Source organism: Bufo bufo, chromosome 2 (genome assembly GCF_905171765.1).
Source record: "Bufo bufo chromosome 2, aBufBuf1.1, whole genome shotgun sequence".
NCBI classification, from domain to species: Eukaryota; Metazoa; Chordata; class Amphibia; order Anura; family Bufonidae; genus Bufo; species Bufo bufo.
In genome coordinates this window covers 297,146,553-297,218,641 of record NC_053390.1, presented here as the reverse complement: position 1 = coordinate 297,218,641, position 72,089 = coordinate 297,146,553, and the positions used below count along the sequence as shown (strand labels likewise).

The 72,089-nt window shown below is 45.7% G+C and overlaps 1 protein-coding gene across 1 annotated transcript; it reads right to left on the bottom strand.

Moving 5' to 3' along the window:
• Positions 1 to 39,268: 39,268 nt before the first annotated feature.
• SDR39U1 (short chain dehydrogenase/reductase family 39U member 1) lies at positions 39,269 to 51,970 on the bottom strand. The gene is given in 6 exon segments (XM_040416789.1): positions 39,269 to 40,216; positions 41,589 to 41,744; positions 41,833 to 41,954; positions 46,738 to 46,820; positions 49,382 to 49,488; positions 51,821 to 51,970. Coding segments are annotated over 6 exon segments (903 nt in total). The 5' UTR covers positions 51,837 to 51,970; the 3' UTR covers positions 39,269 to 39,797.
• Between the last annotated feature and the right edge of the window lie 20,119 nt (positions 51,971 to 72,089).

The window sequence follows — 72,089 nt, the reverse complement described above, 5'->3', positions numbered from 1 at the left end:
ACTATTTTAGGCCATTATTTGACTTGTAGCTGACATTTTATTTAACAGTTTTTCTCTTTAGTCCGTCTTGTAATTTTTAAGTTTTTTTTCAGAGCTAGTTGGCAGACACTTAGGCCTCATGCACACGACCGTTGTGTGCATCCGTGGCCGTTGTGCCGTTTTCCATTTTTTTTCGCGGACCCATTGACTTTCAATGGGTCCGTGGAAAAATCGAAAAATGCACCGTTTTGCAGCCGCATCCGTGATCCGTGTTTCCTGTCCGTCAAAAAAATAAGACCTGTCCTATTTTTTTGACGGACAACGATTCACGGACCCATTCAAGTCAATGGGTCCGTGAAAGAACACGGATGCACACAAGATTGGCATCTGCGTCCGTGATCCGTGGCCGTAGGTTACTTTCATACAGACAGATCCGAAGATCCGTCTGCATAAAAGCTTTTTCAGAGCTGAGTTTTCACTTTGTGAAAACTCATATCCGACAGTATATTCTAACACAGAGGTGTTCCCATAGTGATGGGGACGCTTCTAGTTAGAATATACTACGAACTGTGTACATGACTGCCCCCTGCTGCCTGGCAGCACCCGATCTCTTACAGGGGGCTGTGATCCGCACAATTAACCCCTCAGGTGCTGCACCTGAGGGGTTAATTGTGCATATCATAGCCCCCTATAAGAGAGCAGGGGGCAGACCCCCCTCCCTCCCCAGTTTTGATTTCATTGGTGGCTAAAAGGAATCCATGTTCTTTTTTATGTCAAAACCAATTCTGCTTTTTGCTGAAGTTTCGTTTCTCTGTTAGGAACTAACTCTGATTGCTGTGAAACTAATTGCTGTAAAGTTTCTATTCTCTGTAACCCTGAATCTTATCTCTTTGGCAGTTGGCACTACTCCCGGACAATATTCCTAATATGGAAGTTCCGTTTTTGTTTCTCTTTTTCTGTCTGTAGAATAAAACGTGTTAATATGATAGGTTGAATACATAACTTACGATGATATGCTAATAAGGGGGGTAAAGCCCCCTCTATTTAACCTGTGTACATTAAAAATAAACCTCAGAGTGTTCATTCAGTACATCACTGTTGTGTCTTTTATTACCTACTGAGTGAAGCGCTCTCCTGACGTCAGAAAAGGACTCAAACCAAGCCGATACTAGAAGTTTGGTGCCAGGGGTACCAAGTGGGACGTTGAGATTCCTATCAGTGGCCAGTGCGGCCCCCCCTCCCTCTATTGTATTATTTTCATTGGTGGCACAGTGTGTGGCCCCCCCTCCCTCTATTGTATTATTTTCATTGGTGGCACAGTGTGCAGCCCCCCCCCGGTCTCCCCTCCCTCCCTCTATTGTATTATTTTCATTGGTGGCACAGTGTGCGCCCCCCCCCCCCCCCCCCGGCCCCTCTCCTTCCCTCTATTGTATTATTTTCATTGGTGGCACAGTGTGCGGCCTCCCCTTACTTAGCAATATTAGAAGCATCATACTTACCTGCTGCGCTGTCTGTGACCGGCCGGGAGCTCCTCCTACTGGTAAGTGACAGATCATTAAGCAATGCGCCGCACAGACCTGTCACTTACCAGTAGGAGGAGCTCCCGGCCGGTCACAGACAGCGCAGCAGGTAAGTATGATGCTTCTAATATTGCTAAGTAACCATGGCAACCAGGACTGCAGTAGCGTCCTGGTTGCCATGGTTACCGATCGGAGCCCCAGCGATTAAACTGGGACTCCGATCGGAACTCTCCGCTGCCACCAATGATGGGGGAGAGGGGATGCCGCACACTGTGCCACCAATGAAAATAATACAATAGAGGGAGGGGGGGGCCGCACACTGTGCCACCAATGAAATTAATACAATAGAGGGAGGGGGGGCTGCACACTGTGCCACCAAAAAAATTAATACAATAGAGGGAGGGAGGGGGGCAAGGGGGGTCTGCCCCCTGCTGCCTGGCAGCCCCTGATCTCTTACAGGGGACTATGATACGCACAATTAACCCCCCTCAGGTGCAGCACCTGAGGGGTTAATTGTGCGGATCACAGCCCCCTGTAAGAGATCGGGTGCTGCCAGGCAGCAGGGGGCAGTCATGTACACAGTTCTTAGTATATTCTAACTTGAAGCGTCCCCATCACCATGGGAACGCCTCTGTGTTAGAATATACTGTCGGATCTGAGTTTCACGATCTAACTCATATCCGACAGTATATTCTAACATAGAGGCGTTCCCATGGTGATGGGGACGCTTCAAGTTAAAATATACCATCGGATTGGAGAAAACTCCGATCCGATGGTATATTAACTCCTGACTTTACATTGAAAGTCAATGGGGGACGGATCCGTTTGCAATTGCACCATATTGTGTCAACGTCAAACGGATCCGTCCACATTTACTTGCATTGTAAGTCAGGACGGATCCGTTTGGCTCCACGCGGCCAGGCGGACACCAAAACGACTTTTTTTTCATGTCCGTGGATCCTCCAAAAATCAAGGAAGACCCACGGACGAAAAAACGATCACGGACCAACGAAACCCCGTTTTGCGGACCGTGAAAAAATACTGTCGTTTGCATGAGGCCTTACTGTTCATTATGTCTGCCCATACACAGAGAATCTATCTCTTAAGGTCTTTTGCACACGACCGTATGTATTATGCGGTCCGCAAAAAACGGATCTGCCAAAAATACGAATGACATCCGTGTGCATTCCGTATTTTGCAGAATGGAACAGCTGGCCCTTTATAGAACAGTCCTATCCTTGTCCGTAATGCGGCAAATAGGACATGTTCTATTTTTTTGCGGACCCATTGAAATGCATGGTTCCATATATACGGTCAGCAAAAAAAACGGAACGGACACGGAATGAAAATACGTCTGTGTGCAAGCGGCCTAACTCTCAATTTCCTGTTCAGATCTGTCTGCCCTATTAGGCTGCCTGCACATGAGTGCAGGTGAACGCACATAAGATCCGCACGATTTTCCTACGGATTTCTGCACTATATACGCACCAAAATTCGCAATTTCTAACCGTTTTTTGGTGTGGAATTGATGCCATTTTGCCGCAGATCTCAACCTTATTTGGAAAAAGCATGAAATCTGCAGCTAAAACTGCAAACATAATTGACATGCTGCAGATTTGGAAATCCGCATGGCAGGTCATTAAATCAATGAGATCAGAGATGTCAAACTTGTGGCCCTCAAACTGTTGCAAAACTACAACCTCCATCATGACTGGACAGCCTCCAGGTAATAAAGTTGCATAGTTGTGACATTGAATATTATATAGAATTAAATGCAAAAGCAAAGACCAGTCATCAGTCAAATATGCAATACATACATGAATCACAACTAGAGATGCGTGAATCGAAGCTGAAGAAGTGGAATTCGATCCGAATTTCAGGAAAAATTTGATTCGCACCAAAGCCGAATTTCCTCATGCTTCGTGGTAACGAATCACATTTTTTCCTAAAATGGCTGCTGCACGTGTGAGGACATGGAGAAAGGAACTCTGGGAAGGCGGGATCACCCATATTGACATGCATGCATGCAACCAATCAGCAGCCAGCCAGCCCTGTGATGTCACAGCCCTATAAATAGCCTCAGCCATTTACCAGTGTAGTTAGTGCAGGGAGAGACGTCTGCAGGCGCTAGGGACAGTGTGAGAAAAAACTTCATTGTCTTACAAAAACGATTTAGGCTACTTTCACACTAGTGTTTAAGTTTTCCTGTATTGAGTTCCATCATAGGGGCTCAATACCGGAAAGGATAGGGAGGAATCATTCCACAGCATTTATGTAGAACAGGGTTCTGTAGGGGAGGTTACAGCCTGGGTAATGGGAACAATCCTATTACACCTTGCTGCACTGACTGAGGATCCAAATTGCCATTATACAGCTCTGTAATTCCAGCAAACCGTTCTTATTAGGGTGCAAGCAGTGGCGACTCTAGGATCAATATATAGGGGGGTGGGGGCACAGAAGATACACAGTCAAAAATGGGGGGGCTAATCATACTACTGAAAAATACTAAATAAGTATATATATAAATAAGATAACAAAATACGAGAGTATTGCGGTATGCAGGGATAGCTTTTTATTGTATTAAACCAAATACTTAAAAGACAAGCTTTCAAGGGTTTCCTTTCTTCCTCAGTACGCTTGAGTATTCAGAAACAATCTATTCCTAAGGGTGGGTTCACATCTGCGTTATGCCATTTTGTTTCAAACAGAATATAACGGAATGGCCAGATGGAATGCAAAACGGAAGCCTTTAAGAGGCATTCTTTTTTGCTCTGTCCTACTAGAAGTCTATGAGAAAACATAACGGATCCGTCTGGGTGCCGTTATGCAAGACGGAAAACAAAGTCCTGTTGACAGGACTTTGTTTTCCGTCTTGCATAACAGGAACCAGATGGATCAGTTTAGATTCCCACAGAATTCTATTATGACGGAAACCAAACTGAATGCCTTTTAAAGGCTTCCGTTTTGCATTCTGTCATAATACAAGTCTATGGGCAGCAGAACGGATCCGTCCTCTATTTTATGGATTCCGTTATGTTCCGTTATAACCATGTTATAACGGAAAGGCATTACGGAAGACCTAACGCTAGTGTGAACCCACCCTAAAAGTTGAATAGCAGGAGAATTAAAAAATCTAGATCAATACATACAATTGATTAAGTGAGCAGAATGTGAGAAATTACCCCAAAACAACCAGATGCCTGTCCAGCCAAACTGAGGGACGGACTGAAATGTCCCAGTCCCCATGGCTAGTTAATCACATTACATATAATCTAGTAGACTGTCTGAAGTACTGGTAGGGTCTTCTCTAAAGATGGTTCTGCGCCCTTGTGAGTCCCTGGTAATAGTTTTTGACGTTTGACCGCACGGGGCAGTAAATGATTTGTTGTCATTGGGGCCCTCAGATCTGTTACACACACTGGTGTTGTGGCTGACTGGCACCTGTAGCAGGCTATTCCATCCTGCAGTGTGCCACCAGGACTCCTGATACCCATACCCTGTGAGAAACAGGAGACAGCCTACCCCCTAGTCCTCTGCTGCTCCCTATTTGCAGTGCTCTCGCCTATTACTATGGCACACACACTGCACACTTACTTATGTCACATGTAACATAGTAACATAGTACATAAGGCCGAAAAAAGACATTTGTCCATCCAGTTCGGCCTGTCATCCTGCAAGTTGATCCAGAGGAAGGCAAAAAAAACCCTGTGAGGTAGAAGCCAATTTTCCTCACTTTAGGGGAATAAAAAATTCCTTCCCGACTTCAATCAGGCAATCAGAATATCTCCCTGGATCAACGACCCCTCTCTAGTAGCTATATCCTGTAATATTATTACGCTCCAGAAATACATCCAGGCCCCTCTTGAATTCCTTTATTGTACTCACCATCACCACCTCCTCAGGCAGAGAGTTCCATAGTCTCACTGCTCTTACCGTAAAGAATCCTTTTCTATGTTTGTGTACAAACCTTCTTTCCTCCAACGCAGAGGATGTCCCCTCGTCACAGTCACAGTCCTGGGGATAAATAGATGATGGGATAGATCTCTGTACTGACCCCTAATATATTTATACATAGTAATTAGATCTCCCCTCAGTCGTCTTTTTTCTAACTCGAATAACGCTAATTTTGATAATCTTTCAGGGTACTGTAGTTGCCCCATTCCAGTTATTACTTTAGTTGCCCTCCTCTGGACTCTCTCCAGCTCTGCTATGTCTGCCTTGTTCACTGGAGCCCAGAACTGTACACAGTACTCCATGTGTGGTCTGACTAATGATTTGTAAAGTAGTAGGAATATGTTCTCATCACGGGCATCTATGCCCCTTTTGATGCAACCCATTATCCTATTGGCCTTGGCAGCAGCTGCCTGACACTGTTTTTTGCAGCTTAGTTTGCTGTTTATTAAAATTCCTAGATCCTTTTCCATGTCAGTGTTACCGAGTGTTTTACCATTTAGTATGTACGGGTGACTTGCATTATTCCTTCCCATGTGCATAACTTTACATTTGTCAGTGTTAAACCTCATCTGCCACTTATCTGCCCAAGCCTGCAATCTATCCAGATCCCTCTGTAGTAGTATACTGTCCTCTTCTGTGTCAATTACTTTACACAGTTTAGTGTCATCTGCGAAAATTGATACTTTACTATGCAAGCCTTCTACAAGATCATTAATAAATATATTGAAGAGAATAGGGCCCAATACTGACCCCTGAGGTACCCCACTAGTGACAGTGACCCAATCTGAGCGTGTACCGTTAATAACCACCCTCTGTTTTCTATCATTGAGCCAGTTACTTACCCACATACAGACGTTTTCTCCCAGTCCGAGCATTCTCATTTTCTATACTAACCTTTTATGTGGTACAGTGTCAAATGCTTTGGAGAAGTCCAGATACACGACATCCATTGATTCGCCGCTGTCAAGTCTAGAACTTACCTCCTCATAGAAACTGATTAAATTAGTTTGACATGACCGATCCCTCACGAAGCCATGCTGATATGGCGTTATTTGCTTATTTCCGTTAAGATGCTCTAACATAGCATCTCTTAGAAAACCTTCAAACAGTTTACCGACAACAGGTGTTAAGCAATGAAGGCATTGCTGGGTTTGTGCTAGGGGAGGCGGGGCCACACAGGGTTGAAAAGGCAGCCGAAGGTACCTGCTGCCGCACGTTCGCCGGCACGTCTGAGGCAGAGCACTTCCGGGTCATTCACGTTCGGGTCGGGCAGCGCATGCAGGTTGCGTCATCGCGACTCCAAGTAAGACAAGGGCGGCGGCACTCTGGTGGGACGCAGAAGGGGGGGGGGTGGCAGAGACCGGCAGGCGCGCTCCGGTCTGCTGGCCGGCGGACGGTGTGCGGTGCAGACCGCATTCCTTGGCCGCACGGCTCAGCGGCTGGTCCTGTTCTGCTCAGCGCCACCTGGTGACCACTGGCGGCTACGGGGGGGGGCTTCAGCGGCAGGCCGGAGATCTGGCATCAGGTTCAAGCGGCCGCAGGTTAACCCCCCTCTGTTGCTTAAGAATGTCGCCATAAGCACTGCTGGTTCTGTGGGGCGGCATGGTCAGTAAAAAAAAAAAAAAAAAATACAGTATTTCTACGTCCAAAGGTGATCATAGCCCTATTGCTGCTCATAATCAGTCCTACTATAGTATTTTGGGTTAAGCAGTGTGGTCCACAGGTGGCTGTCGCACTCCATTAGTACATGACCGCACCACTATATAACTACACTGTGTTACCCACCCTCTTCAGAGCCGTATCTCATTACGTGTGTGGGCCAGGTTTAAAAAAAAAAAAAAGGTACATAAAATGTAAGAGACATTGGCATAACAAAGGTTAGGGGCTGCGCCCGGTTCATTGTTTTGCCCTTGCACTTTGTCGGCACCTGCGCGCCATGAATGTCATTTAGGAGGTGTTTCTGCAGTAGGTGGTTCTCAAAGACGAAAAATTATTCATCCGATAAATCCAGCAGCCTCATCATTCCCAGGCCGTCGCATCCACGCAGCAGGTCTTCAGGCGACTGCACAATCAGGTCACATACAACTTACCATGGCCTTACTAGGCAGCGGCCTGGGGTGCGTTCCGTTGGCAGTCCCGGTCACCAGCCATTCCTTCTGGACGGGGGGGTCAGAGTCTAGGTGCGGGTTATAAAAAAAATAATAATAATAAAATAAAATAAAATAAAAATAATAATAAAATAAATAAAAATAAAACAACCCATGTTCATGTTTTCACAGTTCGGGTAACATTGTGTGCCACCATTGGCATTTACAGAAGACAAGGTATGTATTAGGTTCTGACGTAGCACTAGCAGTCAGTCATCCATGGTGTTAAGTCCACGGTGGAGGGTTTGCCCACGCTTTAAAAAAAAAAAAAAAAAAAGTCTGTCACGACCTCAGACTCACATAAGTCCTGTCACGACCACGGGCAGTCAAACGCGTCTGTCACGTCTTCAGACTTGCGATACAATCCTGTCACGACTACAGGCATTCGATAAAGAAAAAAAAAAACTGTCACGACTACAGGCATTCGATAAAAAAAAAAAAAAAAAAAAACCCTGTCACGACTACAGGCATTCGATAAAGAAAAGAAAAAAAAAACCCTGTCACGACTACAGGCATTCGATATAGTTAAGAAAAAAAAAAAACCCTGTCACGACTACAGGTGTTCATGTTACAACGTCTGTCACGTCCACAGACTCGCTATAAAGTCCTGTCATGTCCACAGGCAGTCTTGTCATACACAACGCGCACGTCCACAGGCTGGTCGAAGTCCTGGCACACCACTGCTCATCCAAACATCAGCACAAAGTCCTGTCACGACCACAGGCACACGTACCGGGAGGTCTTCTCAGTCATGGTCACTCCACAGGTGCCACCTGGGGTATTCCGACACTGGCCAGGGCCTGTCCCGTCTTCGGGCCTCACAGCCGTAAGACCACTGCGTGCTATAACGCAGGTAGCAGTAGCACGCTTGTCAGCCACGGCACCCGCAGGGCGGACAGGCCCCTCAGTGGCCAGGCACATGGACACGAGGTCATACTTCGCAGCCTGGGTAAAAAGGGGGGTTCTAATAGCTCTCAATTAATAACCAATAGGAAGATGTCGCAAGAATTCACACCTGGAGGATCTTCCGCATCGCGGGATAGTGGGGACACCCAGTCGGAGCGAAGCGTGGGACCCTCATTACGTTCCTGGACCATCCCGAAATTGTCCGCCGAGCTGCGCCGAAGGGGCATCCCCTTTCCGGCATCAGCAAGAAAAGACGAGTTGTATCGTCTTCTGATGTCAGATGTACCACCAGTGAGTCAGGACGAGCTTTCCATGGGTACCATTCAGACGTCGCTCACCCAACTACACGCCGTGGTCAACAGTATGGCGTCATCCATGTCAGACCTTCAGGCCAGAATGGAATCGGTGGAAGCCAGGGCTGCAGCGGCAGCATTAGCGACACCAACACCTGCGGAACCTGTGGCAGGGCCATCCGGCGCTTCGGGTGGGTCATTCCACTTTCCCTCAATCGCCCCATCCCACTTCATTCCGGCCAGTATCAGGCAGGACATATTGGAGGGCAAAGACGTCAACCTGGCGTCCCTGCTCATTGCGACACATGAGGCCCCGGACAATAGAACTATTGCGTGTGGGGAAGTCTCGGTAATCCTGAAGTCTAAGGACGCTAGGCTTAACAGGAAATTGAACGTCATGGAATTCGTTCTTGCGTTCAGTTTATATCGGGACGTGATTTGTACAGTCAACCCGCATAGGAGGGCCGAGCTAGATCTGTATATGTATAAGGTGGTGGAATTAGGTTACAAATATGGCGGCACAGCATTCTTCGAATATCACCGGTCATTCTCAGCCAAAGCAGCAGCTGCCCTCATTCAGTGTCAGCGCGTGCTGGATTGGTCTGACATAGACACAGAATTGTTTTGCCGCCATTTTGCAGGGCTCAAAGCTCCAACCTGCACGGTCTGCAACTCGTATTCCCATACTACGGGTTGGTGTTCTCAGACGGGCCACATAGCAGATCCAGCACTACCTTATTCAGCCCCAGGTCCATCAAATACCAAGCCAGCTTTCGGGGTTGATAAGTTAGGTCGTCCCATTAAATACCTTGCCAGGAGCCAGATATGTAACAATTATAACTACGCCATTTGTCACCAGGGCTGGGACAAGGCCATTTGGTGCCCAGGGCGAAGATGGCAAACTGCGCCCCCCCCCCCCCCCCCCCCCCCCCGTTTTTAAGAAAGAATCAATGTTGTTTCAAAACAAGAATATACTTAAAGCAATAGAACAAAAGACTGTGGGACTTTGAAAGTCACAGACACTATAAAGTTCCCCCCCATCATCATGTGCCAGTATAAAGTCCCCCCCATCATCATGTGCCAGTTTTGTAATAAGCCCCCCCAATGTGCCAGTAACACTATTGTAAAAAAAAAAAAAAAAAAAACACTTATACTTACCTAAGTGTCAGCGATGCGATGCAGCCTCTTCCTGTGTCCCACGCTGTAATGTAAGGCTCAGGCGGCACGATGACGTCATTGCGCCGGCCTCTGATAGGCTGCCGGCCTAGTGCCTGCAGCCAGGGGCGTACATAAAAATCACTGGGCCCCATAGCAGGAATCTAAATTGGGCCCCCATTCCCCTTTTATAGCCCCTCCCTTTGTTCCATGAACTATTCTTGCTGCTGCGTTTTATAATTTATGCCATCAGGGCCGGAATGGGATTACAAAACAGCCCTGGCACACAAAAGAGGTATAATAGATGCAGATGTATATTATATACAGCAGTGTACAGTTATGTGAGGTACGCGGTATAATAGATGCAGTGTGTACAGGTATATAGTATATTCCCTAGTGTTCTGATATGTGAGGTACAGGGTATAATAGATGCAGTGTGTACAGGTATATAGTATATACAGCAGTGTACTGATATGTGAGGTACGGGGTATAATATATGCAGTGTATACAGTATATACAGTAGTGTAATATGTGAGGTACGAGGTATAATAGATGCAGTGTGTACAGGTATATAGTAAATACAGCAGTGTATTGACACCTCGTACCTCACATATCAGTACACTGCTGTATATACTATATATCTGTACACACTGCATCTATTATACCTCGTACCTCACATATATAGTATATACAGAAGTGTACTGATATCTGTACACACAGCATCTATTATACCTCATACCTCACATATCAGTGCACTGCGGTATATACTATATATCTGTACATATTGCATGTATAATACTGTGTAATATATGCAGTGTGTGTGCATGTATGTGTGTGTGTATATATATATATATATATATATATATATATACAGAGCAGTGTATTGATGTGACACATAGAAGGTATAATACTGTAGATGCAGTGTTTATAGAAATATGTGGTCAGTTATGCATTATAGTCACTGTGAGGTACATGAGGTAGTGGTAACTGTCTGAAGTAGTATACATGAGTGAGCAATGAGTAAAAACAGGGCATGGAGGGAGGGGGGGGGGGGTAAATGATGAAAAGTGGAGGACCTCCTCTTACCTCTCCATTCCAGTCTGTATGGATCAATACAGAGCTGCTTGTGAACTTTTAATACTTGCTGTTAGGGGTTGAAGGACCTGTGATGATGTCATCACAGGTCCTGGCAGATGTACCTTTGAAACCTAGGAACTACACCATTTTTGGTGCAGTTCCTTTGCTAGATTCTGCAGGACCTGTGATGTTGAAGATGATGTCATCACAGGTCCTGGCAGATGCACTGTTCTAACCTGGGAACTACACTTTACACTGTGCAGTTCCCTTACAGGACCTGTGATGACATCATCAAAGGTCCTTTAGCTTTAGAAAGGTAAACAGGAGTAATTAGGGGGCGGGGCCTCTCCTCCACTTCGGTGCCTGCCTGCAGCCTATCAGAGGAAAGGGAAGGGACACGCCTCTCCCTCCCCTGCACCTCCGCTGGCACAGACAGTTTACAATGGAGATGAGCGCAATGGAAGCGCTCATCTCCCTGTGCCCGGCGGCGGCTGCTCACTTGGGGGGGGGGGTCATTTTAGTTGGGGGGGCACATGGGGGGGCACAGCATGATGTAGGGGGGGCCGTGGCTGGCACTTCACCTGCGCCCCCCTCCTGTCCGCAAATGGTAGCGCCCAGGGCACCCGCTCCTTCGGCCCCTGCCTTGTACCGGCCCTGTTTGTCACTACAACCAGTGCAGGTTGCTGCACCTGTGTGCGACTTGTTTTAGGGCCCATCCACGCGCAGCGTGCCCTCAAAGGAATCAAGGCCCATCGTGACTAAGCGTGGTCAACGTGGGTCTGCTGGCGGTATTCTTGGCTGAACATCCACACCCGGTCTGGGTCCAGTTCGTCATCCACGGCTTGACACACGGTTTCCATACAGGGCTTCTGGCGCTCCCTCAAACCACATTCGAATGTGACAATTTGCAGTCCGCAGCCAGAGACCCAGAGGCGGTCATTCAGTTGATCCACACTGAGCTAGACCGGGGGTACTTGATAGGGCCGTTCAACCAACCTCCCTTCGCATGCTGGAGAGTTAATCCAGTAGGCATCGTGACCGGCAAATTCAATAATAAAAAAACGCCTAATCTATGACTTGTCCGCCCCACATTCTTTACACATACCAAGCTTGAACTCTCTGATTCCATCCGAGGAATTCACTATGAGATACGCATCTATAGACAAAGCCATACAGGTCATAATCAGATTAGGCAGAGGCACCTGGCTGTCAAAAGCAGACATCACCGATGCCTTCAAGTTACTTCCCATCCATCCTGAGCTATGGCAGTGGCATGGCATGAAATGGCAGGGTGCTTATTATTTCGCCAGTAAACTGACCTTCGGGTCAAAGTCCAGCCCCTGGTTGTTTGACCAGCTGGCCAGCGCGCTGCATTGGGTGTTGACCAACACCTTCAGGGCGAACCACGTCATCCACTACCTAGATGATTTTCTCCTGATAGAATCCCCAGATCAAGTACCGCAAGATTTACAAGTCCTGCGCACTGCGTTTTCAGACCTGAGTATTCCATTGACCCCACACAAGGTGGAGGGACCCAGCACAGAGATCACTTTTCTAGGCATCCGCTTGAACACAGTGGACATGAAGGCCAGTCTTCCTCTGGATAAGCTGGCCAGAATCAAGACTGTCGTTCACAGACTAGCACAAGTGAGGGTAACCCCCAGGGCAGATCTTCAGTCACTCCTTGGAATGTTGAATTTTGCCATGCGCATCATGCCGCAGGGCAGGTCCTTCATTTCAAGGCTCTTGGCACTCCTCCCGCTAGCACCCTGCCAAGACAGCCCAGTCCAGCTGGACCAAGACGCCATCGCTGACTTGTTCATGTGGGACAACTTCCTCTCCCAATGGAATGGGGTTTCCCTCTTCATCCCGGTGGCATCCAGTAATTCCCCAGTGATCCATACAGACGCCTCGCCCGCTCCCGGCTTTGCAGCCATTCATGGCACTCACTGGTTCACCCAATCATGGCCGGTAGAGGTCTCCAGCATCTCAGGGTTTTTAAGGAGTTCCTCACTCTTTGAGATTTATCCCATAGTAGCGGCGGCCGTCACCTGGGGGGCACAGTGGAGCAACCAAACAGTCCTGTTTTTGACCGACAATGAGGCTCTCGCTGACATCCTAATGAAGGGCAGGTCAGCCTCCAGGCACATCATGGCGTTTGTGCGAAAGCTCGTGTGGCTGGCTCTGCAAAACAATTTCAATTTCATATGCACACACATTAGTGGCCAACGTAATGTTGCAGCCGATGCTCTATCTCGGTTTAACTTTCCCCTCTTCTTTCAGGTCTTTCCAGAGGCAGATCTCTCCCAAACACCAACCCCGCCTCATGGCCAGCTATTGTTGGAGTAGCACCTTTTCTCCAGATGGCTAAGAACCTCATGTCCGATTCTCTGTCCAGCAATACACGAAAGGCGTACAGGACGGCCTGGCGTTTGTTTAACAGGTTCAAATTCTCTTACCCTCCGGCCGGGGAAGGTCCTATCACTTACCTGCTGGCGTTTATAGCTTTTTGCCACTCACAGCTAAATCTATCTTATAGCACCATTAAGCTGTACCTCGCGGGCATACAGCATCATTGGTATGTACAGTTCCCGGATCAACCATCACTGTTCACGGCCCATCCAATCAAATCCTTGCTGAGGGGCATCCAGAAACAGGCTATCAGGAAAAAGCCTGCCAGGCAACCTTTCACCGGCAACATGGTTAGGACAGTTTCGGACGTTCTGGCCAATGACCCCTTCGGCCGATATATTAGCTCACTCGTCAGGGCGGCATTGTATCTGGCCTTCTACGGGTACCTTTTTGCTTTAATACTAAGTCTAGTATGGCCATCCCTCTAGTCGGGTCCTGAACCAGTTGGAAAAGGTAATTGTCTTTGGTTATTGCCAAGAACCTGTTTCCTTTATAAGATATACAAGTTTCAGTTTCCCAGTCTATATCTGGGTAGTTGAAGTCCCCCATAATAACCACCTCATTATGATTCACCCCCTTGTCTATCTCGTTTAGTAGTAGATTTTCTGTGGACTCTGGTATATTAGGTGGTTTATAGTAAACTCCTATTAGTAATTTATTGTTCTTTTTAGCTCCATATATCTCTACCCACAGTGACTCCACATGTTCATGTCCCTCACTTATATATTCCCAGAGTGTGGGCTTTAGACAAGACTTTACATAAACGCAGACCCCTCCCCCTCTCCGGTTTTGACGATCCTTTCTAAGCATGTGTGGGAGCTTACCTCGATTTGCGTGACAAGGACAGAGAGATTAAGTAGGGAGACAGTCGGTTACCGTCCTCAGCGTCTCGCAGTTGCCGTTCTCACGCTCTCGTGTTGATGAGAGGACGTTTGGGCGTCTCGCATGGTTTGCTCTCTTGCTCGCTGTATGCCTGGGAAAATTGACTTTAGGTTAGCCTAATTGCAATTTCGCTATTCGTCTTCATGCATGGCCATGCTTATACAATATTGCGGCTCATAGCGAGTGGATCAATAAAGCACCAGACGTGTTTCGAAGTACTTCATTACTTCTTCTTCAGTGTCTGATAGGCCTCCTGAGTTATATTACTCCTGTATAATAATGTACCCTGATATCCCTTAGTTATATGACCCCGCCGGGCAGTGGCATAGCTAGAAATGACTGGGCCCCACAGCAATTTTTTGAATGGGGCCCCCCTCCCCAACTAACTTTTTCGCAAACCCCTTCCTTTCATGCCGCCCCCATTTCTGTGGCTGGTGAAGATCTCTCTCTCAGACCAGGCCCGGCAGCTGTTCCATCCTTTTCCTACTCTGTCTGTACTATCTGTATATTTTTTCATAGTGTAATACTGTTGAGGAGACCCTGACAAAATCTTTTAGTCCTCCTCCTCCCGGATAGGCCCCTTCTAGGTCAGGGCCCCAAAGCAGCCGCTTCCCCTGCAGCTACGCCCCTGGCGCCAGGGTAATATAATTAAGGGGTATCAGGGTACATTGGGTGTAATATAACTGAGGAGGGTTATCAGACATTATAAAGGGGTAATATAGCTTACATTACCCCTGTATTACGTCCAGGGCCGGGCCGACACAGAGGCTGGGGATGCTCCTGCCTCAGGGCGCAGGCCAGCTCCCCAGCCTCTGGGCGGCAGGCAGGCCACTGAGTCAGAAGATCCGATGGTATATTCTAACCCCCAGGCGTTCCCATGGTGCCGGGGACGCTTGCCTGGGGGTTAGAATATACAGGGCCACGCCGCTCACAGGAGTACATTTATAAACTAATCAGTAACTTTAACTTTAATCATTGCTCATTGCTGATCTCTTTACTTGGATTATTTGGATACCTTACTCTGTCTTAGCTCCGGTAACAGCAGTAAGTGCGGGCGGGCGGCGCTCACTCACTGATGTCATGCGCCTGCTCCTCCCACTAGGCGGCGCAGGCGCGTGACGTCAGTGAGTGAGAGCCGCCCGCCCGCACTTACTGCTGTTATCAGAGCTAAGACAGAGTAAGGTATCCAAGTTAAGAGATTAGCAATGATTAAAGTTAAAGTTACTGATTCGTTTATAAATGTACTCCTGTGAGCGTCAGGGAGGGGGATCTGTGGATGGCACTGTTTAGGGGAGGGGGATCTGTGGATGGCACTGTTTAGGGGAGGGGGTTCTGTGGATGGCACTGTTTAGGGGAGGGGGATCTGTGGATGGCACTGTTTAGGGGAGGGGGATCTGTGGATGGCACTGTTTAGGGGAGGGGGTTCTGTGGATGGCACTGTTTAGGGGAGGGGGATCTGTGGATGGCACTGTTTAGGGGAGGGGGATCTGTGGATGGCACTGTTTAGGGGAGGGGGATCTGTGGATGGCACTATTTAGGGGAGGGGGATCTGTGGATGGCACTATTTAGGGGAGGGGGATCTGTGGATGGCACTGTTTAGGGGAGGGGGATCTGTGGATGGCACTGTTTAGGGGAGGGGGATCTGTGGATGGCACTGTTTAGGGGAGGGGGATCTGTGGATTGCACTGTTTAGGGGAGGGGGATCTGGATGATGATTAATAACAAACATACATATCTAAATGGCGGGGGGGGGGGGGGACGCACTTGGGCAGCTTAGCCTCTGTTGGTGGTGGACCTAGGGTTGCCACCCATACGGGAATGACCCGGACAGTCCGGGTTTGCAATCCTGTGCCCGGGTACAAGCCTTTGTCAGACCCGGGCACAGGATCAGCTGTGAATGATAACGGCGGTGGCTGGGCACAGGGAGATGAGCGCTTCCATTGTGGAAGCGTGCATCTCGATAGTCATCTGTATCGCCGTCCTCAGGACAGTGATACAGACGGCTGTGCTGCGGCGGGGCAGGGGAGGGAGAGGCGTCTCCCTCCCCTGTTCCTCTGATAGGCTGCAGGCACAAGGTCCGCAGCCTATCAGAGGCTGGTGCAGGCGGCGCGATGACGTCATCACGCCGCCTGAGCCATACAGCACGGTACACAGGCCGGGAAGAGGCCTGCATCGCATCGTTGGAGGTAAGTAAAAGTTTTTTTTTTTTTTTTATAGAGAAGAGAGGCACCTGAAATTGGCACATATAGGGGAAGGGGTGGAAAGAGGCACCTTATACTGGCACATATTGGGGGGGGGGGGATGAGGCACTTGAAACTGCCACATATGGGGGAAGGGGTGGAAAGAGGCACCTCATACTGGCACATATTGGGGGGGGAGAATGAGGCACTTGAAACTGCCACATATGGGGGGGAAGGGAGGGAAAGAGGCACCTTATACTGGCACATATTGGGGGGGGGGAGAAATGAGGCACTTGATACTGGCACATATAAGGGAAGGGGGGAAGAGGCACCTTATACTTGCACATATTGGGGGGGAGAAATGAGGCACTTGATACTGGCACATATAAGGGAAGGGGGGGAAGAGGCACTTTATACTGGCACATATTGGGGGGGAAATGAGGCACTTGATACTGGCACATATAAGGAAGGGGGGGAGAGGCACCTTATACTGGCACATAATGGGGGGAGTAAAGAGGCACTTCTTTTTTTTTTAAAAACATTTCTTTATTGCAGTGAGAGGATTCATACAAAAAGCATATCAGCAGATGACATACATGGTACAAGACAATACATATGAATTGTACAGACATATATCACAGTGTAAATCCTTACTCACATTTTGCGATAAATTTAACCCCACCTCCCCCTCCCCCCTTCCAACACCCCCCACCCCAGGAACACTAGTCTGGTCACTGTAAATCACTCTCGAGAAAGGCCATCTCACCCAAAGCCTGGAGTTCTCATACATCACATCAGGGCTTTTTTTCTCAGAGAAAAGGTGGTGGAACTCACCCCCCCTCCCCTGGCCACGCCCCTACCCAACCCTAGGACTGCCCCCCTACCCGCCCCTAAGACCGCCCCCTACCCACCCCTAGGACCGCCCCCTCTACCCAACCCTAGGACCGCAAGTAAAATTTGGGGGGGGGGGGGGGCTATAAAAGTCCAGCCCAGCAAAGAAACCCCCCAGATGGGGATGGCACTGGATCTGGGGATGGCACTGTTAATGGGGGGATCTGAGGATGGCACTGTTATGGGGTGGAGGATCTGGGGATGGCATCCACAGATCCCCCATCCTATAACAGTGCCATCCACAGACCCCCCCCCATCCTATAACAGTGCCATCCACAGACCCCCCCCCCCCCACCCCATAACAGTGCCATCCACAGACCCCCCCCCACCCCATAACAGTGCCATCCACACACACCCCCACCCCATAACAGTGCCATCCACAAACCCCCCCACCCCATAACAGTGCCATCCACAGACCCCCCCCCACCCCATAACAGTGCCATCCAGAGACCCCCCCCACCCCATAACAGTGCCATCCACAAACCCCCACCCCATAACAGTGCCATCCACAAACCCCCCCACCCCATAACAGTGCCATCCACAGACCCCCCCCACCCCATAACAGTGCCATCCAGAGACCCCCCCACCCCATAACAGTGCCATCCACAAACCCCCACCCCATAACAGTGCCATCCACAGACCCCCCCACCCCATAACAGTGCCATCCAGAGACCCGCCCACCCCATAACAGTGCCATCCACAAACCCCCACCCCATAACAGTGCCATCCACAAACCCCCCCACCCCATAACAGTGCCATCCACAGACCCCCCCCACCCCATAACAGTGCCATCCACACACCCCCCCACCCCATAACAGTGCCATCCACACCCCCCCCCCCACCCCATAACAGTGCCATCCACAAACCCCCCCACCCCATAACAGTGCCATCCACAGACCCCCCCCACCCCATAACAGTGCCATCCAGAGACCCCCCCACCCCATAACAGTGCCATCCACAAACCCCCACCCCATAACAGTGCCATTCACAGACCCCCCCACCACATAACAGTGCCATCCATATACCCCCCCCATAACAGTGTCATCCACAGACCCCCCATTGCCGCTCCAGTACAGTTATACAATGTGTAATTAAATGAATAATGATTCCTGCTGCCCCTCAGTAGTATAACATTCAATGTATTTGTACTCACAGCCGGCTACTGACATCGTAATCCAGGCCGGCCGGGCAGACGAGCGGCAGCGTCACTGACTGACGTCACGTGAGTGCGCCGCCTACTTTATGAATGAAGCAGGCGGCCCAGGCAGGTGACGTCAGTCAGTGACGCTGCCGCTCGTCTGCCCGGCCGGCCTGCATTACGATGTCAGTAGCCGGCTGTGAGTACAATACATTGAAGGGTATACTACTGAGGGGCAGCAGGAATCATTATTCATTTAATTAAACATTTTATAAGTCTCTACTGGAGCTGCGGGGCCGGAGCACAGTGAACGCACCGGCCCCCAGCTCCTCCTCCCAGTCCCTCCCCGCTGATACATCGCAGCTTGCGATGTCAAAAGGTGGCGGAACGCCGTTCCGGTGCGTTCCGCCAGAAAAAAAGCCCTGCATCACATTATGTCTCCAGTTTCCCCAATCTGTTTGCAAGTTGCGCTTCCAGGTACCATTTGGTCAGCTTGAATGGTGCCATCAGTTCTTTTATTTCGCAAAGAGATAAAAACTTCTCAACAAAACTCCTCCATTTTTTCATGAATTTCCCAACTAGCGATTCTTTATCTTGCTCCACCTCTAGCCTTTCCAAATATAGGACATCTTTCATGGTCCCAATCACTTCATCCCATGACGGTACTTCCTCTCCCAACCAGTGTCTTAATAGAGACTTTTTCACAGACATCAGTAAAAGATGTACCCCTCCCTTGTTAACCACTGAACCCATTTCTTCGTCCTGATTCTTAGGTATATATTGGAAGATACATTGTTGGGGTGTTAGCCCCACTATCACTCCCCAAACCATTTCTATTGTCGCTACTGCTTGTTGCCACAGCGATTTTAATTTTGGACACTCCCATAAAGCATGTAGGAGTCCAGCCCTCGGGAGATCACACTTGGGGCATTCTCGTAGATAATGCGCAGGCGCATCTCGGTAGGACAAATTGAAGGCATAAGTTGCCCTATGCATAAGTCTCAGTTCCGATTCCCTCCACTGCTCATTGTATGTTGCTCGCCGTAAACAGTCAAGACCCTCCCTCATCTTTTTCCCAATGTTTTTGTCTGAGAGTTCCCTTTCCCATGGTTTATAGGCCTCTTTTACCAGACCTATCGTCTGAATATTATGTAGCTTTTGATGTAAATCTGACAGAGACATGGGAGAACCATCTCTGCCCAGTAGAGCTGCAAACCATGCCAACCTATCTAAGTCGCCCAATGAGATCGCCTGTGCTTTGCAATAACTTTTAATTTGCTGATAGGGCAGGTTCTGTGCGTCAGGAAGGTCATACTTCTCTTTCACCTGTTCCCAGGACAGCCATTGGAGACTGTTATGCTGTAACAGGTCACTAAGCCTCATAATATTCTTGTTCTTCCATGCCTGAAATAGACTATTCTCCCTGCCTTGGGGAAATGCTGGTAGCGACCACAATGGTAATCTCGGTGATATATAGTAGGGGAGACCATAAATCTTTCTAATTGCCTTCCATGCCATTATGGTGTCTTTTAGTAGGACCGCCTGTTTAATTGATGTTGGGATGTCTCTTAGTTTAGAATGTAATAGGGCTTCTAAATTTTCCCTACCGGCCAGCTCCTTCTCGAATACAATCGCCGAGTAGTGACCTGTTCCCCACACCCAGTCACGTATATGCCTAAATAACGATGCCAGGTTATAATGGCGTATATTTGGGAGTTGTAGCCCTCCTTCGTACTTTAGCATCGTCAGTTTGGCATAGGCAATACGGGGCCTCTTAGCTTTCCACAGGAAACAATTAAATGCTCTCTGGATCCTCATGACGTCTGTGTGTCTTAGCAATATCGGAATTGTTTGGAGCGGATAAAGTAGCTTTGGAAAACTCATCATTTTAATTAAATGTGCTCTCCCACATAAGGACAAGGGTAACTCCTTCCATTTGTCTAATTCCCTTTCTATTTTCAAGAAGAGAGGGGGATAATTGAGTGTGTATATTGAATTCGGGGTACGCCCAATCTTAATGCCCAGGTAAGTCAGAAAATCCTTCCTAATCTCTATCCCTTTTTTCATTTGGCTCCCACTGTGAGGTTTATGACCTAGAAACAATAACTGGCTCTTATCTACATTGATCCTATATCCCATCACTTTCCCATAATCAGCCAAAGCTTCTAATACTCTGTCTAGTTGCCTTTCGGGGGCTCCCAAGTATAACAAAATGTCATCCGCAAAACAACTTATCTTTAATTCTCTGTTACCTATTTTAATCCCTTCAAAGATATCAGATCTCAGTAACCATCTTGCCAGAGGTTCCATTGCCAAATTGAAAAGCAACGGGGATAGGGGGCACCCCTGACGCGTTCCTTTGTTGAGTGTAATAGATTTGGACAAGAAGCCTGGTATATTCACTCTTGCCTGGGGATTATCATAAAGTGCCTTTAAGTAGTTCCTAAAATTTCCCCTAATATTGAACCTATCTAGTACCATGTCCAGCCATTGCCAGCTAACATTGTCAAATGCCTTTTCGGCATCAATTGCAAGCAACGCTGGACATGGCCCTTCATTCCCCTCACTTTTTGAGCTTAAGGCAGCTAGAACTTTTCGGACGTTAGTTACCGCTGACCTACCTTTCATGAACCCTACTTGATGAGAGCCAATTAATTCGGGTACACAAATGGCTAGCCTATTAGCCAAGATTTTAGATAGGATCTTGACGTCCTGGTTAATTAGGGATATCTGTACGCACTTGGTTGCGTCAAGTCCCTTCCCGGTTTCGGGAGAACCTTGATATAGGCCATCTTGTCCGTGTCAGGTAGGCTCCCCCCTTCCATAATGCTATTAAACATCTTGGTCAAAGTCGGGACCAATTCTTGGTGCATTGTTTTGTAAAACTCCGCAGGAAACCCGTCAGGGCCCGGTGCCTTACAGTTTGACAGGGATTTTATGGTCGCCTTTACCTCCTCCTCTCGTATCTCGCCGTTTAATGTATTTACCGCGTCCCTAGGTAATCGTGGTAGATCAGTCTGGTCCAAGAGACCCCTCGCTTCCATTGGATCAAAGGAGTCACTAGAGTACAACCTCTGATAGAATTCACCTAGAATTTCTACTATGTCTTTTGGCTGGGTACATAACTTCCCCAACTTATCTTTAAGAGGATGTAATGTTGGTTGCTTAGCAAAGGGGCGTGTTAAAGAGGACCTTTCACCGATTCTTACCCTATGAACTAACTATACAGATATGTAGAGCGGCGCCCGGGGATCTCACTGCACTTACTATTATCCCCGGGCGCCGCTCCGTTCTCCCGCTATGCCCTCCGGTATCTCCGCTCACTAAGTTATAGTAGGCGGAGATACCAGTCCCTAAGTTATGGTAGGCAGAGTCTGCCCTAGCGCTGGCCAATCGCAGCGCAGAGCTCACAGCCTGGGAGGTTATTTTCTCCCAGGCTGTGAGCTCTGCAATGCGATTGGCCAGCGCTAGGGCAGACTCCGCCTACCATAACTTAGGGAACGGAGATACCGGAGGGCATAGCAGGAGAACGGAGCGGCGCCCGGGGATAATAGTAAGTGCAGTGAGATCCCCGGGCGCCGCTCCACATGTCTGTATACTTAGTTCATAGGGTAAGAATCGGTGAAAGGTCCTCTTTAAGTTGGCCAATAAACGCCCGGCTTTATTACCCAGGCGAAAGAACTTTGCCCTCTGGTAGTCTCTGACCCACTTTTCCCGTCTCTCCTGACAATAGTCAAAGTTATGTTTAGCTGTCACCCAGAGTAATTTATTGGAGTCAGTGGGATTTTGAAGGAACTCAGTGTATGCTCTCCGAACCTGCGCCGTGGCTTCATCAAACTTTTTCCTCTCCTCTCTTTTTTTTCCTATCATGTATGACATTATTCTGCCTCTCAGTACTGCTTTTGCTGCGTCCCAGAATAGGCCCTGATTAGATATGTGATCAGCATTGTCCTGTGCATAGTCCCACCACCAACCTTTCAGTCTGTCTATAAAATCCTTGTCTTTGGACAAGTTCTGGGGCATCCTCCATGTGTAATTCTGACCCCTGGGAACGGTGTCCAGAAGCTCCATTACCACCGGGGCATGGTCCGAGATCACCAGATCGGGAATGTCAATCAACTGAACCCTGGTCAACAATCTCAGTGATGTTAACAGATAGTCGATCCTGGACCATGACCCCTGTGCATAAGAGTAATGGGTGAATTCCCGATCTTCGGGATGATGGTAGCGCCATGTATCCTGTAGCCCTGTATTCTGTAGCAATGGGAGTAACGTCTGGTTTTTATTTTGCTTAATGGCAGTCCCAGGGACCTTTCTCTTCCTATCTTCCTGCTCGCTATGGACACGATTAAAATCTCCCCCACCAATAACATTTGCGCGTCTTCCATCAGGATGTCTCTCTCTAATGTATTGTAAAAACCCGCCTGAGAGTCATTTGGGGCATAAATATTGTGCATTACTACTTGACCTACAGGAGAATCCATACATAGACGCATCCATCTCCCCTGATTATCCGTTGACATTGCTAAGATATTATAACGCAGCCGCTTATGCAATAGAATCATTATTCCCGCTTTTTTGCCCGTTGAGGGCGAACCCACTACTTGGCCCACCCATAGCTTCTGCATCCTTACAAAGTCCACTTCTTCCAAATGGGTCTCCTGCAGAAATGCTACATCTATTCTAAGTTTCTTGAGATGGCGCAACACTGCCATACGTTTAGCTGGGGACCGGAGGACTTTAACTTTCCACGTTGCTATTCTCATAATCGATTCTTAGATTAAGGATCTTTGCAGGAGAAACCAACTTGAACATAAAACCACTGTATCTCCCTTGATGACCTCTATGTAATTTTGCATCAATTTGACCCAGACTAGTGAATCCTCCCCCCCCCACCCCTTCCCTCTGCAACCAAACCCACAACTTGAACACCCACATTTCTGACTTCACTTTTTTCGCACATTTTACAGTGTAGTAGTTGTCACTACAAGTCTCCAACTGACTCATTTACTTTCTCCTTTCCTCTCACGCTCTCCAGCCCATATACTTAAACATAGCATAGCAGGTTTACATAAACTCAATAATAATGGACCGTAAGTCCACTGTTATCTCACGTGTCCCTTCAAGGAGGCATCAACAGAAGAAGTCCTTATTTCAGTGCGCTTATTATCATTCTGGGTCAGCTTCCAGGCGTCCCGATCCCTTGGCTCTTGGTGACAGTCTCCCTGGACTCAGTCTCGCCCCTCTTCCCCTGGCCGAGGCTGTGGATCTTTGGGAACTTGACAGAATCTTGTCTGGACTTATCCGATCTGACTCCAACGCCTCCATTGCTTCCCTCGAGGAATGATATGTATCAATCGATCCGTCTTGATGGAAAATCCTCAGAATTGCAGGATATATCAAAGCAAACTTGATTTTATTCCTAGCCAGTGAGGAACAGACTTGGGAGAATTCTCTCCTGCGTTTCGCCACCTCTGCGGAGTAGTCGCTAAACAGCAAGATCTTATTGCCTCGAATTGTTAAGGGATGCTCTTTGCGTCTGAATTTCGCCAATATGGCCTCTTTGGCAGCATAATTAAGATACTTAATTAAGATACTTTGCTATCGCCGCTCTGGGCCTAGTATTATTGGAGCGCGATCCTGCCGGTACAGGTGGACCCAGACGATGCGCTCTTTCAACTATACATGCGCCTCTCAACCCCAGAGCTTGCGGTATCTCCACCTCACAAATGTCCGCCAATTGATTCTGAGAGATTGATTCCGGCAAACCGACTATTCTCAGGTTGCTCCTCCTGGAACGGTTTTCCAAGTCGTCCATTTTTTCCCTCATGAATTGATTACTGCGCAGGAGGTCACTGATGCTGCTTTGAGCCCTTTCTAGCTCTTCCTCAACCAGAACCACCCTTTGTTGTACCTCAGTGATTTGAGAGGTATGCTGCGTCACCTCATTTTGCAGCTGTTGCAGGGCCGTGGCGACTGTGGCCTCCAGAGAGGCTTTTCTATCTGGGGCTAAGAGTTTTGCCACTTCTATGGCCATGGTTTTCCACGAGGCTAACATACCTCCTTTCGGGAGGTGACTGCATTCCTCCTCTTCATCTTCCGAGCCGGAAGCTTCCGTACTTCTCTGTGTCGACTGAGAAGTTGAGCGGGTAAACCTGCGGCCTTTCTCGGTCTCTGGCGCCATCTTGCCCTTTGCTTTCTGAGCGTCTCCTGCCGGGAGAGTTGTATGAACCTCCTTTTGCGAACCGCCTTTAACCAAAAATTTTTCCATGAGCGGCCCCCTGATGTTCATGGGGGGTTTGTGGGGATAATTCTTAGCCCCTATAGGCGGTGTTTCCACTGGTTTTCGGGCCGGCCGAGCGGAGCTCCTCTAACTAGCGGCTATCCATGTGCGCGCCGGAACCGGAAGTCCAAGAGGCACTTCTTACTGACACATTGGGGGAATCTATGGGGGGCACTTCTTACTGGCACATTATTTGGGGGCTTCTACTGAGGCCACAAAGAAGGGGTATTTTATATGGGGGGCTCTGTGTGGTACTAGGATTATCAGGGGGTTTATCTGTTTCTGCAGTATAGTATTGGGGAGCACAGCGGCACAGTATTGGGGGTAGTAGGATGATTTGTCCAGATGATGGGAGAATGATGGAAAAGTAGTAAACTAAGATATTTATTGTCAAACTGCAGAGACGAGTAATGGCTGAAAAATGGTGTCTGGTCTGAAGGTCTGAAAGGAGAAGATGAGGAAAGAGAACATCTACATCAAAGGAGACGTCACTGGATGTAAGAGGTATGAGGCGCTGTATTTCTGTAGTGACGGGATCAGGGGTGTAACGATCGTGGTGCGACATCGACCAGGGGTGGAGGTGGGACATGGGTGTGGCTGGAGGCGGGACATGGGCGTGGCTGGAGGCGGGACATGGGTGGGGCCTGGAAGGGGGCCCTCCCTCCCTTCTGTTCGGGTTTGGCTTGAAGAAAAAGTGGCAACCCTAGTGGACCTTGTCCAGCCCTGATTACATCCCTGATAGGATAGCACTCCTCAGTTATGTTACCCCTGTATAATGCACCCTGATACCTCTTAGTTATATTATATAACTAAGGGATATCAGGGTACATTACACAGGGGTAATATAACTGAGGGGTATCAGGGTACATTATACAAGGGTAATATAACTGAGGAGGGCTATCCTGGGACATTATACAGGGGTAATGTAAGCTATATTACCACCGTATAATGCCTGATAGGCCTCCTGAGTTATATTACCCCTTTATAATAATGTACCCTAATACCCCTTAGTTATATGACCCCGCCGGGATCATATAACTAAGGGGTATCCGGGTACATAATTATACAAGGGTAATATAAGTTACTCAGGAGGCCTATCAGGCATTATACGGTGGTAATATAAGTTATATTACCCCCTGTATAATGTACCCTGATACCCTTTGGTTATATTACCCCCTGTATAATGTACCCTGATTACCCTCAGTTATATAACTGAGGGGTATCAGGGGACATTATGGGTAATATTATAACTAAGGGCTATCAGGGGACATTATACAGGGGTCCTTAGTTATATTACCCCTGTATAATGTACCCCGATACCTCTAAGTTATAGGGGTATCAGGGTAGAGGAGGGGCTGGGCGCAAGCAGGCAGGCCATGAGGCGAGGTAGTGGGGGTACATACTTTTTTTAAAACTTTTTATTCTTACTTTGTTTTCTTAGCTTGCCTAGGGGCCGGCCAGGGCAGGGCCAGGCAGAGGTCTTGAGAAGTTGCCACACACAGTCCTCCTCTCCTGTCCGAAACTGGGGCCTGGGCTGGGCAGTGGGCACAGACAGGCTCACTAACAGATGCAGTAGCAGACCTGCAGAACAAAAGCAAGCGTTCGCGCGGGCGGGCAGGCACACAGCTTTACGTGGTGACTTCAACTCTGCGGCTGCCGCACTCCCAGCCTGCACCTGCCCTGCACGCTCTGCCTCCGCTGCGTCCGAACGCCGCCCCCACCCCCATCTGTCATGTCTGTGTATGTTGTCTGTGTTGTGAATCAGTCACTCAGTAGTGCGGGCGGGCGGCCGGGCGCAGCAGCGAATCAGCAGGGTGGGCACCCGGGGGGGCAAGGAATGACCTGGGGGGAGAAATTGCCCCCCCTTGCCCCCCTGTAGCGACGCCACTGGGTGCAAGTGCTGTTTGATACAGGAATTAACAGGGTTTATTACAAGGAAATATTTGCATACTGCAAAAGCAACCAAAGAGTTTTTTAAGAGAAAGAAGTGGAAAGTTATGCAATGGCCAAGTCAATCACCTGACCTGAATCCAATTGAGCATGCATTTCACTTGCTGAAGACAAAACTGAAGGGAAAATGCCCCAAGACCAAGCAGGAACTGAAGACAGTTGCAGTAGAGGCCTGGCAGAGCATCACCAGGGATGAAACCCAGCGTCTGGTGATGTCTATGCGTTCCAGACTTCAGGCTGTAATTGACTGCAAAGGATTTGCAACCAAGTATTAAAAAGTGAAAGTTTGATTTATGATTACTATTCTGTCCCATTACTTTTGGTACCTTAACAAGTGGGAGGCACATATGCAAACTGTTGTAATTCCTACACCGTTTATCTGATTTGGATGTAAATACCCTCAAATTAAAGCTGACAGTCTGCAGTTTCATTTCAAATCCATTGTAGTGGTGTATAGAGCCCAAAATGTTACAATTGTGTTGATGTTCCAATATTTATGGACCTGACTGTAAATGCTCTAAAGAAAGTGGGGGAAAAAGGGCTTATTAGCCATTGTGTGGTGAAGTGCTAAAATTACAGATATACGAGTGTACAGCGGCTCACCCCACCTCTTACAAGGACCCGGTGCTCACTCCGCGGATTCACCCAAATCCGTTAAGAAAAATGCAAATAGATAAAGTGGTTGATAGATAAATAGATATATGCAAATAGATATAGATAGATAAATGCAAATAGATATCCTGCCTTGAATGTTGTCAGATATTTGAGTGCCCTCCAACCACTTTATCTAAGTGCTAAAATTATAGCCCTTTTTGTCATGTATTAGTAGCAAAAGTAAAATATATTTGCCGTTCAGCGGTACAGTTAACTTTTGTGGTGTGTATTAGCGGAAAAGGAAAAAATATATTTGCCGCTCAGCGGTGCAGTTATCTGTTGTAAAGCCTTTTGTGGCGTGTATTAGCGGAAAATGAAAAAATATACTTGGCGCTCAGTGGTGCAGTTATCTGTTGTAAAGCTTTTTGTTGCGTGTATTAATGGAAAAAGAAAATATATATTTGCCGCTCAGCGGTGCAGTTATCTGTTGTAAAGCCTTTTGTTGGCAGGGTGGGGGGTAGGAGCAGTTCCAGCTTCATCAGCAGCAACTTGAGTCTAGAGTCGATGATGAGCAGCTTTCTTTACCTGCCAAGTGAAGAAACTACTCACCAGCAGCAGCAGGTAGACCTGGAGCAGGACCTGAACCAGCAGGTGTTGTCATACTTGGACAGCACCCTGCCACCCCATATTGAAGATCCACTGGACTACTGGGCAGCCAAACTGGATTTGTGGCCGCAACTGGCAGAGTTTGCCCTGGAAAAGCTGTCCTGCCCAGCCAGTAGTGTGGCATCAGAGTGGGTGTTTAGTGCGGCGGGGGTAATAGTTACCCCAGAATGAACTTGCCTGTCCACCCAAAAAGAGAGACTGACCTTTGTCAGGATGAAACAGGCTTGGATCAGCCAGGATTTCCACCCACCAATGCCTGATGCATCAGATTAGATCATCCATGCTGCCTCACCCAAACCTTGACAAAAGAGACCGATTTCTTCTGGCTAACTGCCTCAGCTACTATTCTTATACTGCCATCCACCTGATGCCACACATCTGATGCTAAGTGCTCCTTCTTACACCCACCATCGTCAGCGGGTACTGTTAGCAGGTACTGTTAGTACTGCTAGTGCCACCCACCTCCCCAGTCTGTCACCTGGTCACTCTGTGGTCTCCTGATGCTGCTGCCACCTCCACACTATGTCACCTTGCCACTCTGTAGCCTCCTCATGTTGCTGCCACCTCCACACTGTCACCTTGCCACTCTGTGGCCTCCTGATGCTGCTGCCACCTCCACATTATGTCACCTTGCCACTCTGTGGCCTCCTGATGCTCCTGCCACCTCCACACTATGTCACCTTGCCACTCTATGGTCTCCTGATGCTGCCACCACCTCCACACTGTCATTGTGCCACTCTGTGACCTCCTCCTGATGCTGCCACCTCCACACTGTCATTGTGCCACTCTGTGGCCTCCTGATGCTGCTGCTGCCGCCACCTCCACACTGTCATTGGGCCACTCTGTGGCCTCCTGATGCTGCTTCCTCCTAACCACTATGTCATAGGGCCATTCTGTGTTCTCCTCATGCTGCTGCTACCTCCACACTATGTCACCTTGCCACTCTGTGGTCTCCTGATGCTGCCACCACCTCCACACTGTCATTGTGCCACTCTATGACCTCCTGATGCTGCCGCCAGCTCCAGACTCTGTCGTTGGGCCACTCTGCGGTCTCCTCATGCTGCCTCCACCTCACCACTATGTCATAGGGCCACTCTGTGGACTTCTCATGCTGTTCCCACCCTCCCCATTTCATGAATGGGCCACTATTTAGCCTTTTTGGCTTGGCTGACATCATCATTTATTTGACCCTTCTTCTGATCTGTTAGAAGGAAGGAAAAATGAGACGCACAACGGATCCTGTCTGTGTAGCAGCTGTAAGGCCTGTATGGTCCCATAAGAATTAGCTTATGATTTGGTAGCAAAAATCAGAAGTGAGTACAAAACACAGAATACATGCAAATATTCAGTTCACGTGTCATCTCTGTTTTGAATCCACTCCTGTTTTTTTTTTGCATTAGCAATACTGATGGATTACTGACCAAATGCTAACCGAGTGAAGGCAGATGCTTGAGGTAGTCAGTCAGTTTTGGCCCCATAACTGCCCAAATAAGTGAAGTGTGCAGTGATTCTAAGAGCGACGCCTGTCATCTCCATGCCATACGGACTCACAGTATTATTTCACTACCACAGCAGACTCCCTATGCGTGTTACTGCAAGGCACAGTGTTCTACACCCCTATAAAGGCTCTCTGGAGCCAGGAAATAGCAATTTTTTTATGAAATTCGGCGCGAATATATTTGGATCAAAACAAATTTTTTTCGAAAAAATTTGGCGAATCGAATTTTGGAAAAATTCACTCATCTCTAATCACAACCCATGATAGGAGAAAGTCCAAAGTAAGGATCCTACATGTAGGGAGCTGTAGTTTTGCAACAGCTGGAGGGTCACAGTTTGACGTCCCTGATTTTGATGATTTCTGCTATGCAGAACACTACTGTTTAATTAGGCTACTAAACTAACTAGATTTTAGAACTGCGTTGTGAATGCATGTTACATGTGATGATAATTTCTCAAATTCTAACAATTATACGAGAGTTCGAATGATTATTCTCTAATAGGCCTTTTAGTGAAAATGAGGGGTAGCAGGAGAGGAGCCTGATAAAAGGAGACAGAAGCTTCTTTCTTTGATTACATACACTTATATTTAAAAAAAAGGCACCCAGATTGAAATATTGAATTCCTGCAAAACATGTCTCATGCAGGCATGGTCTGATGAGACACTGAGTTTTGCCACAGGAGAATGTAAACATGCTTCCCTCACTGCCCTATAAAAAGGCTCTCAGAGGCTACTTTTGGCCAGTGTACCTCTTGGTGAGAGATCATTGACTGCTAGACATGCCTCCACAATACACTCAAAGACGTGTTGCTCAGTCGAAAGACTTTGAGAGGGGATACATTATTTGACTGAGAAAAGCAGACCTAGCTGGTTAAATATGTGTGGAGCATTGGTTACGTGAGGGCACACACATGGTGAACATCCTCCGGGCAGCCCTAACAGACCACCACTGGAGAGGATTGTTTGATCCACTAAAAAGCATGAGCAGCTCCCACAGTTTTGGCTCCAGTGGCACACAGGTGGACCCCTGTCTCTGCCTAGACCATTACCAGGCATTAAGAAAGAAATCTGGTGTCACAGCACCCATAACATTTTCTGCTATTCACAGCCTGCACTGTCACCTTTGCAGTAATGTTGTGAGCAAAAAACCTGCTACATACTGGAATTGTATTGCTTTTAGCATCAAATCCAGCTTCTATAATGGATCCTACGACAGTTGGGTTTGAGTATAGAGGCCTTATAGTCATAGTGAACACTTCAGTCCTGCCTTTGCTGTGGAGTGACACACTGCCCTAAATGCTGGTGGGATCTGGGGAGCCATCGCATATGACAGTCGGTCACCCCTAGTAGTGATGTACACAGGACATCCTGCAGCCACATGTGTTGCCTCTCATGGCAGGGCTTCCAACTGAAATTTTTCAGCAGAATAATACTTGTCCGCACTTTTCTTTGGCCAGCCCAGTCTCCAGATTTATCATTGGTCAAATATTTACATTGCCATGAAAAAGTATTCATACCCCCTTGAACTTTTTCACATTTGTTTCTTATTACACCCACAAACTTGGATATATTTATTGGGATTTTCTGTGACAGATCAACACAAAGTAGCAAGTATGTGTGTAGTGAAAAGAAAATGATACATGGTTTTCAATTTTTTTTATAAATAAAAAAGTGGAAAGTGTGGTGTGCATTAAGCCACCATGAATCAATACTTTGGAGGACCACCTTTCGCTGCAAGTCTTTTGGGGTATTTCTCTACCAACTTTGCACATCTAGAGGCTCACATTTTTTCCCATTCTTCTTTGCAAAATATCTTGCAGTCAGATTGGATGGAGAGCATCTGTGAACAGCAATTTTCAAGGCTTGACAAATTCTCAATGGAATTTAGGTCTGGACTTTGACTGGCCCATTCTAACACATGCATATGCTTTGATCTAAATCAGGCATGCTCAACCTGCGGCGCTCTAGCTGTTGCAAAACTACAACTCCCAGCATGCCCGAACAACCTACAGCTATCAGCCTACAGCAGGGCATTGTGGGAGTTGTAGTTTTACAACAGCTGGAGGGCCGCAGGTTGAGCATGCCATTCTAAACCATTCCATTGTAGCTCTGGCTGTATGGTTATGGTCGTATTCCTGCTGGAAGGTGTACAGTCTTGTGAAAAAATTAGGACACCCTTTGAAAGCATGTGGTTTTTTGTAACATTTTTAATAAATGGTTATTTCATCTCCGTTTCAACAATACAGAGAGATTAAAGTAATCCGACTAAACAAAGAAAACTGAAGAAAAGTCTTTTCAAGATCTTCTGTAAATGTCATTCTACAAAAATGCCTATTCTAACTGAGGAAAAAGATAGGACACCCTTGCCCCTAATAGCGAGTGTTACCTCCTTTGGCTGAAATAACTGCAGTGAGACGGTTCTTGTAGCCATCTACCAGTCTTCGACATCGGTCTGAGGAAATTTTACCCCACTCCTCAATGCAGAACTTTTTCAGCTGTGAGATGTTTGAGGGGTTTCTTGCACGTACAGCCCTTTTCAAGTCACCCCACAGCATCTCAATGGGATTCAAATCTGGACTTTGACTTGGCCATTCCAGGACTCTCCATTTCTTCTTTTTCAGCCAATCTTTGGTTGATTTACTAGTATGTTTTGGGTCATTGTCATGTTGCATGGTCCAGTTCCGCTTCAGCTTTAATTTTCTAACTGATGGTCTCACATGTTCTTCAAGCACCTTCTGATACACAGTAGAATTCATCGTGGATTCTATGATGGTGAGCTGACCAGGTCCTGCTGCAGCAAAGCAGCCCCAAACCATGACACTTCCACCTCCATGCTTCACAGTTGGTATGAGGTTCTTTTCTTGGAATGCTGTGTTTGGTTTACGCCAAACATGTCCTCTGCTGTTGTGTCCAAATAATTCAATTTTGGACTCATCTGTCCAAAGAACATTATTCCAGAAGTCCTGGTCTTTGTCAACTTTATCGCTGGCAAATGTCAGTCTGGCCTCAATGTTTCTCTTGGAAAGCAAAGGTTTCCTCCTTGCACACCTCCCATGCAAGTTAAACTTGTACAGTCTCTTTCTGATTGTAGAGGCATGTACTTCTACATCAACAGTAGCCAGAGCCTGCTGTAGTTCTCGAGATGACACTTTAGGGTTTTTGGATACCTCTTTTAGCATCTTGCGGTCTGCTCTTGGGGTGAACTTGCTGGGGCGACCAGTCCTGGGCATGTTGGCAGTTGTTTTGAAAGCCCTCCACTTGTAGACTATCTTCCGGACAGTGGAATGGCTGATTTCAAAATCTTTTGAGATCTTTTTAAATCCCTTCCCAGACTCATAGGCTGCTACAATCTTTTTTCTGAAGTCCTCTGACAGCTCTTTTGCTCTCACCATGGTGCTCACTCTCACTTCAACAGTCAGGAGCACACCAAACTAAATGTCTGAGGTTTAAATAGGGCAAGCCTCATTCAACATGCAGAGTAACGATCTACTAATTATGTGCACCTGGTGTGATATACCTGTGTGAGATCTGAGCCAATTTAAGAGGGAATACATGTGAGGGTGTCCTATCTTTTTCCTCAGTTAGAATAGGCATTTTTGTAGAATGACATTTACAGAAGATCTTGAAAAGACTTTTCTTCAGTTTTCTTTGTTTAGTTGGATTACTTTAATCTCTCTGTATTGTTGAAAAGGAGATGAAATAACCATTTATTAAAAATGTTACAAAAAACCACATGCTTTCAAAGGGTGTCCTAATTTTTTCACATGACTGTACCTCCGCCCCAGTCTCAAGTCTTTTTCAGCCTCTACCAGGTTTTCCTCCAGGACTGCACTGTATTTAACTCCATCCATCCCATCAACTCTGACCAGATTTCCTGTCCCTGCTGAAGAAAAGCACCCCCACAGCAGGATGCTGCTACCACGTTTCATGATGGTGCGTTCAGAGTGATGTGCAGTGTTAGTTTTCCCCTCACACATACCGTTTTGCATTTAGGCTAAAAAGTTCAAGTTTGGCAGCACCTTCTTTCACGTTTGCCATGTCTCCTACATGGCTTGTGTTAATCGGCAACAGGACTTCTTATGGCTTGCCACTCTTCCATAAATGCCAGAATTGTGGAGTACACAACAAATTTTTTCAGTGGACAGATTCTCCTACCTGAGCTGTGGATCTGTGCAACTCATCCTGAGTGACCATGGGCCTCTTGGCTTCTTCTCTAATTAGTGCTCTCTTTGCCTGGGCTGTCAGTTTAGGTGGACGGCCATCTCTTGATAGGATTGCAGTTGTGCCATACGTATTCCATTTTTGAATGATGGATTGAACAGTGCTCTGTAACCTTGCTTTACACTTCTCTACAACTTTATCCCTAACCTGTCTGGTGTCTTCCTTGGTTTTCATGATGCTGTTTGATCACCAATGTTCACTAACAAACCTGTGATGCCTTCACAGAACAACTGTAGTTATACTGAAAATACATTACACACAGGTGGACTCCATTTACAAATTAGGTGACTTCTGAAGGCAGTCAGTCACATTGGATTTTTTTTAGGGGTATCAGAGTACAGGAGGCTAAATACAAATGCACTCCACACTTTTCAGATTTTTTTTTTTTTATAAAAGAATGTGAAAACTACATATAATTTTATTTCACTTCACACATACTTGCTACTTTGTCCATATCTAAGTTTGTGGGTGTTTTTAACGTCTAAAAATATGGAAAATATCAAGGGGTATGAATATTTTTTCAAGGCACTGTATGGGACCACCTGGGACACCAGCTTCAGCATCTTACAAGTGTGCAGAATCTACAGGACCAGCTGCAACATCTGTGGGCAAATGTGCCTCAGGATACCATACAGAACTTGTATACCTCCATGCCCAGCCATATCTCATTCAGGCTATAGGAACCCAAAAGAGTACTAGAGACAGTGGTGTATCTTGGTTTTGTGCTGCCCTAGGCGAGACTAAACTCGAGCACCCCCCTAATATAAATGTGACCCACCCCTTCCTGTCAAGGCCAAACCCCTTCCTCTCTAAACCCCACCCCTTCCTATGTGCCATCCACAGATCCCCCTCCCCGAAGCTCACAGGAGTACATTTATAAACTGTAATCAGTAACTTTAACTTTAATTATCGCTGATCTCTTTAGGCTAGTTTCGGCAGGACGGATCCGACATGCTGTTCACCATGTCGGATCCGTCCTGCGGCTATTTCGCTGTGCCCCCGGGCCGCCGCTCCGTCCCCATTGACTATAATGGGGACGGGGGCGGAGCTCCGGCGCAGCACGGCGGTGCACGGCGAAAGCCGCTGGACTAAAAAACCTGACAAGCAGTAATTTTAGTCCGGCGGCCTTTCGCCGTGCTGCGCTGGAGCTCCGCCCCCATTATAGTCAATGGGGACGGAGCGGCAGCCCGGCGAAATAGCCGCAGGACGGATCCGACATGATGAACAGCATGTCGGATCCGTCCTGCCGCAAGTGTGAAAGTACCCTTACTTGGATACCTTACTCTTAGCTCCGGTAACAGCAGGCAGTGCAGGCGGCGCTCACTCACTGACATCACGCGCCTGCGCCGTCTAGTGGGAGGAGCAGGCGCGTGACATCAGTGAGTGAGCGCCGCCCGCACTGCCTGCTGTTACTGGAGCTAAGAGTAAGGTATCCTAGTAAAGAGATCAGTGATGATTAAAGTTAAAGTTACTGATTACAGTTTATAAATGTACTCCTGTGAGCGGCGTGGCCCTGTATATTCTAACCCCCAGGCAAGCATCCCTGTCACCATGGGAACGCCTGGGGGTTAGAATATACCATCGGATCTGAGTATACCGGCGTATAAGACGGATGGGACAAGGGGCAAACAAGGCATTTTGCCGCCCCATTGGCAAGTGCCGCCCTAGGCAAATGCCTTGTTTGCCTCGTGATAGATACACCACTGACTAGAGACTAGGGTTGTTTCAATACCAAAATTTTGATTCGGTTTCGATACCATAAAAAAGTATTGCGATACTTGATACCATGCAAAAAAAATATTTAAAAAACACCAAAAAAATCTGCGTGCGTTCCGCATTTTATGGAACATCCGGCCTATAATCGAACAGTCCTATCCTATTTTTTGGGAAGACAAGGCGACAAAGAAAAAAGCTGAATCATGCCTTTTTACAGCGTTCACAGCATAGATTTTTTTTATATTTTAATAGTTTGGACGTGGCAATATGTAATACATTTATTTATTTATTGTTTATATATTTTAAATGTAAAATTGGGAAAGGGGGTGATTTATGCTTAATATTATGGTGTTTTTTTAACTGTGTATTTAATAACTATTTCCCCTCCTAGCGGCTAGAACCTGGGATCTTTTGATCCCTTGTCCTATTAACCCTAATATGGCTCTATACATAGAGTGAACAGGACTTTACACTCTCCCTGCTGCATAGTGCACACAGCAGCAGGGAGCTTACCATGGCAGCCAGGGCTTCAGTAGCGTCCTGGCTGCCATGGTAACCGATAGGAGCTCCAGGATTACACAGCTGGGGCTCCAATCAGAAGCTGCCACTGCACCACCAATGAGGAGGAGGGGAGAGGGGACCCTGTGGCCACTGCCACCAATGATTTTAATACTGGGGAGGTTGAGGGGGGGGCACTGTGCCACCAATGATTTTAATACTGGGGAGGAGGGCGCACTGCGCCATCAATGATAATTAAAGTTTAATACAGGAGGCTGGGTGCGGGAAGCAGAATCCTATAGCCGTCACGCAGCCTCTATGACAGGAAGCTGCGATCAGCGGCAGTTAACCCCCGGGGTTAACTGCCACTGATCGCAGCTACCTTTCATAGAGGTTAGGTGACGGCTATGTGATTCTGCACCCAGCCTCCTGTATTTGTATTAAACATTAACTTTCATTGGTGGCGCAGTGCGCCCACCCCTCTCTCTCCCCATTGGTGGCAGCGGCGGCACGGGAGGGGGGGTGAGAGAGTGACTACTTCTCCCCTGTGCTGCTGAGGGAACATGGTGCGTGCTGATAGCACGTGCCATGCACTGTGATACTAGACTGTGCAGTAGTGCATCCTATTATCCAAAAATGTCAAATCCCGGTATAGAGGTCGATACCGGAAAAAATATTGAATGGGTATCGAAAATTTGATACCCGAAACAACCCTACTAGAGACTCCTTTCAATTGTACAGTTTTACCTAATAAACGTATCCTCTCTCTCTCTAAGGCCCCTTCCACACGGGCGAGTATTCCGTGCGGGTGCAATGCGTGATGTGAAAGCATTGCACCCGCACTGAATCCTGACCCATTCATTTCTATGGGGCTGTGCACATGAGCTGTGATTTTCACGCATCACTTGTGCGTTGCGTGAAAATCGCAGCATGCTCTATATTCTGCATTTTTCCCGCAACGCAGGCCCCATAGAAGTGAATGGGGCCACGTGAATATCGCAAGCATCCGCAAGCAAGTGCGGATGCGGTGCGATTTTCACGCATGGTTGCTAGGTGACGAACGGGCTGGGGACCTGATCTGTATTATTTTCCCTTATAACATGGTTATAAGGGAAAATAATAGCATTCTGAATACAGAATGCAAAGTAAAATAGTGATGGAGGGGTTAAAAATAAAAAATAAATTAACTCACCGAGTCCACTTGATCGTGTAGTTGCGGATCTCTGTCTTCTTCTGTAATGTTGAGCTGCCAGCTAAGGACCTGTGGTGACGTCACATCACATGGTCCAATCACATGGTCCCTCACCATGGTGATGAACCATGTGATTGGACCATGTGATGAGCACAATGATGTCACCACAGGTCTTTTGCCAGGTCCTGAAGATAGAACAGAGATAAAATGAAGTCCGGGTTTGGGTCTGGGTACCAAACATGCCGCATTAAAACGTGGAAAAATCGTGCATTTTACCGCAACGCACCCGCATTTTATCCGGGCAAAAAACATGATGCCCGTGTGAAAGAGGCCTAATGGTACAATTACTTACATATATCATTACATTCACATACAGAAAGTTTCATTTGATTCCAACAACTACTTTTTGATGCATTATGTTTTACTTAAAACTACCAGTATATTGTCTGTATATCCATTAGATTATGCTTTCAAGGTGTTTTATTCCATACTGATCAAACCAATGATTTGAACAGTTGCAGACTTATATTGGCATCTCATGCTCTTTTAACCCCTTCCCGACATGTGACATACTATTATGTTACATGTTGAGTCTTTGGAGATGGCGCCCACTCTGTTCCGTTTCATATAGCAGGAACTCATGGCTAACGTCTGCAACAGTTAACCTCTCAGGTGCCGTGGTCAAACCTGACCACGACATCTGAGCATGTGAAAACCCGGAAGGGTGCACTTCCAGGTATACTCTGGCTCCCCCGTGTGGCCATTGGAGGAGCTGGAGCATGTATGCAGCAGCCCCCGTCATTCACAATGACAGGAGGCTGCTGCATAGTAGCGTCTATGGAGTCCCTGCCTGTTGTAGTAATTTAATGATTGCTTGTTATAGTTCCCTAGGGAAGCTATAAAACGGTGTAAAAAATATATAATAAAGTTTTAAAAAATGAAAAAAAAAAAATTAAAAATTCTAATCACCCCCTTTCCCCAAAATGAAAATATAAAAAATACATACCTCATGGATATCCCGCCAAGTGCAAAAACACCCATACTATCAAAACATAAAAATATCTATTCCATACAGAAAAAAGCAAAATGAAGAAAGAGTCAAAATGGTGGTTTGCTGTTTTTTGGTCGCTTCTCCTCCCACAAAAAATTTAATAAGAAGTGATCAAAAAGTTGTACACACCCCAGAATAATAGCAATGACAAATACAGATCGCCCTGCAAAAAAATGAGCTCCATACACACAACTACAAAAGATCTTTTTTCAAGATTTATTTTTTAGTATCAAAATACAAAAAAAACTATACATATCTGGTATCGCCAGATTTATACTCACCTGGAGAATGAATAGCACTAGTCAGTTTTACCGCACAGTGAATGCCATTTAAAAAAAAAAAAAGGAAAACTGGCAGAATTTAGTTCTTTCCCCCCCAATTCCACCCCATTAGGAAATTTTTTCCCACTACATCCTATGCAATATTAAATGGTGGCATTAGAAGGTACAACTTGTCCCTCAAAAAAAACAAGTCCTCATATGGCTATCCGAATGTAAAAAAAAACAAAAAACACACCTATCGCTCTGGGAAGACAGGGAGCGAAAAACGAAAACGCAAAAATGGAAAATTGTATTTACGCTTACAGCAGTTAAAGCCAAATTATTGGGAACACTGATTCTCAATAATTGGTCCATGTAAGCCTGCTCATACATGATGTGTTACCCTAAGTAATCAGGGATGATAATCAGTAGAACTGAATTGGGTGGAAGAATTGCGGTGCCAATTGTTCCTCCCTCATATACAGCACTTTGCATCGTCCAGTGTAATAGGCTGATGCAAATGACTGCTGCCCGAATATTGAGCAATATAGTATCAGCTTTACCTTTTCAAGCAGTAGCTTATAGGCTGAGAATTGGAGAAATGATCAGGGAAGAGCTGGTCTTCAGGCCTGAACTTCCTGAATGATATGCGGGCAGAAACTTAAAAGGGATTGTCCGAGTTCTATAATGCTCCCCTCCCCCCCTCTTGCCTGGTACCCTCACAGGCCGTGACAGGAACAAGCCTCCCTAGCATCGCGGGTGACGCTAGGAAGGCTCGTTCAGTCGCGGCCTGCTATTGACTGCCCCACCTTAGTGCCGGATGTTTTTTAAATTAGAAACTGCGAGTAAAGCAGGGAATTTTGAAAATACATGCCAATTATTAACTGGCATATATTGAGGATTTAGATAACTTGGGACTCAGTTAATGACATGGGACAACCCTTTTAAATCCCATATTTCATTATTTCAGCACAGTTCATAAAATATATACTCGTACAATTAAATCACTTCAAGGGTTTTTTATTACAAACATTTGTCTCTCCAGGATAACTGATAAGTGTACGATAGGTGAGGGTCAGACTGCTGGGAACCTGACCAATCACTAAAATGGAGGTCCTGAGGCCCCTTTTCTAGAGGCATTTGAATAGAACGGTCACATGTCTCACTCCATTCAATGTCTAAGGGACTGATGGAGACAGTCAAGTAAAGCGCTTGGGTATCTCCACAATAAAAATTGACAGTGCATGTAATTCATACCGAGACTTGATAAATATATGAGTTGCCTAAGCCAATAAAAGTATAGATCAATGTTTAAGTAATTTTTGGATTGTGATTTAGCTCAAAAGTTGAGCAAGTGCAGAGTCAAGGTCTGGATATAGAAAGGAAAATCCACTTTGCAGGGTCCTTTTTGGGACTACTCGCTGACCCTCCAGAAGCATTGGAGCTCTGTCACTCCCAAACAGTAACTGAACAGCAAAGCCTGGAGTGAAAAGGAAGGCAGGACGTCCCAGTGCCTTGCTCAGGGCCCCTGTGAAGTCAGCATTGGTGTCTGTAACTGAAGAGGGTTATACTGCATTCAATATACCACCAGCTTTTCCTTCCTGCTCAATAGTGTGACATAAGAGTCTGCAGAGATCTTCAATGTGAATCCAAGGAAATGGCTGCTTTCCAGAACCAAGTACACCACCAAGACACAACCGGAAGGGCCACAGCATTGTAGGGAGAGCACCACCATTTCGACCCAAAACTACACCTAACAGACAGAGGAAAGGGTTAATTAAGTTACACATTATTGTAAAGCAAGACCCCTTTCACACGGGCAAGAATTCAGTGCGGGTGCAATGCGTGAGGTGAATGCATTGCACTCGCACTGAATCCAGACCCATTCACTTCTATGGGGCTGTGCAGATGAGCGGTGATTTTCGCGCATCACTTTAGCGTTGCGTGAAATATCGCAGCATTCTCTATATTCTGCGTTTTTCACGCAACGCAGGCCCCATAGAAATGAATGTGTCTGCATGAAAATCGCAAGCATCCGCAAGCAAGTGCTGATGCAGTGCGATTTTCACGCATTGTTTCTAGGAGATGATGCAAGTAAATTGATAAAAGTCAATGTACTGTATAATTTTCCCTTATAACATGGTTATAAAGGAAAATAATAGCATTCTTAATACAGACTGCTTAGTAAAATAGGGATGGAGGGGTTAAAAAATAAAAAATATACTCACCTCATCCTGTTTGTGCAGCCGGCATCATCTTCTTTCAGGACCTGCCACGTGATGAGCGTGATTACGTCAAAGGTCCTTTGGCAGGTCCTGAAAGAAGAAAAAAGAAGATGCCAACTGCGCGAACAACAGGATGAGGAGAGTTAATTTATTTTATTTTTTGACCCCTCCAGCGCTGTTTTACTATGCAGTCTGTATTAAGAATGCTATTATTTTCCATTATAACCATGTTATAAGGGGAAATAATACAATCTACAGAACACCGATCCCGAACTTCAGTGAAGAAGTCCGGGTTCGGGTCTGGGTACCACAGTCAGTTTTTTTTATCACGCGCGTGCAAAACGCATTGCACCCGCGCGATAAAAACTGAACATCGGAACGCAATCGCAGTCAAAACTGACTGCAATTGCGTACCTACTTGGACGATTTTCCCTAATCGCGGACCTAATCCGGACATGCTCGTCTGCAAGGGGCCTAAGGGTGCATTCACATCATCATTTAGCTTTCCGTTCTTCTGATCCTTCAGAAGAGAGAGAGGAAAAATAAAGAAAAAAACAGGATCCTATGCATAACTGATGCAACAGGATCCGTTTTTTTGCTTCTCTCTCTCTTCTGACGGAGATGTGAATGCACCCTAAGAATTTCACAAGCAGAAAGTCCAATACATCAACCTCAATGTGCCTGGTACTGCTCAAATGAATGTGGACAAACTAAAAATCCATAACATCTGAACTAAATTCCAAAACTCACTCTGCTATGCCTGCCATAAACTGCCTCCTTTAAAAAAAAAAAAAGTCTCAATGTCTATAAAAATCCTGCACGGACGTTGTGTAAGCCCATAATAAACTAACGGAGCTCCAAACCATAACCGGATATCAATTTAGAAGAAGTTCTGCTTACCTGTTCGTACTTTTACCAGCTGGGTGACTGGATTGCCCTCAGTACCAGGCAGCTCTGCTGCACTCTCCCAGTCTCTCACAAGGCGAGACAAAAAGTCTGCATTGCCACCAGGACTGTCTTCAGTATACTGCTGGGTCTGACTGGGTGGATAATATCCTTGGAGGGCAAAGGGGCAGATATGAGAATAGGATAGCTCTCAGGTGGAAAAATGTTCATAGTGGTAAAATACCTCATTTCAGCTTACCCACTCCGGTGGCTACCACCCAAGTGTGTGGAGGGCTCGGAGACTGGCTAATAGCTTGAGTAACCGTGCGCGTAGTCTCAATCCTGCTGTCAACGACTTCCTGTTTGAACTGCTCGGTCCATCTAGCACACAAGACAAGAATTTTATTTCTCAAACACTAGCCGGTGCTATATAGAAAATGCCTATGTCTTGTTCACAATTACATGGCTGCATAACCGAACTACGCATATGGACAGCACTGTGTGCTGTCCGCATCTTTTGCGGCCCCATTAAAATAAATGGGTCCCCGCCTGTTCCGCAAAGGAACGGATGCGAACCCAGAATTACGGTTGCGTGAATGTACCCTTAGGGCTCATTCAGACGACCATATGAATGGGTCCGCATCCGTTTCGCTATTTTGTAGAAAGGGTGTGGACCTATTAATTTCAATAGGGCCGCAATAGATGCAGACAGCGGATCTCAATACCGGAATTAGCAACACAAGTGTGAAAGTAGCCTTACTCGACCCATCACCACCACCACTATGACCATGTCAGATGCAAAACATGTCTGCAATAAGGCAGTCTGAATTCCTACTTCAGTTCAGAAGTTCCGTCCTCCCATCCTTTCTGAATTGCCATCAAAAGAAATGGAGCCCAGCTCAGAGAACAAGGAACATATTCCAAAAACTTTAGTCTGGGTGTGATTCTTCTTCTCCACTGAGCTAGTCAACAAAGGTTTTTTTGGCAGCTAAAAATGGACAAACTTCCCAAAAACAAGTGTCCTTTCAACCGTATTGTTCCTAATAAGAACAAAACTACCGTAAGTGATTAACCTAACAAAACGGTATTTCATAAAATTCTCATCTTTTACATAGCAGCTGTTATATTTGATGGTGCGTAGACTGGAAATGGAGCAAAAGAGTGTTAGAGCAGGCCAAAGCCCACAGATCACTAGGGGCCAACATTTATCCTCTAGCTCAGCGGTCCCCAACCGCCGGGCCGCGGCCCAGGACCGGGCCGTGGAGGATTGTTAGCCGGGCCGCGGCGATCAGGGCAGTCTTTAACTCTGTACTAATGAAGCGCTTCCATTATGGAAGCGCTTCATTAGTACAGAAGGACCAGGGAGCGGTGAAGGATCTGTACTCACCACTTCCTGGTCCTCGGCTCGGCTATCGGCTGTGCATGTCTGCGCACAGCGTGAGGTTGCTCTGTGACGTCACACTGTGCGCCGCTATACACAGCCAGCCGACAGCAGAATGAAGAGGATCGCGATGGTGACCAGGAGCAGGAGAGATAAGTGTTTTTTTTATTTTATTTTATTTGCACTGATGGCTGACCTGGGGGACATGGGGCTGACATGGGGGGCTTATGGGCTGGCTGACATGGGGGGCTTATGGGCTGGCTGACATGGGGGGCTTATGGGCTGGCTGACATGGGGGGCTTATGGGCTGGCTGACATGGGGGGCTTATGGGCTGGCTGACATGGGGGGCTTATGGGCTGGCTGACATGGGGGGCTTATGGGCTGGCTGACATGGGGGGCTTATGGCTGACATGAAGGGCTAATGGGGGCTTATGGCTGACATGAAGGGCTAATGGGGGGCTTATGGCTGACATGAAGGGCTAATGGGGGCTTATGGCTGACATGAAGGGCTAATGGGGGCTTATGGATGACATGAAGGGCTAATGGGGGCTTATGGATGACATGAAGGGCTAATGGGGGGGGGCTTATGGCTGACATGAAGGGCTAATGGGGGGGCTTATGGCTGACATGAAGGGCTAATGGGGGCTTATGGCTGACATGAGGGGCTAATGGGGGCTTATGGCTGACATGAGGGGCTAATGGGGGGGCTTATGGCTGACATGAAGGGCTAATGGGGGGCTTATGGCTGACATGAGGGGCTAATAGGGGCTTATGGCTGACATGAGGGGCTAATGGGGGGTTATGGCTGACATGAGGGGCTAATGGCTGACATGAGGGGCTAATGGGGGGCTTATGGCTGACATGAGGGTCTAATGGCTGACATGAGGGGCTAATGGGGGGCTTATGGCTGACATGAAGGGCTAATGGGGGCTTATGGCTGACATGAAGGGCTAATGGGGGCTTATGGCTGACATGAGGGGCTAATGGGGGGCTTATGGCTGACATGAGGGGCTAATGGGGGGCTTATGGCTGACATGGGGGGGCTTATGGCTGACATGGGGGGCTAATGGGGGGCTTATGGCTGACATGGGGGGCTTATGGCTGACATGAGGGGCTAATGGGGGGCTTATGGCTGACATTGGGGGGGGTTATGGCTGACATTGGGGGGGGGGGGGTGTATGGCTGACATTGGGGGCTGATAGATGGCTAAAGGTTTGGTTGTTGATCTGAGCCATTGGGGGTCTAATCTGAGGTCTGATTAACATTGGGGGTCTGATTGCTGGTCTGACCTAAGGTGTAATGAAAAATATTTTTTTCTTATTGTTCTCCTCTAAAACCTAGGTGCATCTTATAGGGCGAAAAATACGGTACAGTGCAGCAGAGACCAGTGCAGCAGAGACCAGTGCAGCAGAGACCATAGTCAGTTTATATAGTGTTATATATTTTAATATGCACCTTTGTGTTTTGTTATGCGCGTGAATCAGTCAGCCCCGCCCATCCCCTAAGCCCTGCCCCAGAACTCAGCCCCCTCCCTGGGAAAATTGTCTTGCATGAAACCGGTCCTTGGTGCAAAAAAGGTTGGGGATCACTGCTCTAGCTGTATTGTGCATCTATGAAAATGTCTGACTGTAATGAGACCAAGGAGAAATATTTCTCCAGAACCCACTTCTGTAAACCTTCATGGCTTAGGGCATCGCTTGGACTCTACTGTAGCCATATGGCAATAAAGCTAGAATACTGGAGCCTATAGGGTCCATCATAAAGAAAACAAGAATACTTTATAAAGGGAAGTTCTGACGTTTTTCAGGTAAATGTACAATTGGGTAAAAAAGAGGAAGACCTGAAACATCCAGCAGTATGTAATATTCCAGATAAGCTCGCAGCAAGATACGAAGAAGGTAAGTTTACATGTCACCACAGGCTGCAGCTTCTGCTCCACATAGGACATGTCATCCATTATACTGCATTGTCATGTCAATGATCAGATATCTTAGGAATAATGACCAGTAGTTTCCACTAGGAGAATGAGGATGTGAAAACATGAAGTGCTCATATATTGCTTCCCATTTTGTTTTTTTGTGATCTTGGTTACTGGGGGAAAATATATCATCATAGAAGAGGTGGTAAAAAATAAAAATAAAATAAAAAGTTTCAAAAGTGATTAACAAGACACCAACTTTTCAGCTTGGAAAGCACATATAAGATTCAGAGAGTTTTTCCTATCTTCTAAAGGAGTAACCTGTTCATAAGTTTATGACTAGAGGGGGTCCAACCTCTGAAAGCCCCAGCGATCCTGAGAACAAAGTGGATGTAGTGCTGTTGTAGTGCTGCATCCCCTTTGCACTTTTTTACTTTTACCTCTACAGTGGTGCCCAAGTTATCCTCTATGAATGGTAGTGCGGCTCCAAGTGAATGTGATTGGCTGCAGATTCCTGCACAACAAAGTAGCTAGGAGCACCACTGAGCATCGAAAACTAAGAAGTGGACACAGCGCTAAACCAGTGCTATGTCCCCTCCATTCACAGGATCGGTGGGATCCTAGAGGTTTGCACTGATCATAGTTTGGAGGCATATGGTAGGGATAGGCTATTACTTTATAATATTACCCTTAAAGAGGTTGTCCCATCTCACACAAGGCTGACTTAGGCTACTTTCACACTAGCGTTCGGGTGTCCGCTCGTGCGCTCCGTTTGAAGGGGCTCACGAGCGGCCTCGAACGCATCCGTCTGGCCCTAATGCATTCTCAGTGGAGGCGGATCCACTGAGAATGCATCCGCCTGCCAGCGTTCAGCCTCCGCTCCGCTCAGTGAGCGGACACCTGAACGCTGCTTGCAGCGTTCGGGTGTCCGCCTGGCCGTGCGGAGGCGAGCGGATCCGTCCAGACTTACAATGTAAGTCAATGGGGACGGATCCGCTTGAAGATGACACCATATGGCTCAATCTTCAGGCGGATCCGTTCCCCATTGACTAACAATGTAAAGTCTGAACGGATCCGCTCAGGCTACTTTCATACTTAGAAAATTTTCTAAGTTTTAATGCAGACGGATCCGTTCTGAACGGATGCGAACGTCTGCATTATCGGAGCGGATCCGTCTGATGAAACATCAGACGGATCCGCTCCGAACGCTAGTGTGAAAGTAGCCTTACCGTTAGGATATGCCACCAATGTCAGACATGTCTCACCTCTGGGACCCACACCTATCTCTAGAACAGGGCCCCCAAAGCAAAGTTGAAAGCCCTGTGCATGCGCAGTATGTTCTCTATTAACTTCTATGGGCGTTCTGAAAAGAGCCAAGCGAGAGTGCTTGGCTATTTCCAGAACTACCCCCGAAGTGAATGGAGAGGGCACTGCACAAGCGCACGGTGGCTGCACTTGCGTGGGTGCACCCTTGTTCACTTTAGAGGCTTTGTTCTAGAGCTAGGTGCGAGTCCGAGAGGTAGGACCCACACCAAAGTGACATTGGTAGCATATGCTAGCCATATGCCACCAATGTGTGGAATGGGCCAACCCCTTTAAAGAAAAAAGAAACAGCAAAAGAGGGTCTTACCCACAACCAACAGAGTGGCTATTACACCAGCTGCAGTCTGACACCAGGGACAAAATATTAGACTGACCCGAATTATGGATACTTAAATGGTACAGGTTTGATTGTGTAACCCACCCCTTTAATCTGCATCAGAATCATATCATATAATATATTTTGTCATATACATGGGATACAATCATTTTATCAACAACAACAAAATATCTTAATCAAGTATCCCTCTGCTTTATGTCTCACCTCTTCAGGGGGTTCAGTACATTCTCTCCTGCCAGGTTCACAACTGCATCACATGGTGGCAAACCCTTTTTGGAGACATCTGTCTATCAGACCAAAAAATAAGAAAAGTTCAAAAATGGAGCATATATAAATTCATGCAACTGCCTTCAGTCTCTGCCGTCCAGTACGAGGAAGAACGTGTTGCTTTACGACTCTGAATGCGTTTTTTTCTGTTTAGTTCTTGTATACAAGTTACACAGCGACAGCAAGTCTCATGGCAAAATGGGTACAGCTAGAAGGCGACATTTTTAGTACAACATGTAATGTATTTCAATGGTGTCGCAATGCGACATCTGATATACTGCGATGTGACAGTTGAAAAAAAAATAAAAATCTGATTTGGATGGGACTCCACTGAATTACATTACATGAAATGTTTCTCAACTTTGTCGCCGTGTAGCCCTAGCCTAAAGCTTAATCATTGTATAATAAAAAGGTATGCAACTTTCTGATGTTATAATACACTGTATACGGGATTACACAGCCTCTGGAGGTAGAAAAGAACTACCGTATTCTTTTCACGGGAAGCATTAAAGAGGACCTTTCACCGATTATTACACTATGAACTAACTATACAGACATGTAGAGCGGCGAGCGGGGATCTCACTGCACTTACTATTATCCCTGGGCGCCGCTCCGTTCTCCCGATATGTCCTCCGGTATCTCCGCTCACTAGGTTATAGTAGCCGGAGATTCCAGTCACTAAGTTATGGTAGGCGGAGTCTGCCCTTGTTCTGCTCTAGCGCTGGCCAATCGCAGCGCAGAGCTCACAGACTGGGAGGTTATTTTCTCTCAGGCTGTGAGCTCTGCAATGCGATTGGCCAGCGCTAGGGCAGACTCCGCCTACCATAACTTAGTGACTGGAATCTCCGCCTACTATAACTTGGTGAGCGGAGATACCGGAGGACATAGCGGGAGAACGGAGCGGCGCCCGGGGATAATAAGTGCAGTGAGATCCCCGGGCGCCGCTCTACATGTCTGTATACTTAGTTCATAGTGTAATAATCGGTGAAAGGTCCTCTTTAAAGTAGAGAGGGGGACAACCTCATGCCAGGTGAACCAGAGGTCCCGAAGCAACTGTGTGTTGCCCAGCAAGTATCATGCGAGGGTTCTGTGCTAATTAATAGGGCTTGTGCATGATACTTGCTGGGCATCAGCGACCCAACCATCCAGCATGCATTTGTGTCCCTCTCCACACCCAATGTTGCCTGGATAATCCCTTTAAAAATTCCCCTTTTTTGATAGTCTTACATTTATTTTGTTTTGTCTAGCTTCATTAACAAATCAGATGTACCCTTCTACCCCCATATGTGCACATAGAACAATGCCACTGATTCAATGATTTTCCTTTGGCTTTGTTCTATAAGAAACATTGGCAGATTGGCAGAGGTCCTATTGTAAAAACCCAGAGAGATCACTCTGAGATATCTGTAATGCTGCCACTTATTTCACTATAGAATCTCCACAGCTCCTGGGACCAAAAAACTGGCATGTTCTCAGACCTATGGCTCTTTTTGACACCAAGGATGGAGCACCATAATAACTCCGGAAACAAATGAAAATCATGACTAGAAGCACTCTCATAAGAGATCTCAGGGTCTGAACTGAAGCAAGGAACACCCCTTTTGTGATGTCATGTCTGCTATTCAAGTCAATGTAACGTGAATAAAGCTCTCTTCTACCATGGATCGGGGGGGGGGGATGAGAAGATGCATTCAAGAAACCAACTTGTGTTCTTGTCTCATTAGTAAAGCAGTACAAAGAAGATGAGAATCGCATGAATTGCGACGACAGGTGACATGACCTGGTAGGTAACGCTCAGTATTAAAGGCAGTGCCTACACTTCCCGTTATGTGCTCACCTCTTCATGATGTTGGGGTGTAACTCCGTCGTGACGAAGAGCGCCAGAACTACACATCTCAGTCAACTCCCCTTTAAACAGTATAACCGATATCTTTTGAAAATAAGGTTGCACTGTAACTTGTATATACCGTGTGATCAGACACAATGGGGGAGACACTGTAAGCTTAGACACAGGGGCTCAGGTTGGATGACAGATGTGGTGGATCATTAGACACCTTTGGACAATTTCAGATGAGCGTGTCCAGTGTGGAAAACAGGCTCCCGTCATGAACACTGCTCCAAACGCCATTACTGAAATATACTGAGGGCAATATATTAGTATAATTCTGTGGAAAGAGGCAGAGACACGCAGCATTATAAATCAATATAAAACCGTGTGTCCTGGGAAAGGAGCAGTGTCCATATCGGGAAATCACTCTCCCACAGGAGCCTGTTTTCCACACTGGACAGTCAGTAACGTGACACTAACTATCAGCTGAGCTTGATTTGCTCTTTTAAGATATGTCTTGTCAAGTGAGGTGGAAAAAGTGGCTAAACACATAATAAGTGTGGCGCAGGGCATGTACACCAGTTTTTGGTACATTTATCTTAGTAGTAGGTTCAGAGGCAGTACTGGGCCTGCCATGTTCTCCATCTACTAGAATGGATCCTGATAAACAAGTCCTTACATTTCCTACGATTTTTAGTTTGCTTCTGGTTTCCATGTTACTTGTTGAGTAAACCACACTTCCAGGTTCCTTACCCATGTGATGCTCTCATGTCCAGGTTGGCGGGATATAATAGTGACTTGATGACCTCTGCTTTTCAATAACTGTGACAATGACTGACCAATAAACCCACTGCCTCCTCCTACAACGATAAAGCGGCACTGTTATTAGCATATCAGTGATTGTAAAATCCTCCAAGGCTAGGTTTACATTAACGTTTTTAATTCCGGTATTCTGTTCCGCCATAGAAACAGGAACTGCCAAATCCGGCATATGCCAGATGCCCAACGAATCCTTTTCCGTATAACGGGGGTCCGATTGGTTTCTGGCATAAATACTGGCATTCTGCCAGACAAAACACTGCTAAATACATGGATTTTGCTCTTACTTTTCAAGGACTGTAATCTCTGTATTTTATGGGTTAGTACTTTTTTAAATATTTCCAGCTTAAAGGGGTTGTACCATCTCAGACTCTGGGGGCATATTGCTATACTTAGAATGGATCCAGCAAAGTCCCGGAGGGTGATATGTCCTAAAAGTCTGAGATGGTACAAACCCTTTCTGGATTCTGGAGGTTTTCATTTTTATTCCCTATTAAAAATTTTCTATTTTTCTAAAGAAATTTATATTTTTTTTAAATATTTTTAAACTTTTTTTTATAGCCCGTATAGGAGGCTACAAAATACAGTACTCATTTGATCACAACGTATACTGTATTTCCCATTTAATGACACTATAAGTTGATTTTGCAGATATCCTATGTTGACCTGTCACCTGCTGGCTAACATAGGAGCTACAGTTCTAATATGCTGGGTCTCTTCAGAGAGACCCAGCATATTAGAACAAATGACCGACATCCCTCAAGCACGACCGTGGCATCTAAATGGCGAAAAACCCAGAAGCACTCACTTCCGGATTAGGACTGGCTCTCCTGTGCAGCAATCGGGGAAGCCGGTCCTTTGTTCTAATGTACCGAGTCTCTCTGAAGAGACACCGTGTATTAGTTCTGCAGCTCTTACGGAGGCCTGCAGGTGGCAGGCCACCATAGGATAACCGCCAATGGAACTTATACTGTAGTTCCATGAACTACATGTGTAAGGCCTCATGCACACAACCGCTGACCTGTTGAGGGCCAGACCTTCTGTTCTGCAAAATGCAGAATGCACATCCGTGTTTTGCAGACCACAAAACACAGCATGGCTGTGAGTATGAGGCCTTAGCTAAATGAAATCTAACTTGTAGCCTCATAGAGGGGTTAAAAAAATAAAATAAAAAAAAAGCAAAAATATATATATATATATATATATATATATATATATATATAATAAAATTAATAATTTTTTTTAAATCAACCTTCTTTACCTAGGATAAAAAATAAATATATAAACAATAAGCATCATGGGCATCACTGTGTCCAAAAACGAGTGTACTATTAAAATATATGGTGTAATAGAAAAAAAAATAAAAAATATTGAAATGCCTGACTTGCCATTTTTTCATTGCGTCACTTACCCCAAGAATATAAAACGTGATCAAAAAGTCACACACACTTCAAAACGGTAACAATAAAAACTGATAAGAGAAATCCAGCGCTGCGCCTCCATAAAACAATTCTTTATTGGTCATTTCTTAAAATTATCCATAGTGCAAATTCACATGCAAGGGGTATTTTTATAAGATTTTTGTTGTGATTATTGCGGTTTTGTTTTATTTATATCCTGGTTCTGGTTTGCACAATGTAAGTTTATGCCATGATGAGGGACGACATGCATTCGTCTGAAACGCACAGCGCGTGAATCTGCACCAAAGGGACCAATAAAGAATCATTTCATCGAGACGCAGTGCTGGATTTCTTTCATCACTATTGGAGCAAAAAATGAGCCCCCATACAGTTTGTAGACATAACTATAAAAAAAAATTATGGGGGTCAGAATATGGTGATGTAATAATAATAAAATAAAAAAAACTATACAAATGTGGTATCTTTGTAATCATACTGATCTAGAGAATGAAGGGCACAGGTCAATTTTGCCAAAGAGGGAACACCGTAGGGACAAAACCCATAAAACTGTGGCGCAACTGCATTCCCCCCCCAATTGCACCCCATTTGGATTTTTTCCCCGCTTCCCACTACATTGAACCCATATTAAATGGTGGAATTAGAATGTACAACTTGTCCCGCAAAAAAAACAAGCCTCATACAGTTATGCGAATGGAAAAATAAAAAAGTTATGGCTCCATGAAGAAAAACAAAAAAACCTCCTGTACTTAAGGGGTTAACCTCTGAAAAACCCTTATGACTAGTAATGTGAACAGGTGTGTGTGTGTGTGTGTGTGTGTGTGTGTGTGTGTGTGTGTGTGTGTGTGTGTGTGTGTGTGTGTGTGTGTGTGTATATATATATATATATATATATATATATATACACCAGTGACCAGTAACTTCTAGTTGTAATAAGGGAGCCCTGTCACCTCACCGATAAGAACCCTCATAGCTGTACACAGAACTGCAGCGCTGCCGTCTACCCAGCACAGGAGAGCAGCTCACACACTGGTTATACAAGGGTAAACGCTAAATACTCCAGTTATACAACAGTTGTGGCTAAATACCATGCGCGGTAAGGACCTTGTGCCGCCACAGGGTCACGTGACACGCTAAAGTCACGTGGGTTTAATGCGACAGGCTAATATCTACGTTAGCGGCTAAACTCCATGCAGGAAACGGACATGCCATGTGCTCTGGTAATAGACATTAGTGATATATAAAAATAATAAGAACTAATCCTATTGATGGTGTTTACAGTAAGTCACATGGTGAGTTTAGGATGTCACGTGACCCCGTGATGTCAAAAAGTCCTTAAGGCGCATGGAGTTTAGGCCACTATCGTTATTTAGAACGGTATGTGATCACTAGAGCTGCTACAGAAAATGCACGTCTCGGTCTCCGCTACAGAGTGGCTGAAAAGGTCGTTACAAATGTCCGACAATACGAAGTTAACCATGGCAAAATGGCCGCCGCTGAGCAAAACTGGAGAGGCATTTTCCGAACTCTTCTCATGTGGCTTTCACTCTACACATAGACGTTGACTGCGGAAAGTTGTGTAACCTCCGTGGCGCTTATAAGCGCCCTCGTGTGTTCACTTGGGTGTAAGCTTTTTTCACTGTGTTTAAATGGTAGTGTGTCTTGAAATATAGGGTAACTATCTCTCTCATAACTTTTTTAGGACAGGTATATAATCTGGGTATTGCTCTTGGATGCCCACTTGTGTTTCCCTTACTTGCAGACACAATGATTTCCCTGGGTCCACAAAAAAAAACCCCACACAAAAACAAAACAAAACAAAAACCAATAAGTGAAGTGAATGAGTCCAATCAGAGAATATGTCTCCTGTCCCTGGATATAATGTACTATGGTAACTTATTTATGTGTACAGCTGCTACCTACCACTATATGGTCATTGTACGGTGGTTTCTATATAGTATCAGTATGGTGGTATTCATTCACTCGGTGGGGGTAATTTGTGTTCATGGTCTGGCGGTGTTTTTATCTGGTATTAATATTATTATTGTTAACATAAAGGGGTTTTATGAGATTCAGATATTAATGACCTACGCTCAGGATAGGTCATCAGTAGAGATGTGTGAATTTCCGCTTATGAAATTAGTTTGCAAATCGTTTACTGGTAAAAGCAGAATTGCGTTCTGGATTCCATTACCACGAATCATAACACAATTCTATGACGGAATGCCAGCAGTGTGCGTAGGCCGGCGCCTTTTCCTATAGTGTACAAGCACGACCACTTCTGCTGGAATTGCAGGGTGGCCGTAACCCCTAGATATGAGCAGTGTATAATGTAATGGAAAAAGAAATCAACCCAGTAGGGCTGCAACAATTCCTCAATTAAATCGAGTATCTCGACACAGAAAAATCCTCGATGCAAATTTTTTGCATAGAGGATTCGTTTGTGCCATGTGACCACGGAACATGAGTCAAGCATTTGCAATTACTCACGCACCGTGGTCACCTGCTGGCCCGCATCGCTCTGTACTGGATCCTGATGAACACACATCGTAAGGACATAGTGTACGTAAGTGCGCACTATGACCTGACGCTGTGTGACGTTAAGTCCCAGTTCATCGCGGTGAAGAAGAGGATGGAAGAGCTGTGGAGTGTCAGCAACGCCCCTACAGGAAAGGTAAGTATTTCACTGTTGCTGGGGACTGATGGCTAGGAGCGGGAGATGGTAGCACTGGGGGAGTAACTAATGGCATGGGGGCATGATGGCACTGGGAGGAGCTGATGGTATTGGGGGGGCATGTACATAATCAGTGACTGACAACTATCTATGTATACACACTTACACAGAGAATGCTATCACTCACTGATAACACCTCCCCATGTACAACTATCAGTGACTGACAGCTATGTATACACACTTACACAGAGAATGCCATCAATCACTGATAACACCTCCCCATGTACAACTATCAGTGACTGACAGCTATCTATGTATACACACTTACACAGAGAATGCTATCACTCACTGATAACACCTCCCCATGTACAACTATCAGTGACTGACAGCTATGTATACACACTTACACAGAGAATGCCATCAATCACTGATAACACCTCCCCATGTACATCTATCAGTGACTGACAGCTATCTATGTATACACACTTACACAGAGAATACTATCAATCACTAATAAAACTTCCATGTGTACAGCTATCAGTGACTGACAGATATCTCTGTATACACACTCAATGCTCCAGACTAAAAAAAATAAACTGAAACATTTAGGAGCCAAATTAAAATTTAGCCACCAAATTTAAAATATATATAATTATAAAAAAAAAAAAAGACTTGGAGAGGATGAGACGCAGGTCACAGTAATGAGCCAGCACTACATATTAGGGGTGTCACAATACCAAAATTTTGATTTGGTTTCGATACCATAAAAAAGTATTGCGATACTCGATTAGGGTTGAGCGGTAAACCGGTGTCAGCGATATACCTCGGTATTAAGAAACAGCAATATGGCGATATCGCTGTTTCCTAATAACCGCGGTATTATGTGACATCATAAAAGCAGTCACATGTGCGCTGTCAGCTTCTAAATCTGTGTGCGCTGGCCCCTGCATCCTGCATAACAGTACTCACAACCACATTACTGCCTGCAGCGGCCTACCCAGCTCCTCCTAGCTCCCCATATTCATTTCTCCGCCCACCGACGTCGGAATTAGATAACAGCAGAGGCAAGCACAACAGCCAGGCGGGAAAAGTCTCTCCAACTCCCACACACAAAGTTTGGCCTGCGAGGAGTGAGAGAGACGAGACCTTAAACATAGAATAGAATAGAACCGGCCCAGATGTACATAAAGGTCCTATGTCTGTCTGTCTTTTGCGGCCTGGTCCTTCCTTCCTGCCTGCAAGCTGCAGTCTGCACACTGATCTATAATAGCAGGCATTAGGGAATAATGAGTCCTCCATACATGAGCAACATGACATTATTATACTGAGGGGTGGGGGAGGGTCAAAACTTGTTCATACAGTATAATGTCTCCTTGTGGCCCCCATACAGTATAATATCTCCTTGTGGCCCCCATACAGTATAATGTCACCTTGTGCCCCCATACAGTATAATGTCGCCTTGTGGTCCCCCATACAGTATAATGTCACCTTGTGGCTGCCCCCATACAGTATAACGTCTCCTTGTGGCTGCCCCATACAGTATAACGTCTCCTTGTGGCTGCCCCCATACAGTATAACGTCTCCTTGTGGCCGCCCCATACAGTATAACGTCTCCTTGTGGCTGCCCCCATACAGTATAACGTCTCCTTGTGGCCGCCCCATACAGTATAACGTCTCCTTGTGGCTGCCCTACACAGTATAACGTCACCTTGTGGCTGCCCCCATACAGTATAACGTCTCCTTGTGGCTGCTCCCATACAGTATAACGTCTCCTTGTGGCTGCCCTACACAGTATAACGTCACCTTGTGGCTGCCCCCATACAGTATAACATCTCCTTGTGGCCCCCATACAATATAACATCTCCTTGTGGCTGCCCCACACAGTATAACGTCTCCTTGTGGCTGCCTCTGTCCCCATACAGTATAAAGTCTCCTTGTGGCTTCCCCCATACAGTATAAGGTCTCCTTGTGGCTGCCCCCATACAGTATAACGTTTCCTTGTGGCTTCCCCATACAGTATAAGGTCTCTTTGTAGCTGCCCCATACAGTAAAACATCACCTTGTGCCTGCCCCCATACAGTATAACGTCTCCTTGTGGCTGCCCCCATACAGTATAATGTCCCCTTGTGGCTGCCCCCATACAGTATAACGTCTCCTTGTGGCTTCCCCATACAGTATAAGGTCTCTTTGTAGCTGCCCTATACAGTAAAACATCACCTTGTGCCTGCCCCTATACAGTATAACGTCTCCTTGTGGCTGCCCCCATACAGTATAACGTCCCCTTGTGGCTGCCCCCATACAGTATAACATCTCCTTGTGGCTGCCCCCATACAGTATAACATCACCCTGTGGCTGCCCCCACACAGCATAATGTCTCCTTGTGTTTTTTTCTTTTAAACGCTGTTAGAAGGTACCTGGAATCATCGTGGATGGAAGGTATGTTTTCAGTGGAACACAGGGCAGGCCGGTTACAGAGAAACACGGATGCCCTGTCCCGGGTACACTGTTTGACGTGTGTTCACCCCCTCAGGGTTGAACAAAGGGGGGAGGTATGTAAGAAGGTACCTGTAGGGGGGACCACCGTTCCGGTGGAAGAGGGGGAGACAACCCCGTGTAGGGTAATGGTGGGAGACGTGGAAAAGTTGCCACCGGGTCCTGAGTTGGCAGACCTCAACGTCTCCGGGAAGAATGTCGGTACAGCCCGAGGCCGAGACCCAACCCTATCCCGGGCCTGGGAGAATGTGGTAATACTTGATGGTGTACCCCAACAACCTGGTGCCGATGTTTCCCCGTTTTGTGGTCTACCAAAATATGCTATATCGGGTAAACCAGCTGCGGAGTGAACCTGTTGAACAGTTGGTTGTGCCCGGGGCCTATCGAAAACTCGTGTTAGAGTTAGCCCACCAACATGTTCTCGGGGGTCATCTGGGACTGCAGAAGACACAGGATCGGATAACCACTAGCCCCCAGCACCTGTTCCGCAGTCCCTTAGTGCCCCTCCCAATTATCGAGGTACCATTTGAGAGAATCGCTATGGATCTCGTAGGCCCAGTACCGAAGTCCGCTAAGGGGCACCAACACATATTGGTCGTCCTGGACTACGCCACTGTGACATACATCGGCCAAACTCATAGCAAAAGAGTTAATGAAGATGTTTTCCCGAGTGGGGAAACCCAAACAGGTTCTGACTGACCAGGGGACTCCTTTTATGTCCAAGGTCATGCGGGAGCTCTGTAAGTTGCTGAATATCAAACAGATACGGACATCCGTCTATCACCGGCAAACTGACGGCCTAGTAGAAAGGTTTAATCAAATGTTAAAAACTATGTTAAAACAAGTAGTAGCTAAGGATGGAAAGGACTGGGACCTCCTTCTGCCCTATCTTATGTTTGCAGTGCGAGAAGTACCCCAGGCCTCTACTGGGTTCTCGCCCTTCGAACTACTATATGGCAGACATCCATGTGGTCTGTTGTACATAGCCAAAGAGGCGTGTGAGCAACAACCCACACCATATAAAAGGGTTGTTGAATACGTCACCCACATGCAGGAACGTATGGAAACAGTGTTGCCGCTGCTAAAGGAACATATGGAGGCAGCTCAGCGAGATCAAAGTCGGGTGTATAATCGGCAGGCTCGGGTCCGGATCTTTAACCCGGGAGATCGGGTTTTGGTTCTGGTACCGACAGTGGACAAAAAGTTACTGGCTAGGTGGCAGGGACCCTACGAGGCACTCGAAAAGGTTGGAGAAGTAAACTACAAGGCACACCAGCCAGGGCAGCGGAAGCCAGAGCAGGTATACCATGTGAATTTACTCAAACCGTGTAAGGATAGGGAGACCAGTACTGATTATAGCCCGCGGCTGAGTTTTCTAAGGGAAGAGGTTCCGGCCACTAAGTCTGATGTAAGGGAAGCTGTTGCCACAGTGAAGATTGCTGACAGCCTCTCCTCTAAACAGACTCAAGAGGCCAGGGAGTTCGTCAGCAGGAACACGGATGTGTTCTCAGACCTCCCTGGACGCACTTCCATAATCCAGCATGACATTGTCACTGAGCCTTAGGCCAAAATCCGGTTGAAACCATACCGGGTACCCAAGGCTCGGCAACAAGCCATCTCTGAGGAATGCTGCAACTAGACGTCATCGAGGAGTCTAGAAGTGAGTGGGCCAGCCCTATAGTACTGATACCCAAACCGGACAGGACGTTGCGGTTTTGTAACGATTTTCGAAAATTAAACGAGGTATCTAAGTTTAATGCGTATCCCATGCCTCTGGTGGATGAGCTTATTGAGAGGTATTTTTCTGTTTTGGACCTCACCAAAGGGTACTCCCTTGACGGAGGCTGCCAAAGAAAAAACTGCCTTCATCATACCAAAGGGGCTGTACCAATATAAGGTGTTACCCTTTGGTCTGCATGGCGCCCCTGCCACTTTTCAACAGCTCATGGACATTGTGCTGCGTCCACATCGTTGGTACGCTTCGGCTTACCTAGACTATATTGTTATTCACAGTACCGACTGGGAAAGTCACCTACCAAAAGTACAGGCTGTAATGGACTCCCTTCGAAAGGCTGGACTAACAGCTAACCTCAAAAAATGTGCAATAGGGTTAGAGGAGACAAAATACCTGGGGTATGTCATTGGTCGTGGAGTCATCAAACCCCAAGTGAACAAAATAGAGGCGATACGGAATTGGCCCCGACCTGTCACTTCTAGGCAAGTAAAGTCGGCTCTTACTGGGAATAGTCAAAGTGCTGGGTGGGTGACTACTCCTCATGTTCAAGGCTGGGTTTTGCCAGGCATAAAAACCAGCCAGCACTGCCAGGTGTGGTGGATTTACCTCCCTCTGACAGTGGAGCTCAGGAGTCTGTGTGCTGTGAACTGAGGGCTGTGCTGGGATTTGAGGTTTGAGCCGGACTGGAGGACTCAGACCGCCTATGGACTTGATAAGGCTTAACTGCTAACAGGGTGTGAATTAACACCCAGGAAAAAAAGGTGACTGTTTATTGTTTATGGACTTTCCTTGTGTTTGAACAAACACCAAGCCACCTGCGTTTTGTGATACACCTTATCTGCATTTTGTTATACACCAATGTGTGAATAAACACCGCTGTTTGATTCAAGAACTGTGTACTTTGCCTCTATACTGCATCCGCTAGTCCTAACTACCAGAGCTAATCCCCACAACAAAAAAACCCACTATTCTGCATTTTATGGAATGTCTGGCCCATAATAGAACAGTCCTATCCTATTTTTTGGGGGAACAAGGTGACACGGTTATTATTATTATTATTTTTACGTCATTCACCGCATAGGAGATATTTTTTAATATTTTAATAGTTTGGACTTTTCGGACATGGCGATATGTAATATGTTTATTTTATATACACTGCCTGTCAAATAAAAAAGCTTGATTATGGCACGCATTCACTGTGGCATTGTTTCTATAAGCTTCTGCAATGTCACAAGATTTATTTTCATGTTTTGCAGTGTTGCATTAATTTTTCACCAAGATCTTGCATTGATGATGGTAGAGGCTGACTGCTGCGCAAAGCCTTCTCCAGCACATCCCAAAGATTCTCAATGGGGTTAAGGTCTGGACTCTGTGTGAAAATGATGTCTCATGCTCCCTGAACCACTCTTTCACAATTTGAGCCCGATGAATCCTGGCATTGTCATCTTGGAATATGCCCATGCCATCAGGGAAGAACAAATCCATTGATGGAATAACCTGGTCATTCCGTATGTTCAGGTAATCAGCTGACCTCATTCTTGGAGCACATACTGTTGTTGAACCTAGACCTGACCAACTGCAGCAACCCCCTAATCATAGCACTGCCCCCACAGGCTTGTACAGTAGGCACTAGGCATGATGGGTGCATTACTTCATCTGCCTCTCTTCTTACCCTGATGCGCCCATCACTCTGGAACATGGTAAATCTGGACTCATCAGACCACATGACCTTCTTCCATTGCTCCAGAGTCCAATCTTTATGCTCCCTAGCAAATTGAAGCCTTTTTTTCTGGTTTGCCTCACTGATTAGTGGTTTTCTTACGGCTACACAGCTGTTCAGTCCCAATCCCTTGAGTTCCCTTCGCATTGTGTGTGTGGAAATGCTCTTACTTTCACTATTAAACATAGCCCTGAGTTCTACTGTTGTTTTTCTTTGATTTGATTTCAAACGTTTAAGTGATCGCCGATCACGATCATTCAAGATTTATTTCCCGCCACCTTTCTTCCTTGAATACGATGGGTCCCCACCATCCTTCCAGTCTTTAATAATGCGTTGGACAGTTCTTAACCCAATTTTAGTAATTTCTGCAATCTCCTTGGATGTTTTCTCTGCTTGATGCATGCCAATGATTTGACCCTTCTCAAACAGACTAACATCTTTTCCATGACCACGAGATGTGTCTTTCGACAGGGTTGTTTGAGAAATGAAAAGCAACTCATTGCACCAGTTGGGGTTAAATAAATTATTGCCAGCTGAAAGATAATCGCCCATGCAATAATTATCCAATAGGTGTCACGGCCATGGCTATGACCGTGACTCTTCAACCGCATGCGATTGTCAGCGGTTTGGTTTTGTTGTCAATCACAGTGGTATTTGCCTCACCTGTGGTTGCCGCTGACAACGCTGCTGTGCATGCGGTTGCACCTAGCAACCCCTATGTTAGGTGTGTGTGTATTGTGTTCACTGTGTTGTTTGTCTGTGTGCACTCTGTGTAGTGTGTTGTGTGCACTGACACTTTTCCTGCACTGTGGTTGCCCGTGGCAACGTTTGGCTGTCTGTACATGTGGTGGCAGTGTCCCGGCCTCTGGGCTATTCCCCAGGACACGGTTGCCACCCATGTCGTGGCCAGCGGCAACAACCACAGTGGGTTGCTACTGTTGGACACTTTCCCTTTAATGTTGTGTTTTCCTTTCCTGGGTGTTGGAAGGGTTAACTTCCTTCCCAGTGTGTGGGTGTGTCCGACTGTGGGGTGTGGCTTCCTGGCCTATATAGCCTCACTGTTAGCATGGCTCTGTGGGTTGTTTCAGCCATGCTTGCTGGAGCAGCCTCCTGTGTTACTATCTGCCAGTGAGAGCCACCCCTGTGGTCATAAAGATATTGTCCTTATGTTTATGTCTGCTGTGTGTTGATGTTGTATGTTATGTTCTGTTGGGACCTTTCTATGTGTTTGGTGCAGCTTACGGTTCTGGATTCCTGTTTGCGCAGGGATCCAGTCAGCAAGGCTGTGACAGGTTGGTGGAACTAATAGTTCACCTGTCATTCCCGTAAGGCTGTATGAGTTCCCCTTTTCCCAACAGCTTGGCCATTGAGACTCCTGCTCCTCCGTGCCTAGGAGGAGTAGGTCGTCTTACCCTGACTCCTAGCGCAGTACCCGACGGAGGGTGAGTTTAGGGATCCGAGGTTCCTGTGCATGGGTCCTCCTACCTTTAAGGTCGGCCCATGCAGTTAGGAGTTAGGGTCAGGGTAGGGACGCTGTAGGAGGTGACCTGCTCCCTATCCTGTTCTCCTGGCCGAGTAGGCCTACAGCACATGGCAGCGCACGGCTGAGGATTTCCCCCATCCTCAGCCGTGACAATAGGAGGCTCATAACTATTTTCTTAGTTAAATCCAGGTAGCGACTTTTTTTTTGGACAGGCAGTGTATTTTATAAGTAAAATTGGGAAAGGTGGCGATTTATACTTAATATTTTGTTTTTGCACTTTTCATTTACTAACTATTAGCCCCCTTAGGGGCTACAACCCTTGTCCTATTCACCCTAATAGCGCTCTTTTAGGGTGAATAGGACTTTACACTCTCCCTGCTGCCCTGTGCATAGTACACACAGCAGCAGGGAGCTTACCATGGCAGCCTTGGCTTCAGTAGCTTCCTGGCTGCCATGGTAACCGATTGGAGTCCCAGGATTACACTGCTGGGGCTCTGATGGGAACTGCCACTGAAGAGCAGGGGAGGGGACCCTGTGGCCACTGCCACCAATTACTTTAATACTTGGGGGGGAGCACTGTGCCACCAATGTTTTTAATATTGGGATTGGGGGGGCGCACTGCACCACCAATGTTTTTAATAATGGGGGGGGGGGGCGCACTGCAAACCAATGATGTTAACTCACCCATTAATTCAAATGCAGGAGGCGGGTACTGGCTGCAGAATCACATCGCTGGCACCCCACCTCTATGGCAAGTAGCTGCGATCCGCGGCAGTTAACCCCTCAGGTGTCGCACCTGAGGGGTTAACTGCCGCGGATCGCAGCCACCTGTCATAGAGGTTGGGTGTCGGCTATGTGATTTTGCAGCCAGTACCGGTCTCCTGTATTTGAATTAATGGGTGAGTTAACACCATTGGTGGCAGCGGCACAGGGGGGAGGGAGAGACTGCTCCGGGGGCAAGGAATTATTGGCTCCCATGCCCCACCGCAATAATCAGTTATAGCGCGGCACCTGTCGCAAATGGCGACAAGGCTAAAAAGTCTTGTCGCCATCTGCAAATTTTAAGGCACATTGGCGACAATTTTGGTCACCATCTTGAGCGCTGACACTTACAGAGAGAATGCTATCAATCGCTGATAACACCTCCCCTGTGTACATCTATCAGTGACTGACAGCTATCTATGTAGACACACTTACACAGAAAATGCTATCAATCACTGATAACACCTCCTCTGTGTACATCTTTCAGTGACTGCCGGATATCTATGTATGCACATTTACACGGAGAATGCTATCAATCACTGATAAAACTTCCATGTGTTCAGCTATCAGTGACTGACAGATATCTCTGTATACACACTTACAGAGAGAATGCTATCAATCACTAAAGACATCTCCCCTGTGTACAGTATACACACTTACACAGAGAATTCTATCAATCACTGGTAACACCTCCCTTGTGTACAGCTATCAGTGACTGACAGCTATGTATACACACTTACACAGAGAATGCTATCAATCACTGATAACACCTCTCACATGTATAGCCATCAGTGACTGACAGCTATCTATGTATATACATGTATGTATATATTCTTGGGTGATTATACTTTGCTGAAAATTGACGTGGAAATGTTTGTGACCAGTTTATGCTATTACTACTCCACACAGGCACTCTATATGGTTTTCTACATGTGGTGTGTTTTGTGGGATATACATGATTTATGAATGGGGTATCATATTGATTTATTTATACTATATTGGACATTGGATTAGATCTGCGTGTGCTCCCCGGGGATACTGTCCATTCTTCCAAGTGTGACTCATTTTTGAGAATGTTATTGTTTATATGTATTAATAAAGTATATTTCCTATAAAGTTTGGTTTTAGTGGCTTATGTTTTTATAGGTTTAGTACTGCCATAGAGTCTAGCCATTTGGTTGGGAATAATATTTAGGGTTATTAATTTTTGAGATATGTTTTTAGAGTAGTTACTTGTATGTCGTCGTCCCCCATATCTGTATTTCTAGTAGTATTCTTGGTATCAGACTGTGCAGTGCTAAACCCCCAGCTGGTAACACCCAATTGGAAAGTCATTCATACATTTCTAGTAGGAATAATAGAGAAGAAACACAAAATACATTCATAATAATAGATGCTCCAAAATTATTATTACAATGGGAATGCAAGCAGTTACTAAAACTCATTAGAGGTGACATGTTCTCTTTAACTTGTCCATCATGGGCAGCTGTCTATTGCCATACCATGATGCATTTTCATTTCTTTTGAGCTCATTGAGTTAGTGTGGCTAAAACATACAGCCTAGCAATACTCCAATGTTTTTCTTTAATAAAGTTTTAGTGCCACATATTAAAGCTCACATAAAGTAAAGCAGCTCACCTTGCTGAAATGAAGTCTGACAGGTGCACGGATATCTCAGAGATCGGCTCCATATCTACAAAATACCAGTTCAGCATTCAAGTGACCTCAATAAAACTTATCCTTTTATTGTGGCAAAATGAAAAACAGTCTGCACACTGTCCCAACAGTAACCATCCTTACGCGTTTCAAATATGAAAATACTTAGTCATAGTATAGAGTACCATATCCCCCTAAAATATCAGGTGAGGTTGTGCAGCTCCCTCTTTATTCATTAGTAAGCTGCACACGTGGCAGTTTAATGCCATAGCTCTTAGTCTTTATAAAACCAACAACATTTTCCACATAATGTTATAAATACATATGCCCTACATGATAGATATTTCAATAATGATAAATTTAAATCCTGGTGGAGATTCACACCTAAAGTTGACCGGACTGGTTTGTATACTCTCTGTATTCCATTGAAACAAAATCCACTAGTATCACCCACATGTACCTCCTTAACCCCTTAGGGACCTGGCTCATTTTCACCTTAAGGACCAGGCCATTTTTTGCAAATCTGACCAGTGTCACTGTATGTGGTGATAACTTTAAAACGCTTTGACTTATCCAGGCCATTCTAAGATTGTTTTTTCGTCACATATTGAACTTCAGGACACTGGTAAAATGGAGTAAAAAAAATAATCTTTATTTATAAAAAAAATACCAAATTTGCCAAAAATTTTGAAAAATTTGCAAATTTCCAAGTTTCAATTTCTCTACTTCTATAATACATAGTAATACCTACAAAAATAGTTATTACTTTACATTCCCCATATGTCTACTTCAAGTTAGGATCATTTTGGGAATGACATTTTATTTTTGGGGGACGTTACAAGGCTTAGAAGTTTAGAAGTAAATCTTGAAATTTCTCAGAAATTTTCAAAAACCCACTTTTTAAGGACCAGTTCAGGTCTGAAGTCACTTTGTGAGGCTTACATAATAGAAACCACCCAAAAATGACCCCATTCTAGAAACTACACCCCTCAAGGTATTCAAAACTGATTTTACAAACGTCGTTAACCATTTAGGTGTTCCACAAGAATTAATGGAAAATAGAGATACAATTTCCAAATTTCACTTTTTTGGCAGATTTTCCATTTTACGAATTTTTTCCAGTTACAAAGCAAGGGTTAACAGCCAAACAAAACTCAATATTTATGGCTCTGATTCTGTAGTTTACAGAAACACCCTATATGTGGTCGTAAACCGCTGTACGGGCACACGGCAGGGCGCAGAAGGAAAGGAATGCCATACGGTTTTTGGAAGGCAGATTTTGCTGGACTGTTTTTTTGACACCATGTCCCATTTGAAGCCCCTCTGATGCACCCCTAGAGTAAAACAAGTGACCCCATTTTAGAAACTACGGGATAGAGTGGCAGTTTTGTTGGTACTAGTTTAGGGTACATATGATTTTTGGTTGCTCTACATTACACTTTTTGTGAGGCAAGGTAACAAGAAATAGCTGTTTTGGCACCGTTTTTATTTTTTGTTATTTACAACATTCATCTGACAGGTTAGATCATGTGATATTTTTATAGAGCAGGTTGTCACGGACGCGGCTATACCTAATATGTATACTATTTTTTTATTTATGTAAGTTTTACACAATGATTTCATTTAAAAAAAAAAAAAAAAATCATGTTTTAGTGAATCCATAGTCTGAGAGCCATAGTTTTTTTAGTTTTTGGGCAATTATCTTGGGTAGGGTATGATTTTTGTGGGATGAGATGACGGTTTGATTGGCACTATTTTGGGGTGCGTATGACTTTTTGATCGCTTGCTATTACACTTTTTGTGATGTAAGGTGACAAAAAATGGCTTTTTTTACACTTTTTTATTTTCGGTATTCACCTGACGGGTTAGGTCATGTTATATTTTTATAGAGCAAGTTATTACGGACGTAGCGATACCTAATATGTATACTTCTTTTTTTATTTATGTAAGGTTTACTCAATTATTTCATTTTGAAACAAAAAAAATCATGTTTTAGTGTCTCCATAGTCTGAGAGCCATAATTTTTTCAGTTTTTGGGCGATTATCTTAGGTAGGGTCTCATTTTTTGCAGGATGAGATGACGGTTTGATTGGCACTATTTTGGGGTGCATATAACTTTTTGATTGCTTGCTATTGATGTAAGGTGACAAAAAATAGCTTTTTTTACACCGTTTTTATTTTTCTTTTTTTATGGTGTTCATCTGAGGGGTTAGGTCATGTGATATTTTTATAGAGCAGGTTATTACAGACGTGGAGATACCTAATATGTATACTTTTTTTATTTATGTAAGTTTTACACAATGATTTCATTTTTTTATTATAAAAAAAATGATGTTTTAGTGTCTCCATATTCTGAGCCATAGTTTTTTTTTTTTGGGGCGATTGTCTTAGGTAGGGGTTAATTTTTTGCGGGATGAGGTGACTGTTAGATTGGTACTATTTTGGTGGGCATACTCCTTTTTGATCGCTTGCTGTTGTACTTTTTGTGATGTAAGGTGACAAAAAAATGGTTTATTTAACACAGTTTTTATTTTTTATTTCTTATGGTGTTCATCTGAGGGGTTAGGTCATGTGATATGTTTATAGAGCCGGTCGATACGCACGCGGCGATACCTAATATGTCTCCTTTTTTCCCCCCTAATTTATACAATTTTTTTTTACTTTATTTGGGGAAAATTACGTTTTTGTTTATTTTTACTTCAATTTTTTTATTTTTGGGGGTCTAATCCTTTACAATGCATTCCAATACTTCTGTATTGGAATGCATTGGCTGTATGAGTAATACAGTGTGTATTACTCATACAGCTTCTGGCCTGTGAGATCCAGGGGGCTGGATCTCACAGGCTCTTCACCGGAAGGCAGCGCGATGCCTAAGAAAGGCATCACGCTGCCTTCCATGCCATCGGGTCCCTCCTACAGCCCCACGGAGACCCGATGGCACCGCTGCATGTAAAAGCCGCAAACCGCAGGTCTGAATTGACCTGCGGTTTGCGGCAATTGCTGACACGGGGAGGTCACGGGACCCCCCCGCGCATTTACCCAAGGTGCCTACTCAATGATTTGAGCAGGCACCAGGTTCCGATCACCGCCGGCCGAGCGGCGGTGATCGGAAATACATAGGACGTACTGGTACGTCCTGTGTCCTTAAGTACCGGGACATCAGGGCGTATCGGTACGCCCTATGTCCTAAACAGGTTAAAGGACATCTATCAGCAGATTTGTACCTATGACACTGGCTGACCTGTTACATGTGCACTTGGCAGCTGAAGGCATCTGTGTTGGTCCTATGTTCATATGTGCCCGCATTGATGAGAAATATGAGGTTTTTACATATGCAAATGAGCTTCCTAGAGGCTCTGTTGTGCTTTTTCATAAGTGTATAAAACATTTATCTAAATATCCTAGTTATACTGATTTGATTATACACTGCTCAAAAAAATAAAGGGAACACTTAAACAACACAATGTAACTCCAAGTCAATCACACTTCTGTGAAATCAAACTGTCCACTTAGGAAGCAACACTGAGTGACAATCAATTTCACATGCTGTTGTGCAAATGGGATAGACAACAGGTGGAAATTATAGGCAATTAGCAAGACACCCCCAATAAAGGAGTGGTTCTGCAGGTGGTGATCACAGACCACTTCTCAGTTCCTATGCTTCCTTGCTGATGTTTTGGCCACTTTTGAATGCTGGCAGTGCTTTCACTCTAGTGGTAGCATGAGACAGAGTCTACAACCCACACAAGTGGCTCAGGTAGTGCAGCTTATCCAGGATGGCACATCAATGCGAGCTGTGGCAACAAGGTTTGCTGTGTCTGTCAGCGTAGTGTCCAGAGCATGGAGGCGCTACCAGGAGACAGGCCAGTACATCGGGAGACGTGGAGGAGGCCGTAGGAGGGCAACAACCCAGCAGCAGGACTGCTACCTCCGCCTTTGTGCAAGGAGGAACAGGAGGAGCACTGCCAGAGCCCTGCAAAATGACCTCCAGCAGGCCACAAATGTGCATGTGTCTGCTCAAACGGTCAGAAACAGACTCCATGAGGGTGATATGAGGACCCGACGTCCACAGGTGGGGGTTGTGCTTACAGCCCAACACCGTGAAGGACGTTTGGCATTTGCCAGAGAACACCAAGATTGGCAAATTCGCCACTGGCGCCCTGTGCTCTTCACAGATGAAAGCAGGTTCACGCTGAGCACATGTGACAGACGTGACAGAGTCTTGAGACGCTGTGGAGAACGTTCTGCTGCCTGCAACATCCTCCAGCATGACCGGTTTGGCATTGGGTCAGTAATGGTGTGGGGTGGCATTTCTTTGGAGGGCCGCACAGCCCTCCATGTGCTCGCCAGAGGTAGCCTGACTGCCATTAGGTACCAAGATGAGATCCTCAGACCTCTTGTGAGACCATATGCTGGTGCGGTTGGCCCTGGGTTCCTCCTAATGCAAGACAATGCTAGACCTCATGTGGCTGGAGTGTGTCAGCAGTTCCTGCAAGACGAAGGCATTGATGCTATGGACTGGCCCGCCCGTTCCCCAGACCTGAATCCAATTGAACACATCTGGGACATCATGTCTCGCTCTATCCACCAACGTCACGTTGCACCACAGACTGTCCAGGAGTTGGCAGATGCTTTAGTCCAGGTCTGGGAGGAGATCCCTCAGGAGACCGTCCGCCACCTCATCAGGAGCATGCACAGGCGTTGTAGGGAGGTCATACAGGCACGTGGAGGCCACACACACTACTGAGCCTCATTTTGACTTGTTTTAAGGACATTACATCAAAGTTGGATCAGCCTGTATTGTGTTTTTCCACTTTAATTTTGAGGGTGACTCCAAATCCAGACCTCCATGGGTTGAAAAATTTGATTTCCATATTTTTTTTTTTGTGTTATTTTGTTGTCAGCACATTCAACTATGTAAAGAACAAAGTATTTCAGAAGAATATTTAATTAATTCAGATCTAGGATGTGTTATTTTTGTGTTCCCTTTATTTTTTTGAGCAGTGTATATATCTATAATAGGCCATATTGTTATATTCATCACTTTGTATGTATTTTAAAGATGGCCTAGAGAGAGTTAATGGAAAGGGCACTGTTCAGATAATTTCTTCTCATGAATGTACCAGTCTGAAAAGAGGCCTTCTTGTCTCCATATAAATTTATGGCTGAGATAAGAATAAGCTCTAGAAGCAGCTAGTGCTAATTAACTCTACAGTTTGGTATCTATTAATGAGGCAGAAAATCTGTGGTACCTATATACACTTATAATCAACCTTAATTTTGTATAAGAAAATCAATAAGACATATGTATTGTTTTATATTGTTACGTCTTATTAAGGACATTTATGCATTTGCTATCGTATATATATTCTTACGAACGCATATATTCCTATTATATGATGAAGACAGTTTGGGTATAGACTTTGTTAATGAGTATCTGTAAAGATGTGGTGTTTTTACTCACAGTCAATTACCTGTTGGTATAGCAGAGGAGGCACAGATATCTCTGTGAGAAAACAATCTCATCATTTTATTATCTATAACATAAATTTAGGAGTGTGAGAAACATTCAAAGGGGTGCCTAGAAGTCTGTCCTTAATTGGTAAGAAGTGTCATAATTAATCCCTCTAGCTTTGATTTAGGTCCTAGATGTCAAATGTATAGAATGCAAGATGAAGTCCGACATGCATAGTTAACTCTTTATAGTATGATGCTAATAGCTTATACAACAGTGCCACCTAGGTATGAGTAGGTGACATTACAACAGGAGCATAAGTGCATTCTGGGTGATGTAGTGACATCACCACCCTTATCACATGTACACGCCTATCCGACAGTGATTGGAAAGTTCCAAACTAGCAAGGTGTGTCTAACTGATAAGTTTGTGGATAATAACACACATAGAGGAGGTAAAAAAAAAAGAAAAGGACCACCAACAAGAAAGAAAGGAGAGACCCCAGGAGAAAAATCCCGATGACCAGAACGTACCTTAGAGCTGACTTCCCTTAGTCTCTGAGCGTCATCTGCATTCTCGGTAATGTATAACTTTATTTTGTGTAGTATTGACATAAATTAATCAGCCTGATATTTAGCAAACTCCCCGCTGTTGGCGGATGTATAGTTGTTAAAAGGCGCTACATCAATATTATAACTATTCGGTAACGATGCATATTACTGAATCAAAGATCTAATACTGATTGGAATAATTTCATTCCATAGTCACTACCAGGCTTGATAATTTATATTGCTACTCATTATATTAAGTGCCAAATTAACATAGAGATGTTGGAGGTGTTCTTTCCTTCAGTGTCAGACAAATCAAATTCTGACCTTTAGGGACTTGTGGTGCACCCAACACACTGCTTTAAACAAATTGGTGGTGTCAGAATTGATGTTACTTTTCATGTTGTATTGTATTCTTTCTGGATGACATACCGAAAAAAACTTTTCTCCACTTCCATTACATAGGACAAGATGGTCTCATCTCATATCCATTGGCTGCACTTATCAGTAAAAGAATAATGCTAACGGTCTAATCTTCAAAATCTCTTTCTATACATTCTGCAGGCGCTCAGATATGTATCTCTGCTGACCATGAAGATTGCTGACAGCGCGATCAGTCACTCCGAGTCTCATAGGCAGTAATAAAATAACCATAAATCCTACAGTAGAAGACACTTCCACTTGTAATAAACGCTCAATATCCTGATACACATGGCAGTAAATACAATAAGGATTTCTAGCTCCACAAGTGAAGTGATGAGGACACAAAATGGAAAAATAAATACCACAAATCTTTATTATTCATGTATATACAGTGGGTGTCATTTATAAAACTGGTGCAAAGAAAAACTGGCTTGGTTGCCCATAGCAACCAATCAGATTCCTCCTTTCATTTTGGACAGCTCCTTTGGAAAATGAAAGGAGCAATCTAAGCCCGTTCTACTTTACACCAGTTTGATAAATGACCCCCAGTATCTCCACCATTATATTATCATGGCTACGAAGGCTAGTTTCACACTAGTGGCAGGGGAGTCCGGTAGGCTGTTCCAGCGGGTGAACAGCCTGTCGGATCCGTCCTGCCGCTAGTTCACGTGTTCCCCCGGACTTCCGCTCCGTCCCCAATGACTATAATGGGGGCAGAGTTCCTGCAGCAGCACGGCAGTGCACTGCGAGAGGCAGCCGGACTAAAAAGTAGTGCATATCATAGTTTTAGTCCGGCTGCCTCTCGCCGTGCGCTGCCGTGCTGCCGCCGGAACTCCTCCTCTACCCCCATTATAGTCAATGGGGACGGAGTGGCAGTCCGGGGGCACACGTGAACTAGCGGCAGGACGTATCCGACAGGCTGTTCACCCGCCGAAACAGCCTGCCGGACTCTCCTGCCGCTAATGTGAAAGTACCCTAAAGGGATTTATCTCTATGTGGCCAAAAGAAAACTATCTGATCCCCTAAGATTTAAAGGGGATGACTATTTTTTTATTTGTGCTGTCCACACAGATGTCTTGTCCATAAAATGGCTGCTGATGGAGGGTCATGTGACCAGGCAAATCACCTCCATGTGATGTCTCCTCCATTCAAATATCCTTGTTCTGTTAGGAGTTTAGTGCAGGTGCAATGTGTTTGAATGAAGAAGGCATCACATGGAGGTGATTTGCCTGGTCACATGACCAGAGCCTCTATGTGGACAGCACAAAAGATTTTGTAAAGAAAAACACAAAAATAACCAGAAAGTGGCCAACCCCTTTAAGAAAACGCTGCAGATTTTATCAGAATTCCACTGTAAGTTTATCCTTCACATTTCTATTTTTCCTGATTTTATAATCAGTAGAGCGCTTAACTTGCCTTTGCTAGTGTAGACAGAAGGGGCTTCTGATTTTAGAGCTAAGAGACCTCCATGGCTGTTCTAAGCCCCTTCAAAGTTCACCATGGAGATCTACAGATCTCTAAACTAATGTTGATAGGGCTTTTACAGACTCCAATGGGACAGTGGACACCATCCATTTAGCCAGAGGCATGACTCTTGCAGAGTCATTAGAGACTTTCTTCATTCTAGTGACTGGTGGGGGCCATGCTCATGGGTCCTCACTAATGTAAGGTTCTGCCATGTGTCTATCATATGTCAGCAGTTGCATAAAGCCTTTGAGTTGTTAGTGTGGTAAAGAACGGACCTAAAAGACCTTGGTTGTTACTCACAGAAGCATATAATCAAGTTCTCCATTGACAATTTCCATAGTAATCCATTCCATCATGTGCAAAAAAAAAAAAGGATTGTGTAATCTTAAGAACATGTGATTAAACTAATGTGTATCTGCACAAAATTAATTTAGTTTTATCACAAAACATTTGTAATCTTCACAGAGAATTTATCAGTTTTTCATGCCATATCTAAAGCCGACCACGAGTGATATTTCCTCTGAAAATAGTATGTCTGTCAGTTTTGGTGACCTCTCAGAATAGAATTAAATTATAGGTAAGGTACTAATGCAGCGTCCCACTAGTGTACGTGGGCATTGAAAAAGCTTGTTATGTCATATCATGGTTTATTTCATTCTTATGTGAAATCCCTCTTACCAGGCTGTCAGGTACATTACACACATTCCACCACTAGATGGGGGTAGCACCACAGTATATATACCTCAGTTCAGGCCTAGTTTAGAGAGAGGAGGAGTAGGAGTTAAAGGGAGTCTGTCACCACTATATG